At 39.1% G+C, this 72,089-nt stretch overlaps 1 protein-coding gene across 1 annotated transcript; it reads right to left on the bottom strand.

Annotated features, from left to right (window-relative positions):
- Positions 1 to 21,696: 21,696 nt before the first annotated feature.
- Positions 21,697 to 48,670, bottom strand: LOC149234870 (putative E3 ubiquitin-protein ligase XBOS34). Its single transcript, XM_089368398.1, has 3 exons — positions 48,349 to 48,670; positions 22,755 to 22,843; positions 21,697 to 22,599 (listed from the first exon to the last, which is right to left on the bottom strand). Exons 1-3 carry the CDS (start codon positions 48,668 to 48,670, stop codon positions 21,697 to 21,699), a joined length of 1,314 nt encoding a protein of 437 aa, XP_089224524.1.
- Positions 48,671 to 72,089: the final 23,419 nt, after the last annotated feature.

Genomic DNA, 72,089 nt, shown 5'->3' on the forward strand with positions numbered 1-72,089 from the left:
GAATATGATTCACTTAGAATGTTTTACAACATGACAAAATGTATCATCCGAACACATGAAAAAATAATTTCCCTTCGTGCAACAACTTTACGACAAGTTATGACAAGTGTGACACCAAATATGTACTTTGCTGTGACTGTGACGATACTTGTGCGACAGTGCTCAAAACTTTGGAAATGAGTGCGACGCGTACTTACAAGGTTAGAACAATTAATTTGCACAAATATGACCTCTTAGAACCACCAGAACTAACTTATACATAGGATACGACAACCAACATGATAAAAGACGACAATTTTCCCATCTTGCAAAGGGAAACAAAAGACTCTAAGAAAACAAATGAAATGAGTTTCAAATATTGTGACAACGACCAAAAAGATCAAGGAAGGCTCTGAAATTGTGTATAGGCCAAAATTTTGGAGGGTGTTGTAGCAGCTACAACAATTGGTGACACACTGGTAGAATTCAAATTCTCTGTCTCGATTGACTTTTCTTTGTGCAGGGCCTTAGTTCTTTAGGGAGTATTGATTCATCATGTAGACTACTTTTGTATTTTCACTTACCCCATGAATAGACATGGTCCCCTTTATTCCTTCTCGGTTGAACACAACATAAGATTGAAAGATATCATAATGTTTCAAGTTGGGAAGGGTAGTGTAGCTCAAGAGCTTAAGATTTTCATAGTATAATTTTTAATATATGGTGTTTCTCCATTGCCAATAGGCTTGGAAAGTACCTTGACAGAGTCACGCAGGAACAAAAACATTGCTCCGCTGCCAGCAAGCCTAGACAGTACCCCAACGGATTTTCTTACTGCACCTCTCCGCATAGGAATCCTTTCTCTTCTTTTACCTTTATTTATTTATTTTAATAGGACTATGCATCGACACTTATTTATTTTGGGGCGGAAGAGTGATCCTAACTTATTTAGAGAAGAAGAGGTTGTTCCTTCAAAGAAGCATATAAATACCTATGATTTAGGTTTGCTCGTTTAGATTTTTCCCTTCTCCGCTTCTACTGATTAGATAAGCATGAAAACAATGAAACACAAAACCAACTGTAGGCATAAGGTTTCTTGAGTAGACACAGGTTCATGGTTGGACCAAAACTCTCCTTTTGGACGAATCGTATTTTTCTTTAGAACTTCATTGACCAAAATATATAACCGACAAAAGGAAGATGGAATGGAGGTTAGCCAAATGTTGAAGTGTCACAAGACTCTTTAGACTTCAACCATACACATACTAAGAAGCCAAAATAGTTCTAGGCACAACACTTATTCGCATGATGAAAACAAAAGGAGACAAACATCAAGAAAGAAAACAAAAGAAACAAAATGAAAGGAAAGACAACACACCACAAGGAAACAAAACCAAAAGACAAGAAAAATAAGCTAAACCAAACCATAATGCGATAGAAAAGAAAGAAAAGACAAGAGAGACTAAAGATAACAACATGGGATGAGTGCAAGGTAAGGAAAACTAGGATGAAAGTAATCCTACTCCTAACCTAACAACTAGAAGGTTGGAGTCGCGTATAATGGAATTTCCATTGTAGAAACTGTAATCGTTCCCCACCTACAATCACAAATATGTGATCGCTTAAAACATATATAAAGCAATGTGCAAGAATAAAGATGAGAGCTTGAATGATTTGCACAAAAATTTGAAGGTCTTTCTTGTGTGCAGAAACATGTGTCACAACCACTACTTTCATCCAATTCACACTCTTACGTCTCCAACAGAAAGCATAATTAGACAAACATCAAAGACTTCCTATGAAAGCACCTTCTTTTGTATCATCCAACTCAGCAAGCATGATAAAATGCCAAAACATGTTTTTGCAATGTAGCTTGTTGAGTAAGATTTCTCCAACCATTCAGTGATTAGATCATAAAATTCATGATGATCCTCTTAAAAACCCTAAAATCTTTGAAAATATGGATTTTTAATCATAGGCACGAGATTATAAAAAGAATCTTATGATGGAAAATTGATTTGATCATATTTAGTAGTCATGTCGAGAGAATGAGGGCCTGGCATAACCATCAATGGAGACTAAAGTGCCTCAACTGCTCGACAAAAATCCAAATAGTGAGATGTTGAATGATGAAGATCGAAGGATGTAAAATAAATACCATTAGATGTATTGGTGGAAAAATGATAATATGAATGACAACCATCAAAGAAAAAATAATGACCAGATGAGCTGATTAAAGCATCATATTCCCAGTTTGTAATAAATGAAGATAACTTAATTTGAATAGTTTTGTGAATTCTCTGAACAATCAAACCAAGTTCCTCGCAAGCCAAACGTGACAAACCTCTTTCCCATAACTAGGGACAAACTGTGCAAGCATCATAATCATGAAAATAATTTAAAAGGGATTTAAGCACAACAAATACATGAGACCAGTTAGGACATGGTGAACAAATAAGAACTTTATCGGTGTGATAACTCATTCATTCATTATTACTCAAGAGGACTTTAGGTGCGATGATGAGGAAGATTTGCAATATAACATCCGCGAGAAACACGAGGAGCTGACTATTAAGAGATGAATATGATATGCGTGATTCCTTCGGCCAAAGATAGTCTTTGAAATGATTAACTTCACAATTCCATGACTCTACGAGAGGCACACATTCCAAACCGGAATTTGATGTGACATATTTGCATGAAGATGAATAAAATGAAAAATATTCCGGAGTCCGTTCAGAAGTAAAACCTTGAAATTTTGAACGATCATACTCGAAATACAAAAAAAAAATTCAAAAATAATTTTTCATCGAGTGAAACCATGCAAAGAGAAGGAATGTGTGGGAAAAAATAAATATTACTTAGTTTGGGGGGCTAACCAGAATTGCGAGATCCTGACATAACCCTCAACAAAAGTTGAAGTGCCTCAACTCCTTAGCAGGTCTCAAAAATTTCAAGGATTGTAAAATTGCATTTTGAACACTGAACCATATCATGCATAGCATAAGGATAACTGCTACCACTGGTTTCAATAAGACCACTTCTCACTGGATGGAAGCCACCTCTATCACTGGTTTGACCAAATATTTCAACGTAAACAACCAGATTACTCAAGTCGAAAGATTCTTCTGATCACAAATTTGAAGATCAATAAATCAGGGAAATTTCATGAGCAAGCTGATTTGAAGAGTTGTCTTCATGCAAGAGAAGATATGATGAGGGGTGGGAAGAGTACTCAAAGACTTGATTGTTTTCATTTACATCATGGATAACCTCACCAACTTGTTCCAATTGAGAGGGTAACTCATCAGATGACTAACTTGAAGAACATGGAGTATCTTTGTCACAAGTATATGCATCACAGACAATAGAGCACAATGGATAATGAGATGAAGAGGAAGTTTCAATAAGCACATATTCTTTGACCAAATCATACTATGGATCTAAAGTAAAATCTTCATGAGAAACCAAAAGATCAGCTGATACACTTGGGAATTTGTGATTGTGTGCATCAATAAAGTCAGCATCATTAGAATGATTGTTGCCCAAGGCTACAAATTGGTTGAAAGAATTGATTGCATTTGATTTTCTACCGAGATGAGAATCATCCAAGAATGGTAGCACATTGTTTTAATGTGGAGGAATCTAAAAAAGAGAGGAAATATTGAAAGCATATCCACCTTCTTGCTCCTCCACCTGCATAATGTGACTACCTTGTACTTGATCGCAATTTGGACCAACAACATGAAAATCATGAGAGTGAAAAACTAGCTAGTGGAGCATATTGATCAAGTGGGCATGGTACAAAGAGTCATGGCATGTAAATGATAGAGGATAATAGAAATTCATATCATATTAGAGACTAAGACTATGAAAAGTGACAACATATTTTGGAATAGAGGAGTTATTCTTCACCATAGGCTTCATGAGGCATTATGGAATTTCCTCCATTGAATTTGAATCATGAAAAGCGAAAGCATAATGCAAAGATGGACTAGGAATTTGATTTGCATATTTCCCAACTTTACAACCTCCACAAGGAGGCACCCACATCGAGACTAGAAAAGGAGGAGGACAATGGACAAAAGGGGTAGTAGATTCCTCCTCTGAAATTAGAGGTGTCTCATGATTCACAAGAGTTGGGGGAGTAGGAAAATCAAGGGGTTTAGGTTCACCATGTAAAGAGATAAGAACCAAGCACTCAAACTCTTGCTTCAAGAAGTCCCGATTCATGTCCTTTTTAAGAATTTCACAACAAAGGTGTAGGAATCAATCAACGAAATCCTCAACTGACTCATTACGCTTCATTCTTAAGAGATTGATTCTTTTACAAACATCTCTATAATTATACCTATCAAAGGCTTAATGAAGTGTTGAAAATAGCAACAAGAAATGCTAAAAATAGCATTCAGAATATTCCAATTTTGATTTGTCCTTGAATTAGAATTGTGAATTAAAATTTGAATTTAGTCTCACCAGCTACTTGAAAAATGATTAATTAATTCATCTTGGATTAATTAGTTGGAGAAATTCAAGCTAGAAGTGTTTGTGAATTCACGCAACAGTTATCCCTTAAATTAAGTAAGGTATCCCTTAATTAAGGAGATAAGGATGAGTTGTATTTGGGTTGTAATTAGTTAGCTCAGTTAACTGAGTTAAGTCCAGTTAAATTAGTTCCAAAAAGTTTGAGGAACTAATTGTGAGTTCAGTCAGTTGATGCATGCATGCATGCAACTAGTGTACTCCAGATAACTGAATATTCTCTCATAAATAACTCATGCATGTCAGTTCAAACAAATACCTAGTTGAGATTAAAGACAAGGATAGTGTATTATCAGTTTCTTATGTTTTCCTATAAAGGAAACCAAAGCATGCAGTCATGGCAAGGTTCCTTGAGGATTGCACAGTTATGACAGTGTGTTAGAGTAGGGTGTGATATCAGTGTGAGTGATCAGTGTTACACTTGGTAATAGGAGGATCACCCAGAGAAACTGTGCAAGGAAATAGGAGGCTTGGAGGGTAGAGGAGAAGGTTTGTGAGAAGCCTTGATAGCCTGTGAGTATCCAGGAGGATTGTACTGAGAGTTGGCTAGCTGTGAGAGCTAAGGCTTTGTGTAATCCTGATGTATTTCCACCTTCATCTGTGAGGATTGTATTGAGAGCTGGCTAGCTGTGTCAGAGCTAAGGCTTTGTATAAATACTTGTATGATAATACATATAGTGGGGTTTTTAGCTGAGGCTTTCCCCTGAGTATTTTATGTGTTTCATGTGTATTGATTCTTCTTCTCAATATTTTATGTGTTTCATGTGTTTTGTTTGATATTGCTCAAATCGATTAAGCTTCCGCGAGTTTGATGGTAGAAGTAGATTAAGTATTTTTCTTTAGTATATTGCATAATCAGGTTAATCTACAGCGAGAATTTCTGCATGGTATCAAAGAAAAGTGTATCGAAGCAGTGAACGGTATACGAAGAAGAGAATTCAAAGTAAAAATAAATAAAAAATGGGCCGCGAGTTTTCAGAGCAGATCTAGAAATTTTTGTGCAGAATTTTTAGAAACAAATAGTAGATCTAGATTGCTTGCGAAAAGATACCCAAATTCAAAAAACAAATCAGCTGAATCAGAGTTCGGATGAGGGAGATATTGCTGATTTAAAATCATTTCTTTTTCCAGAAAATTTCATGATGGCGGGAAAGATGAAATAGATTGGTGTGCTAGCCAAGAACTTGTATGCTCTTGAGGTTCAAGATGCATGCAAAGCCTTGAGGAGCAAGGAAAATTTTAGAGACTTGGTGGTTGAGAGGGAGAGTAAATTACCTCTCAACATGTAGCCACAGAAGAAGTCTCAGACAATTGTGGAGGAGCCACAATTGAAGATGCCGAGAGGAGACCAAGTGGAGGCATCCATTCATCCAGAGACCTCTAGTAGGGGGAAATTTCAAGCCAAGTGGGCAGAGGGATCACATGTAGCCATACCTCCAGGTGTGAGGTGGGGCGATGTGAAGTGATAGTCCCAAGCAGGCTGAAATAGGGGCAGGATCCTTGAGGTACCCAGCCTCTTTGATTAGACCTTGCTACGGGAGCCCTGATGAGGAGTAGCAGGATTGGCTGAGTGGGTAGAGACGGATGCGGATGGAGCAGCAGAGAGAGCTACAGTGCAGGAGTCCCACGAAAACACAGAGCTAGCAGGCTGCAGCAATACAAGAGGCACAAGAGTGTTGCACCAGTGTAGGATGGCATAGAGAGGTGTGCAACGATGTGAGATGTAGGGAGTTGTTGCAGCAGTGCAGAGGTCAGAGAGGGAGCACTTGTCAGGCACAGAGGGAGCTCCAACATCAGTGGGTGTTTCTAGCCCAACAAGGAGATCAGTTACTTACTTCTCAGTAATTGAGTTGCAGTGCAGCAGTGGGCAGCACGATGCAACATGATAAGAGGAGGAATCAGTTGGATTGATGTAGTCAGAGATCAAAGTGACAGAGGCTAGAGCAGTCAGACATTGAAGAGCATAGAGGTGCAGAGTTTTCAATTGACATAGGAAATAGTAGTCAGAGACTTTGATGACAAAGGCATCATTCTGATTCAAGTTGGATGTTTTTTTGTTTCTGGAGTTACTGGAGCAACAACACTAGAGAGAAGTGTTGCATGCATAATATTCCAAAGGTTCAGGATCGGGATCGAGTTGAATTCCTTTCTTGTTGAAAGGGAGTGTTGAAAATAGCAACAAGAAATGATAAAAATAGCATTCAGAATATTCCAATTTTGATTTCTCTTTGAATTAGAAATGTGAATTAAAATTAAAATTTAGTCTCACCAGTTGCTTGAAAAATAATTAATTAATTCATCTTGGATTAATTAGTTGGATAAATTCAAGCTAGAAGTCTTTGTGAAGTCATGGAATAGTTATCCCTTAAATTAAGGAAGTTATCCCTTAATTAAGGAGATAAGGATGAGTTGTATTTGAATTGTAATTAGTTAGCTCAGTTAGCTGAGTTAAGTCTAGTTAAATTAGTTCCAAATAGTTTGACGAACTAATTGTGAGTTCAGTCAGTTGATGCATGCATGCATGCAACTAGTGTACTCCAGATAACTGAATATTCTCTCATCAATAACTCATGCATGTCAGTTCAGACAAAGACCTAGTTGAGATTAAAGACAAGGACATTGTACTATTAGTTGCTTATATTTTCCTATAAAGGAAACCAAAGCATGCAGTCATGGCAAGGTTCCTTGAGGATTGCGCAGTTCTGACAATGTGTTAGAGCAGGGTGTGAGATCAGTGTGAGTGATCAGTGTTACACTTGGTAACAGGAGGATCACCCAGAGAAACTGTGCAAGGAAATAGGAGTCTTGGAGGGTAGAGGAGAAGGTTTGTGAGAAGCCTTGATAGCGTGTGAGCATCCAGGAGGATTGTACTGAGAGCTAGCTAGTTGTGAGAGCTAAGGCTTTGTGTAATCTTGATGTATTTCCACCTTCATCTGTGAGGATTGTACTAAGAGCTGGCTAGTTGTGTGAGAGCTAAGGCTTTGTATAAATCCTTGTATGATAATACAGATAGTGGGGTTTTTAGCTGAGGCTTTCCCCTGAATATTTTCTGTGTTTCATGTGTATTGATTCTTCTTCTCAATTATACGTGTTCTGTTTGATCTTGCTCAAATCGATTAAGCTTCCTCAAGTTTGATGGTAGAAGTAGATTAAGTATTTTGCTTTAGTATATTGCATAATCAGGTTAATCTATAGTGAGAATTTATACATGAAGTTCCCCAAGGAAATGACGAAGGGAATTGATGGAAGCAGGTGGCAAGGTACGGCCCCATCAATTAACATGACCTTCAAGGGTGAGGAAAAAAAGCACACAAGAAAACTCTTCATCATTGATTTCGTAAGATTCACAAAATTTAAGAAAATCATAAACATGTTCGGCTACGTGTGTTCCACTCCCACCATCAAAATTTAACTAGGACAAGTGATAAAGAGGCTCACCAGGATTGAAAATTGATAAAGGGAAAAATTAGAGAAACATCCCAGGAGTAAGATTTGAGTATGAGCCATTTTAGATAATAGATTCAAACCAAACTCAATGAGCTCAGCTTGTCATCTGGCCCTCCTTCTAGCACCACTATTGACGGTGTTGGAAATCCATCAACCAAGGGGTCTCCTTGATGTGAAGTCCCAATTAGACCTCACATCGTTTGGTGTAGGAGCCCCATCCGGAATATTGGCATGGTTTTCATATATATTAAATATATGTCTTGGTTCTAACTGTTAGCAAGAGAGAGGGATGCAATAGTGTCTTTGAAAGCAAGAAGGTGTGTCTGGTGAGTGTTCAATTGTAAATGTGTCAAGGTTCTTCTAATGCAGAGAGGGGAGAAAAGTGAGCCTCTAAGTGAGAGGTAGTAGTACAACAAAATAAGAGACACAAATGAACTAGAAGGATCCGTCCAACATCCAGCGAAATAGTCCACAAAGGATGCGACATTTGCTACAACCAATAAATGAAGAAAGAACTATCTAATATCTTGCAAAAAAAAACAACCATTACAACACATTATCAATAATATAAGTACTAAAATAACTGAAATAGTTCAACTATCTTAGCACATGTGAAAGAAAACATGAAATACAAACATCCACATAATAGTCTCACAAACATTAATAATCCATACATGAAGAATGTGCTGGCCTTGAAGGCTTATGTTATTAAGTAAAATTTCCAAGACACATGCTTAAAATGTACATCACTAGCTCCAATAGTGAAGAATTGGAGTCACTCCTTGCTCCTCAAAGAACTAGCTTATCTCTCTAATGTCTTGCGGGAGGAGCCAAGGTGAAAAATTCCTTTGCTCATACAACGAGGGAGTATATATAACCAAGGGTGAGTCTTTAACTACCCTCATGACTGTTTGACTTCCTATGACTTTTCAACTTACATGACTCTTTACATTCCATGTGTGTCCTTTGGACTTCGAGTTTATAATACATTTTGTATACAATATACATGATTCACAATAGCAAGGTGGCATATGACCCCTCCTGACATGACATGACATGACACTGCTAACATGAACTGCTTGATGGTGTGGCAATGTCAAGCCACTTTTGCTACTAAGTGTTGGATGTCCTTTTGAATATGCTTTTCTTTCCACCTTCGCATGGCTTGGTGATGAGGAATCTTTAATGATCTCAAGTCTTAAATAGTGGTCGCAAACTAGTGCCCCTTCACTTTCTCTTGATCGATCAACTTGTAAGTTCATCTAAGAGAGATTTTTTGAGCATGCTTCCCTCCTTATTATCCTTCTTCATCCTCTTTCCATGACATGATAGAGTACCTATTCCTGCAATTCACTCATGACGAGATGAAATCAATCCTAAAAACCCATATTCTAAGATGATGCATTATGATCCACCAAATGAGCCCAGAAAAAGTGACAAGTTGGGAAGAGGGACTAAGTGACTGTGCAGTGTGCAGTTCTAGCATCCAAGGGAAAAACTTGAGCCTTAATACTGCATAGTGCATAGTTCAGGCAAGCCTAATGGACAAGACTGTGCAATTTTTGGAGCTAGTGGGATATGCTGAAAGGATGGGCATTGGGAAATCTCACTACATAGTTCTGGGAGTCAAGGAAGGCTAGGCTATTGTGGAGCTGCGTAGTTCAAGGGCTCCGAGAATGAGATTGAGGCTTGAGTTTTCGAAATGTGTAGTTTAAGCCAGGCTGTGGGACAAGACTACAAAATTTTGGAAGTTAGTGGGACAGGCTGAGGGAATGATCACTGAGAGGACACACTGTGAAGCTTTGGCAGACAAGGGAGGAAAGGATACTATGGAGCTACACAATTCAAGTAATTAGGGATGAAATTTAGGCTTTTGATTGCACAGTGTGCAGTGGAGGTTGGGATGGGAGGAATGGCTACACAATTTTGGAGGTGAAGGTCGGGGATTTACCACAAAAAATGTGTAGTGTAGCAGTCTTGAGAGGTAGGAACTGCACATTGCGCAGTGCCAAGCAGAAAGTGTGCAGCTCAAGGGAGGCCTAGTGAAGCTAGGTTTCCCAATCGGGAAGTTTTCCCAAAAAGGGTTGTGTGGGATCAGTGAGATCGGTGTGAATGATGATGAACTTTGACTGTGATTGCACACTTAGAATATTTGAATATATGAAAAAATAGATCATCCGAACACATAAACAAATCATTTCCCTCAATGAAATAATTTTACAACAAGTTATGACAAGTGCGGCACCAAAGATGTACTTTGCGGCGACCGTGACGACACTTGTGCGACAATGCTCAAAACTTTAGAAATGAGTGTGACGGGTATTTACAAGGTTAGAAAAACTCATTTGCACAAATATCACCTCTTAGAACCACCTAAACGAGCTTACACACATGATATGACAACCAACATGCTAAAAGACAACACTTTTCCCATCTTGCAAAGGGGAACACAAGACTCTAAGAAAACAAATGAAATGAGTTTCAAAGTTTGAGACAATGAAAAACAAGATCAATGAAGTCCCAAAATTGGGTATAGGCCAAAATTTTGGAGGGTGTTGTAGTAGCTACAATAGGATCCCAAAGTTGGGGCTACCAAATTGATTTTTCATTATATTCCTTTCAATGTTACAATACATATATATACATGTTGAAGCATTCATAAACCCCAATCCACTAACCTTGGATTAGAACATAACCATAGTTGCCTTGAATGGATCTACAAAATACCATGGGAAAAAAACCATCATGCCCAAAACTTTTGCACAAAACTACCCAGAATTTTTTCCCCCAACATTTTTATTTTGAGGCTAGTTGCGAAAAGAATATAACACATACCCAACACTTTTTATTTTCACAAAAAAATGTTCATGATCTTTTTAAGGATATTTGAACCCTATATAAAATAATTCAACCTTTGTCCCTTTTAATAAAACTTGTGCAAAAATGAAATATTTGGTTCAAAATATCAGTTTCCCTAAAAAAAAATTATTTCTTGTGCAAAATGGAGGTCACAATGGTTTTTTTCATAGGTCACTTGGAGAACAATAAACTTCATACAATTTGACAATAATGAGTTAATTAAGGTGGCTATAGATAACCACCAAAATTTCCAATATTATAGCTAGGGTGATTATGAAAGATCACTTAAACTAGTTTCTCTTGAAACCCTCAATTTAATTCCACGACCTTTTTCTTAAGTTAATGTACAATAAACCCTTATCATGGCTTTGTCGATGCTACAACACCCTCCAAAAAAAATTCTATGTTCTAATTTTGGAGACTACCTTCTATCATGTGAAGTGTTGCTTTTGGTTGTCAAGTGTTATATTATGTTTCTACACATGTTTCTAGTCTCGATGATCCTTCAAAAGTGTTGTCAAATCGTTAAGAGTAGTATTAGTGCACTTTTGAGTCATAGTACATTTTATAGTGACAGAAACGACATTTATTTCTTGCAATTGTGCATACTTTATTTTTTGAACTTGGATATTATTTATCTACTAGCATTTTAATATATATTTCTTGGTCCTTGGTCATGTTTAGGTTATGTTGATGAGTTGAGATGTAAAATTCTTGATTTTACACCTAACTCGTTGTGTTTTCCCAAGTCTTACCTTTCCATGCTTAGCCATTTTTCTGGCCTTGCAACCTACCCTCTTGGCTAGGAAGAGCACATTGCACACTTCTAAGGCCTAGCAGTGACCCCCATTGTCATATAGAACTATTCCCTGCACCAACCCAAGCCTTCCCTCTCTCCCTCGCGTAGTACGCAATTCTAGTCATCAAATACCTTCTCCTTGCTTCTTATCCATCCTCCTTGTTCTAGTCTTGTCTCTGCCTCCCAATATGGCACACTGCGCACTTCCAGTGTGCATTCATGCTCTTCCTTGTGCCTTTCAGTTTCACCTTGCACTCTCTTTATGGACGTATCCTTCCTCCCTAGCACATGGTTTAGTTTTAGTGAATATTCCCCGCAACCATGTCTCTTGCAGTTGTGCCCTCCTGCCACCTTGACCCGTCCTCTTCTAGAGTTTCACATGGCATAGTCTTAGTGAGTAGTGATGCCCTTCCCTATCTCCTGCAAGTGATATTTATGCCTAGAAGGCTCTTCCTTCTCTCCCTTGCACACTATTGATCCGCAGTCATAAATTTGTTGGAATCATGTTAGAATAGGATATTTTCAGGCTAATGTTTGCCTTCCATGATTGATTCAGACCTAGAGGTGTTCCTAGTAAGCATGGAAAAAGACGTTCAATGATATATTTCAAGAGAGGTTCCACAAGGAAGCATTTTCAAGACTAAGGCACAAACACAACATGTTGTGACAATTGAAAGAAAATTGGATTCCAATGATCAAGGCAACCCATGAAGACTCCATTACATCTCAAGACCCTTTGGAGGGTAGAAAGAAATTACAATGCAAGACCTATACAAAGTATTGAAGACATAGTGGCAGTGTCAACATTTCTCAAATAACTCCATGTTACAAGTCACTATGGGTCCAAGTCATCAATGTCAATGACTTTTCATGTTGTCGTCACATGATGATGTAATTTTGGAAATATTGTAAATGTAAATATATGGAAGTCCAAGAGTCACATATGGAAAATAAATTCATTAGGAAATGTCCAAAAGTCATGTATAAGTCCAAAGGTCACATTAGAATTCTAAGAGTCATGAGGGTAGTTCAAGAATCATGAGGATGTGAATGGTAATTCCTCTTGTTATAAAAGAAGCATCATTACTTAATCAAGGGAAATTTTACCTTGGCTTCTCCAAATAGTCATTAGAGAGAAATTTTATTCTTTTGGAGAGAAAGCAGTGGCTTAATGCTCCACTATTGGAGCTAGTGGTGTCTCATTGTATCTTGGAACTTTCGCTTAATATTTGAAGCTCATTGAGCCAACACACTTTCATGCATGTATCATGAATATTGAAAGACTGTTCTTTGAATGTTTGTGGCATTTTTTTGTGTTCTTATGTACTAAATAAATTTAAATATTTCATTGGATTTGGTGCTCATCTTATTGAATGTGTGTTGTAATTGTTTTTAATCATCGTTATGTCTATGTGATATATTTCTCTAGATGGTTAAGGATTCTTTCATATGTATATGTGTGTGTATTTATTAAATCAATACTACTACTTTTCTTATTAAGACTCACTTTCTCTTCCCTTCTAGTGAAAGAACCTTGATACATATTTCAATTAAACATTTCATAAGGAACACTTACTCGCTCATTCAAAATTACATATGTTTTTCTCTCTTATGCTAACTATTGCAGCCAACGAAAATATTTAAGAACATGGAAGCCAGGTCGCATTTACGGATGGGGCTACTATACCAAAATGTGTGAGGTATAATTGGGACTTCATATCAGGGAGACCCCCTGTATGTTGGCGGGATCTAGCATCATAAACATTCTGGAGCTAGAAGGAAGGCATCCTTTTCATGGATGATAACCCACAACATCCTAACAAACAATCCTCCGTGTAAGGAAATAACGCTCCGAGTTCAACTCTAACTCATACTCCTCGAAGAGGAGAGTATTCTAATCTTGATCTAGAGCAATATTTTGAAGTCACTTACGCTTAACTCTAAATAATCCGACCTATTACTCATCAATTTGCAAGAGCTCTTAGGTTACTTCCTATCGCTTCGATTCTTCCTCATAAGTTGATAAAGAAAGAAACAACTCATAATGGAATATTGGTTTCTTTATTAGAATATTTGGTTATTACAACCCTTGAAGAGCTAGATAATTCTACAGAAATAACACCAACAAGGGGATATTCCATCTGTTAGAGTTGGTCTAGTAGCCCTCCATCAGTGATCAAAGCTCTTTGCATTTGCATAAGTAGGTGTCTCATCAGTGTCATGTCATTGCATTCCATTAGGCATGGCATAACCCTGATGGAGGAGCTGGTGTCTTTATTCCCCTCTTGGCACTGCTGGATCAAGTTGTTTCAGTCAATAAACTCTTTCAAGGTTACTTGTCTTGTCTTGAGGTCAAAAATCCTAGGTCTAGGGTTTAGGTCCAATTGGTCTTTGAGGTCATGTCTTTAAAAGTCAATAAATTCCCAGCAGGCCAGAGGGATGACTATCAAAGTATTTCTTCAAAAGATTTCATATTGTACAGCTAATTTTTACCTTGGATTTAAAAACCCTGTTTTTAAAGACAAGGTCATTTTCTCATTTTTGTAAAAAGTTGTAAAAATTCAAAATTCTTCGAAAGTCAGCATGCAACCCTGGTCCCCTTTGCCAAGATTCCTCAGAAGCTATCCCTGCAAAAATTTTCAAGAAAAAGCATCAGTTCAACCAATTTCAGGACAAAAGGAAACCATAAAGTCAACAACATTTAAATTTTGAAAAAGTGTCATGTTATAAACATTAGAAAGAGGGTTTGAGGGGAAATTAATTTAAATCAAGCTTATAAAGCCCTTCTCTCCCTCCATTTGGTCATCATTCACCTCAAAGCAAGAGTGAAAGGCGATTTGAAGAGAAACTGGGCGAAATTGCAGACAGAGCCCGCGCGCGACCCGTTCAGACCTGCACGCGACGTGTTGGGCAGGCGCGATGCGTCAAGGGAGTCATCGCAGTTGGAAAAAAGCACTGGCGTGACGCGTTGGGCGCGCGCGACCCGTCCAGACCCGCGCGCTACATGTTGGGGATTCATCCACAGAAAATTGCCTGTAAACTGCAAAACGACCCCAAATTTCTTCAAGGTTGCAGGTAGGCCTCCAATCATCAAAATGTATTGTTTGCTAAAGCTTGAAAGAGCATGAGAATGTATTTAAAAGCCATTATTTTCAAATGAGGAGTCCATGTGTATTTGCTTAAGAATGTCAAAGTGCTAGTAAAGCTAGGGTTTGTTTTGCTGTTTTCAAGGTCATCCTTTTCACCCCCACTTTTTCCCCACATCCCTTTACCACCTCCCATATAATTTCTACCTAATCTCCCTACCAAAAATACCAAAAGCCCTAAAACCCTACCCCTATTCCTAAAAATCAATAATATAACCCTAAACCCTACCTCCCTTAAAACCCTTGCAAATTATAATTGTGTGATGGTGTATATGTCATGATTCATTCCCTTAATTCCCTATTTCATATATTTTCCCTAATTTCCCTTAAAAGTCTCCCCTCCCTAACATCTCCCTTGTGTTATTTGTCCCCTTGAAACAACATTTCAACAATTAAAACATCAGATTTTTGAGCAGAAGCAGCGGTACATTTCAGCCACTTTGCTCTTGAAACCATGTCAGAAACCGAAACCGACTATGAGCAAAGTGATGACCGTGAGTCAACACTGGAGTTTGAGGTACAAAGGAGGCCTCACAGGGGTGGTAAGAGTGGTCACCATGTGAGAGAGGAGCCCACCTCTTTGACCTATTTGCAGGCTTGTCCACTTGCAGTCACATGTTTTCGCCACCTGTCATGTTATGAGTTTTGCGAGAGGATCTCTCAAATTCAGCATCACAGGGAATTGGTCCGCTTGTTTGTTTTTCATTTGCATGACGGGCATGTGAACCTTGCAGGGGTGGATTTTACATTGACACCTGAGATGGTTGCTCAAGCAACAGGGATACCTAATGTTGGAGAAGAGTGGAACAAGCGCAAACTATTGGACAGATTTCAGTATGAGCCCTACATTAAACCTGCATATATGAGGCACATGACTGGTGTATTTCCTTTCAGATTTTTGAGGGATGAGTATGCTCCCTTGATGAGGCTCATCATGCGCTATTTCACCTGTGAGGGCAGATTTTAATGTTTGTATTCGTACCATATTCGCTTGTTGATGCATTTCACACGGGTACGAATGATGAACATACCATTTTTCATGTGCCGGAATATTGAGAAGATGGTGCCCTTGATGCAGAGAAAGAGCCCAACACAGCAACACAGGAGCATCTATCATTATGGTTTGATCCAGCTTGTGGTCATACATCAGTTGGCTCAGCAGGGTATCCCATGGGAGGATTTTATCTCTCGTGATTTTTTCACAGCGCCACCACCACCTCCTGAGGTTGTTCATGAGGAGGGAGGACCATCACAGCAACATGATATCCCTGAGACCAGACATGTCAGCTCTCCTCCATTGGTCACATATCAGAGAGGCCACAGAGCCTTATTTGCATCAGCTCGGCGAGTATTTTCTCCACATCAGGTGGAAGGGGTCTCGCCTTCTTCATCAGCTCAGCGAGTGTTATCTCCACGTCAGGTGGAAGGGGCCTCGCTTCCGACAGGAGCACAGGTATCAGAGAGGGGCAAGCAGCCCATGATTGAGGAGGGACCGTCAGGTGATCCAGATATCGACATCATTGATCTTGACATCCATTCTCCTAGCACGGAGCTTCACGAGATCATTCAACAAAAGGAAACTGAGAACCGCTTGTTGCAGCAAAAGTTAGAGATGGCACAATGGACAACTACATATTTGGAGCAGCGCAACAAGCAATTGGAAGATGAGCACACTCTTGATGAGTTGCAGAGGATTCATGAGGACCGCAACTTGGCTCGCAAGAGACCCGGTGATTTGGTACCCGTTGAGCGAGAGGCTATGCTTCTCCGGGTCAATGCTCATTTGGAGAGGTTGCTGGCCAAGGCCAACCAAGATAAGGACCTTCTCCGGAACATGAAGAACCACTATTGGGCCCGAATGCACGTATGCAAGGCAAGAATGAAGGTGCTCCAAAGACGGTTGGCCAAAGCACTAAAACGAAGGAAAAGGCCCGATCCCCTCCACATCTTGGCTGAGGCTTCCTTGAAGGAGCATGATGCTAAATGACTTAACTCCAGCACAAATTTCAAAAAATTTTGAGCATTTTTGGTCACTTGTGAATTTTTGGGCAAAAAACAGGTTTTCTCCACCAACACGTCGCGCGCCGCGCGCGACCCTTTCGATGGGCAACTCCTTTTCAGGAAAACTCAGCATTTTTGGATTTTTCATGCAAAGATACACTTGCTCAGCAATTGCCAAGAAATTTCACCAAGTTTTGGGCCTCTAGAAAGTCAAAAAACAAGCAAAAAATAACTTTCTGCCACCTTTTTGACACACAGGAAGCAGTATTGGGAGATTGCAATTTTGGAGGGGCAAATGGCCACCAAATTCAGAAATTCCACTTGGGTTGGAAAGTAGACATCCATACCTTTCCAACAAGCCCACGTTTGCCTCATTTGGACGCCTAGAAGTTCCTCAAAAGCAGCTCCAAATGGGCGTGACGCGTTCATGATCAGGGCGCGATGTGTTGGGCAGTTTTCACAGAAATTCACCTACAGCTCAGCAAAACGCAGTTTTGACTGGATTTGACTTTTTGGAGTAGATTTTGATCTTCCTTGTTGTAAATGATGTAATTTTATGATATTTTGACACTTATTTATCTCTTCTAGAAGATTCATTCATGAGATAGGCAAAAATTTAATGAATGAATTGGTTTCCTAGCTTATAGAGGCAAGTTGTTTTGACTGCCTAGTTTTCAGTGCTCAGTTTAGAATTGGTTGAAACAGCTCCTAGGATAGTGAGCTTGACCCCTAGAGGCAAGGAAAGATGTTAGATTGCCTATATTATGTACTTTCTTGGTCATTTTCATGGTTGGACTCTTGAGGGAGAAAGCTCTATTGTATTACTCATTGTATCTCTGCAATTTTGGCAAAGGAAGAAAGACCAGGGTTTTGCAGTCCTTTTTGGGATTCCTGTGGTTACATGTATTGATGGTGTGTTTCTCTTTGTACTTGTAAGTTTGTTATGTGAATCATCTTCTTACTTTTCCTTCTGCAAATTAGGCAAATGAAGTGTTAAAGTAGAATTCATGATTGCCATGCTCTACTTTTAAGTTTGCTTAATATTTATGTTTTCATCTGTCTAAAGAGAACTATTGAAGGTTTCTTGCTCTCTTTAGCTCCTCACTGGTCATTCCTATCCATTCAATTAATTCAAAAGCATCAGTACAGTCTCCTACCTTGCCCCAAAGAACCCCCTGCAAAAACTGTGTCCAATCCCCGCACCCAAAATTGCCTTTTCCCGATTTTCCACCAAAACCCTAAAAATCCCAAATCAAACCTTTTAATCAGTTTACTAGCCTAAAATTAGTGTTCTTTATTGGTTATCTCTGCCCGTTGAAGATCTTTGCCGAGATAGACCAGAGAGAGCCCTCTCCTGCCCCGTAGGGCTATTTACGAGGCTAAGTGGTTTGATGTTGCCTTGGAGTTTATCTTTTTCAGCCTGAGGTGAAATTTCAAGCGCTAACATATTGGCGACCATACTGGGGAGAACAAATTGTTTGCTGATTGATGTGTTTATTTCATAAGTCTTAGACGGAGTCTGAAGATATGCCAGGTAGCCTTCGAAAACGCTCTTGCTTTGCATCAGCGCAAGTAGATAAACGCTGCTTCAGTCGACCTCCGTGAGCTAGTGAATGTAACACTTCATTTGCATCTCACCTCAGTATATTTGCAAACTCTGAACTTTTGGATGATTAGTTAAGAGTTTTCACAGGCTGATTGGCTATTTGTTCCTTGATATCCAAACTGGCTTCAGATTCTGGTCATATATTCAAATCTCATTCATGTCCAGCTGTTTTTGATTATCTTGAAGACATTGATTTTGACGAGAGTTTTGAGTTGTCCTTGTTCAAAACTAAATCAGAAAGTGCACTTGATTTTCTAGTTCCCAACCCTGATTTTGCAGCTGCCCTTGAAATTGAGAGACACAATAAATTGGTTGACAATTTCATCCTAAGATCTCTTCAGTCAGATATTCACGCTACAAATCTTGCTGAGTTCGTTGAAACTATATCTGTTCATATCGGATCCACTATCACGACGCATGAGCAGTCCAATCCTCCTTTTATTTCTGTTTCTCCTATAATCACTTATCCAGAATCTACAGTTGGTTCGCCCTCTACATCCCATACCACTTCTCCTCCTTATACTCCTCATACTACAGCTACACTTACTCCACCTGCTACTCCTAGACCCAATCTACCTAAAGCAATGGCTGCCCGATTTGCTCCTCTTGCTCTTCCCCAAAATCTGCATGATATGCCAGCCGATTATCAGAGTAAAATTCCCATGTTTGATGGCACTCCACAGAGTATCTCTGCTCAGCAACATATAGAGAAAATGACGACTTTCTTTGATCTATATGAGATAGATGAAGAGGATGTAACTATGCATTTGTTTGTACAAACATTTGATGGCGAAGTAAGAAAGTGGTTCAGAGGTTTGACAGCCCGGAGCATTGCTACCTTAGAGGCACTTCAAAGGCAGTTTTTAGATCGATGGGAAATCAGAAAGGATCCGCTTCAGATTAATGCCGAATACAACAACCTCAAGCGTAATCATGGTGAGTCCGTTCAAGATTACATTATCAGATTTAATACAGTTTACAATGCTATTCCCGATGATTTGAGACCGTCAAGAAAATCAGCGCTCCTCAAATTCCCGGATGGCTTTGATCCGGAGATGGCTTATTCATTGCGAGATAGAGATCCGCCTACGTTGGAGGATATGCAGAAAATTGCTGTTAGTGTTGAAGCGAATTTGAATGATAAAAGAGCGAGGATGAAGGCGGAAAAGCGAGTCACAATCAAAGAAGAAGCTTCTACATCAGATCAGCTCCTCCGCAAGGTTGAAAAGATTGAAAGAGCACTTGAACATACTCATCTCAGCAAGCCGGAACCTCAGATCCGTAATCCTAATTTCCGAGGTCCACCGCAGCCGCAATATAGAATCAAACAACGTGAAACAAGAGCACAAGCGGCATCAGTTCAGCAACAAATTAAACCTCCTTTTCAGCAGAATTTTGTTAGCCAAGAATCCGAGGATGAAGGTGATACGGTGGGAGAAGAAAATCACTTTTTCACTCCTGATGACCTACCTACCTATATTACAGAAGAAGAAGTATTTGTGAGAAATTCAGTCATACATCAGGATGAGCATTATATCTTATCAAATGAGGCAGTACTTGAGGAAGAATCAGAGGAATACCAAAGAGGATATCTCAATGCTTTGTCCGCTCAGCAGAGGCAATTAAGAAACCGAGCTGTTCCCATAAATCCCATTCAGAAAAGGAAAGATACTTCAGCAAAGAATGATTCAGCTTCCCCACAGACAAAAGGAAAAGACATAATTGATCCTTCAGCAAGTCAATCATCATCAGCAAGCAAGATAGATCAGCCATCAAGCACACCGAGAGATAAAGTTGAAAGAAGAGAAGTTCCGGCCAAAGAAGGTGAGAAGGTTTCAGCTTTCAGTTTGGAGAATGAAATTTCAAAGTTGAAAGTGTCCATTCTGTTAGCGCTTGAGATTTCACCTCAGGCTGAGAAAGGTAAACCTCAAGGCAACATCAAACCATTCAGCCCCGTAGCTAGCCCTACGGGGCAGGAGAAGGCTCTCTTCGGTCAATCTCGGTAGATCTTCAATTGATAAGATGACCAACGGGTAGCACTGATATTAGGCTAGTAAACTGATTAGAAAGATTGATTTGGGGTTTTTAATTAAATAACGGGGTTTTTCTGGGCTGCATGGGAAAAATCACAGCTTGAAACAGAGAAATATAATGAACAACACAGGTTATCAACTGAGGCAAGGTAGGCACGAAATTTAGCATCAAATCTAGATTTTAAATGGGATGGCAAGACTGGTGAGGAGCTGACAAGGGCATAGGAGATGAATCCTTGTCAAACAGAGGAAAACATTAAACATGAACAAACTTATAGGCAGAGCATGGCAGGCATGAATTCTTACCTAAACACTTCATTTGTTCAGTTAGAAATGATCATGTAGTGAAATGAAACATAACAGATTACATATGAAATAAGGGAAAACTTATTCTAAATTATCATACCACAAGAATCTCAGAAGTCAGAGCTGTGTAATTTCATTAAATTCTCTGCCAAAAATAGTACATGGTAAGCTCTGTTCTCCACCAGCTCTCAGCACTCAGAACTCTCCCTTCTCTCACTCTCTCTTACACTAAGAATTTACAATTAAAATAATACTATATGTAGGAAAACCGATCGACCCAAAACAAGGCGCTGTTTAAACTGACATTACAAAAATTAACAAAAAAGCGTTTCATCCATCCTACAAATAGAACAGCGTTTCTACGATTGGTTTATTAAGAGACAAAATCTGGAGCAAAAATCTCATGAAATCATGATTGAGGATCGAAATAGGCAAATTCGTTTCTTTTGAAATCCTCTGATTGCTAATAAACCGGAGCGCTGATCCCGTTGAATAAAGTCTGGAAATAGGCATCGAATCCTATTCTGCTGTTCTGGCACCGTTTGAATAGCGGTCACAAAGCGTTCATTGCCTGTTGATTCCTTCTCTAATGGATAAAGAAGGTGATTTTCTTCTTGACAACTACTATCAAGGATCCTGCTACACGTATTACTTTCGTGGCAGTCCTGAGACCTAGATTAACAATCGCAGTATCCTTACGGCTTTCCTCATGGCCAAGTGGTGTCAAAACTTCCTTCTTTGGTACTACCATGCCTATAAGCCCACCCTTCATCGCAGTCCTCCAAGTATGCATTCTACCACCATCTGTAATTCCAGCACACATACCAGCCCCAATGGATACCTGCCATTAAATTTCGACTTTCCAAAGTTTCTCGAAAGCTGCTCGACTTTTCCAAGTTTGAAGAACTTAAAAAATGACTCCGCTGCCCATTTGCATAGCCAGTAAATTTTGATCCATCCGGGCTACTGGAAGATATATCAAATGAACTGCCTGCCATTTAAGTCACTTGTTGAAGCCTGTTCAGATACAGGAGGAATTTCTTCTTGTGATGCAAATTGCATTGAAGCAGCAATTGCCATAGCGAGTTCTACATCCTCCGGGAGAGGCATGTTTGCAGGTGGTGTTGCAGGTAGGTTTGGCTGCAAAGGAGGTCCTCTCCAAACAACTGGAGTATTCACTTCATTCTGAGCCATACGGATCCCTTTGCAGGCTTCATATAATCTACGCAATTGTGGTTTGTCGCCTTCAAACTCAGACAGAAACTTATATCTACTCTTTGCACCCTTGTCAAATAGTACCAGTACAGGATCTGGCAAATCAAACTTGGGTTCTTCAATTTCAACTTTCGATAGTGAAATAACTGTCCGTGGTCGAGAAACCTTTGGTGTTGGATAAATGGCAAGCTCAAATTTTGGAGGCCTCCTTGGATTGTGTGATATGGAAGGTAACACCACGGCCCAGAGTTTTTTTTTTGATAGCCACTGAGGTGCTAATGCTTCCAAGAAGCCAGGTCCAGAAAGTTCCCGAATCATACCAGAAAAAAGAGAAATCCATCCCTCAATTATCCGAACCACGGTGACTTGGTCTTTACTTCTTGCCATGTCAAGAGGTGTCTGGCAATCATCATTGATTGTCAAAGGATTCGCTCCATGAGAAAGAAGCATTTTCATAGTTTTGTCAAGGCCACGTTTGGCAGCATGATGTAATGGATTTCCTCCATGAACCCCAGGTTTGTATGAATGTATATTGGCACCCAAACTGATCAATGTTATGGCCATTTCCAGTAAATCGCCTCTTGTACAAGCAAGAATAAGAGGGGTTCTTCCTTCCTTATCCATCCACTTTTGAGCAGCCGGCCATTGCTCTAAGCGATTTACAAACTAAAATCCCCAATCTAAACCATGAAAATACAGAGTTCCAACACCAATTAACTAGCCGCCACATTTCCAGTTATGATTCTATTAAGTATCCATCTCAATAGAGCACTTCCTTAAATCTTATCCACCTTATCTCAATATAGTAGCTAAAAGCTAACTTGCTTATAAGAAGTAGAACCCAGAATGTTGTGAACCTGACAAGAGAGAACAGACTCTCGTGCATTCCCCGTCCAACATAGAGCCGTGGCTGTTGCCACCATGTCAGAATAGTAAAAATGTGCCAATTCGAATTTTCTATATATCGCCTCAGCATAGGAAACAAGAATAGAATTGCAGCAAGTGCATTAGGCAACAAATATACCACCACAGCTAGGATATACAAGGAAGGGAAATTCCACCCGCTAACCCAGCTCTTGAAAGTTTTTATAAGACCAGTAGGATGCTCCCAGGTATGCGCATAACAGACAGGAAGTATGATGACCCATACAACAGCAACTACAACCTTCAATATATATCTGAGAATCTGTTTGAATTTCATAGAGTGTCTTGCTTTCCAGCTAAAAATGAGATCCGCATTCCCAGCACTAACACAATCATTTAATTCAATAGCTGTGACAATGAAGTTTGTTCGGGATTTCCAGTGAGACTTCTCCAAATAGCTTTTTTTTTGCCTCTGATTGCTGATGATGTTTTGAAGTGTGCTTGTGCAGGGATAGGAGCTTGAAGTCGCTGCTGCCTTTTGAAGAGCTGGAGATAAATTACATAATCTAAAACAACACATTTAATGATTTCTTCTTCAAAACAGGGTTTTGAAGAAGAATCAATCTCTGACATGAGACGGAGTCTAACACATTCCTTTGACGGAAACCATGAAGAACAGCACTTACCGAGGCCAAATCTCCAAGATGCTGAATTTTGATCCAATGCTAGACACGGTGAATGTAGAAGATGATCAGCCGGAATTTATTTTTGGGCCTGCTTTAAATGGTGAGTCTCCCGAAAGTGATGTTCCTCCATTCTATATCAGTTTGCGATTGCATGAGTATGTTTTACATAATGCCATGTTTGATTCGGGAGCTTCGCATAATTTGATGCCGAAAGCAATTATGGAAAAGCTGGGGCTAGACATCACAAGGAAGTATCATGATTTGTATTCGTTTGATTCCAGCTGGGTGAAATGTATTGGTTTGATCAAGGACTTGGTGGTGAGCCTAGATCAAATCCCAGCAAAGAATTTTTTGATGGATGTGGTGGTGGCGGATATTCCTCCGCGGTTCGACATGTTGCTTTCGAGATCTTGGGGAGCCAAGCTCAAAGGTACACTTCAGCTTGATTTTTCTTATGCTACAATCCCGGTCTTTGGTCAGATGAGGAAGTTATATAGGGAGCAAAAGATGAAATACATGATCACTAGTAAGGAAAAGCCAGTGAATCATCCTGTAAATTATGTACATACAGATTTGGAATCGTTTGTTTTGTTTGCTGATAATTTTAATGAGATAGATAGTCAGTTGGTTCAAGCAGAAGATATACCAGACATTACAGAAAATTTTAGAGAAATTTTGAGAAAAGAAAGTGAAGAAAGGTCCGCTGTCATGGAGCCAATAGCTGAAACGAAAGGGCATCAAACAGAAAATGTAGAGACATCACAATTTTAGCATTTAGAAGACGATGAGGATGGTCTTTGGACCATGGATTTTGATGGCGCTGTGGGCAGCGATGGTGCTGGTATAGGTGTGTGGATTCGAAGTCCATTTTTTGTCCGAAACAAAGTCCCAAGTAAGGTACGAGTATGTTCTTACAAATTGGCATTCGATTGTTCAAACAATGAGGCGGAATATGAGGCTCTCATTGCTGGCCTGAAAATCCTTCGGAAGTTGAAGGCAAAGAAGATAGCAGTATATGGTGACTCCGAGTTGGTTATAAAGCAAGTGAAAGGTGAGTTTCAGGCCAAGCATCCTCGTATGCAAGCATATCGAAATGCTGTCCTAGATATCTTGAAGCTGTTTTCTGAACATACTTTGACATGTGTGCCCCGTATCCAAAATGGTGTTGCGGATGCATTGGCTAAGGCAACAAGTAATCTAAAAATCCCCATGAATTCCAGCAATAAGTTTGAGATTTATGTGAAGCACCGTCCTGCAGTCCCAGACAATCAAAGATGTTGGCAAGTTTTCCAAGATGATGAAGAAATCAAGGATTTTCTGCAAGTTGAAGGTGAGTTCAAAGACATCTCCATAGACACAGAACCTGAGGAAGTAAATCAAATGGATGTATTGCAGCTTAAAGACAATTTCATTCCTAAAGGATTAATTCCTTTGGAAGAGCTGTTCGATCAAGATGATGTGGCCCGCAAACCAACCTTGAGGCCAACGGAAGAAGGTGTCGAAGAAGTGAATCTTGGAACAACTGAAAATTCGAAGATGGTGAAACTATCGAAAGCATTGTTGCCAAAGGTAAAGAAAGAATATATCAGATTGTTGTCTTCGTTTTCTAATGTTTTTGCATGGGATTATTCAGATTTGAAAACTTATGACACAAGTATCATTCAGCATACCATTCCCATAAATCCAAATCAAAAGCCTTTCCGACAAAAGTTGAGAAGAATTAATCCTAAGTTGCTGCCATTGATCGAGAAGGAAGTTAACCGGTTGTACAAATCTGGAATTATAGTGCCAATCAGATTTTCCGATTGGATTTCCAACTTGGTGCCCGTGAGAAAGAAGACCGGTGAGATCCGCTTGTGTATAGACTTTAGAAATATGAATAAGGTGTCGCTAAAGGACAATTATCCGCTGCCCAATATGGATCATATATTGCAGCGGGTAGTTGGGGCATCAAGGATGTCGCTACTTGATGGTTATTCTGGGTATAATCAGATTTTGGTACATGAGGATGACCGCGACAAGACTGCATTCACTACTCCATGGGGAACATTTCATTATGCCAAGATGCCATTTGGATTGAAAAATGCAGGTGCCACCTTTCAGCGGGCAATGGACATGGCCTTTGCTAATGAGAAGGATGTCTTTTTGGTCATTTATCTTGATGATTTAACTGTGTTTTCTAAATCTGATGAAGAACATTTGTATCATTTAACAATGGTGTTTCAAAAGTGCAGAAAATATGGTAACTCATTGAATCCAAAGAAGAGTCTTTTCGCCATGAGTGAAGGCAAGTTGTTGGGCCACATCATTTCCAAAGATGGCATTCGTATAGATCCTACACGTGTGGAAGCTATTCAGCAATTAGAGCAGCCCCGAAACAAGAAAGAGATTCAGTCCTTTAATGGCAAGTTGAATTTTCTGCGTCGCTTTATTCCGAATCTTGCCGAACACCTTAGAGAAATCACTAGCATGCTTAAAAAGGACAGCCAGCTCAAATGGACCGAAGAGGCGGTAAAGTCTTTCAATTTGGTAAAGTTAATTTTATCTTCAGCCCCAACTCTAATCAGCCCGGATTATACACAAGATTTTATTTTATTTTCATTTGCTTCTGAGCATACATTGGCAGCTGTGCTGATGCAAAAGAGAGATGGAGTTGAGAAGCCCATTGCTTTTTTCAATCGTATTATAAGGGACGGAGCGCTGAAGTATAATATCATTGAAAAACAAGCATTGGCGTTGGTAAAAGCTTTGAAAGATTTCCATGTGTACATACTGAATTCCCACATTTTGGCATATGTTCCTAACGCAGCTGTTAAAGATGTTTTGGTACAAGCGGAACCAGAAGGAAAACGGGGTAAATGGATTGCTGCACTATTGGAGTATGATGTGGAAATTAAGCCTACCAAGTTGATCAAGGGCAAAGGTCTTGCTAAATTGATGGCTGAAAAAAATCTCCATGTCCTAGACATTAATTTGATTGCTGCCTTGTCCGACGAAGATGAAGAAAATTCAGCGCTACAGGTATCTGATATCTTTATTTCCTCTCCTTGGTATGCTGATATTGTATATGTGCTTCAAAATTTGTCTTCACCTCCCGGGATGCCTCGAAACAAAGATAGGATATTGAAGTTAAAGGCTGCTAAATTTTGCATCATCAAATCTGCACTATATTGGAAAGAACTCGGTGGCATATTGCTGAATTGTTTGGTCGAGGAGGAAGCTAAGAGAGCTGTAGAGGATTTTCACAAAGGTGACTGCGGGGGTCACATGTTTTGGAAGACCATGGCAAACAAGATCCTAAAGGCAAGTTTCTATTGGCCTTCGTTGTTTTCAGATGTATATAAAGCAGTCAATAGTTGTCATGAATGTCAAAATTTTCAAGGAAAGCAGAAATTACAACCCTTGCCTCTCAAGCCCATTGAAGTCAGCGCACCATTTCAGCAGTGGGGCTTAGATTTCATCAGCAAAATTCATCCAGCATTTTCCGGACAACATCGATGGATATTGATAGCCACCGATTACTTCACGAAATGGATTGAAGCCATTCCCACCCGGCAGGCCACGGACTTGGTAATTATTTCTTTCCTTGAAAATAACATATTGTCACATTTTGGCTGTCCACATAAGTTGATTACAGATAATGCATCACCGTTTAAATCAAAGAAGATGGTTTATTTTTGCTACAAATTTAACATCAACTTGGGGCATTCAACCGCCTATCATCCGCAAGGAAATGGGCTGGCTGAATCTTCGAATAAATCTTTGGTAAACATTATAAAGAAATTGCTGGAAAACAATAAGAACAGCTGGCACAAACAGTTACTAAATGCATTATGGGCTAATCGTGTAAGTCAGAAAAAGTCAATTGGTATGTCACCTTTCGAACTAGTTTACGGGACAGATGCGGTGTTTCCTACTTCACTTAGTATTCCAGTAGCAAAATTGCTTCAAGAAGTTGGTGGTGAGGAGGATCCAATGCAAAGGCGGATTAGTCAAATGATTCATTTACAACAGACACGGGAGGAGGTTCTTCAAAATACTCTTAAGTTGCAAGAGCACATAAAGAAAATCTATGACAGAAAAGCAAGCCGGATGATTTCCAGATAGATGATGTTGTTTTGAGGTGGGATGCCCGAAATGAAGACAAAGGCAAACATGGAAAGTTTGACAACTTATGGAAAGGTCCTTACAAAATTGCAGCATACCGTGGTCCAAATGCCTTTCTTCTCAAAGAAATGAATGGTGATGATTGTCTTGGAGGGTCGGTCAATGGCCGGCTGCTTAAAAGGTACCATGTCTGAGCATTTTCTGCTCTAGCCATTATCATTGTAATTACCATTTTACTTTTATTTCACTGCAAGTGTGCACTGATCTTTCATCTTTAGTCTGGGGCCCGCGGTGAAGGCTATAATTCTGAAGATGGAGATTAGTTGGTGTGAGTTTTTCATGTTGTTTTTATCAATCCATTTTCTGTCCAAAAGTTGAGTTAGTTTGGGTCAAAGTTAGTCCAATTTTCAGTCAGTTGTTTAAGTCAATAAAGCTGTCCCTGTTTGGGTCACATATGTAAATAATGACTCCATTGCCCAATGATTGAAAAGCACTGGTATGCTCTCCCAGAGGTCTAAGGTTCTTGCTACCTCCAAGGAGCTACCATCCCCATTGGAGCCAATGTTAGAGTCGGTCTAGTAGCCCTCCATCAGCGATCAAAGCTCTTTGCATTTGCATAAGTAGGTGTCTCATCAGTGTCATCTCATTGCATTCCATTAGGCATGCCATAACCCTGATGGAGGAGCTGGTGTCTTTATTCCCCTCTTGGCACTGCTGGATCAAGTTGTTTCAGTTAATAAACTCTTTCAAGGTTACTTGTCTTGTCTTGAGGTCAAAAATCCTAGGTCTAGGGTTTAGGTCCAATTGGTCTTTGAGGTCATGTCTTTAAAAGTCAATAAATGCCCAGCAGGCCAGAGGGATGACTATCAAAGTATTTCTTCAAAAGATTTCATCTTGTACAGGTAATTTTTACCTTGGATTTAAAAACCCTGTTTTTAAAGACAAGGTCATTTTCTCATTTTTGTAAAAAGTTGTAAAAATTCAAAATTCTTCGAAAGTCAGCATGCAGCCCTGGTCCCCTTTGCCAAGATTCCTCAGAAGCCATCCCTGCAAAAAATTTCAAGAAAAAGCATCAGTTCAACCAATTTCAGGACAAAAGGAAACCATAAAGTCAACAGCATTTAAATTTTGAAAAAGTGTCATGTTATAAACATTAGAAAGAGGGTTTGAGGGGAAATTAATTTAAATCAAGCTTATAAAGCCCCTCTCTCCCTCCATTTGGTCATCATTCGCCTCAAAGCAAGAGTGAAAGGCGATTTGAAGAGAAACTGGGCGAAATTGCAGACAGAGCCCGCGCGCGACCCGTTCAGACCTGCACGCGACGTGTTGGGCAGGCGCGACGCGTCAAGGGAGTCATCACAGTTGGAAAAAAGCACTGGCGCAACGCGTTGGGCGCGCGCGACCCGTCCAGACCCGCGCGCTACATGTTGGGGATTCATCCACAGAAAATTGCCTGTAAACTGCAAAACGACCCCAAATTTCTTCAAGGTTGCAGGTAGGCCTCCAATCATCAAAATGTATTGTTTTGTAAAGCTTGAAAGAGCATGAGAATGTATTTAAAAGCCATTATTTTCAAATGAGGAGTCCATGTGTATTTGCTTAAGAATGTCAAAGTGCTAGTAAAGCTAGGGTTTGTTTTGCTGTTTTCAAGGTCATCCTTTTCACCCCCACTTTTTCCCCACATCCCTTTACCACCTCCCATATCATTTCTACCTAATATACCTACCAAAAATACCAAAAGCCCTAAAACCCTACCCCTATTCCTAAAAATCAATAATATAACCCTAAACCCTACCTCCCTTAAAACCCTTGCAAATTATAATTGTGTGATGGTGTATATGTCATGATTCATTCCCTTAATTCCCTATTTCATATATTTTCCCTAATTTCCCTTAAAAGTCTCCCCTCCCTAACATCTCCCTTGTGTTATTTGTCCCCTTGAAACAACATTTCAACAATTAAAACATCAGATTTTTGAGCAGAAGCAGCGGTACATTTCAGCCACTTTGCTCTTGAAACCATGTCAGAAACCGAAACCGACTATGAGCAAAGTGATGACCGTGAGTCAACACTGGAGGTTGAGGTACAAAGGAGGCCTCACAGGGGTGGTAAGAGTGGTCACCATGTGAGAGAGGAGCCCACCTTTTTGACCTATTTACAGGCTTGTCCACTTGCAGTCACATGTTTTCGCCACCTGTCATGTTATGAGTTTTGCGAGAGGATCTCTCAAATTCAGCATCACAGGGAATTGGTCCACTTGTTTGTTTTGCATTTGCATGACGGGCATATGAACCTTGCAGGGGTGGATTTTACATTGACACCTGAGATGGTTGCTCAAGCAACAGGGATACCTAATGTTGGAGAAGAGTGGAACAAGCGCAAACTATTGGACAGATTTCAGTATGAGCCCTACATTAAACCTGCATATATGAGGCACATGACTGGTGTATTTCCTTTTAGATTTTTGAGGGATGAGTATGCTCCCTTGATGAGGCTCATCATGCGCTATTTCACCTGTGAGGGTAGATTTTAATGTTTGTATTCATACCATATTCGCTTGTTGATGCATTTCACACGGGTACGGATGATGAACATACCATTTTTCATGTGCCGGAATATTGAGAAGATGGTGCCCTTGATGCAGAGAAAGAGCCCAGCACAACAACACAGGAGCATCTATCATTATGGTTTGATCCAGCTTGTGGTCATACATCAGTTGGCTCAGCAGGGTATCCCATGGGAGGATTTTATCTCTCGTGGTTTTTTCACAGCGCCACCACCACCTCCTGAGGTTGTTCATGAGGAGGGAGGACCATCACAACAGCATGATATCCCTGAGACCAGACATGTCAGCTCTCCTCCATTGGTCACATATCAGAGAGGCCATAGGGCCTTATTTGCATCAGCTCGGCGAGTATTTTCTCCACATCAGGTGGAAGGGGTCTCACCTTCTTCATCAGCTCAGCGAGTGTTATCTCCACATCAGGTGGAAGGGGCCTCACTGCCGATAGCAGCACAGGTATCAGAGAGGGGCAAGCAACCCATGGTTGAGGAGGGACCGTCAGGTGATCCAGATATCGACATCATTGATCTTGACATCCATTCTCCTAGCACGGAGCTTCACGAGATCATTCAGCAAAAGGAAACTGAGAACCGCTTGTTGCAGCAAAAATTAGAGATGGCACAATGGACAACTACATATTTGGAGCAGCGCAACAAGCAATTGGAAGATGAGCACACTCTTGATGAGTTGCGGAGGATTCATGAGGACCGCAACTTGGCTCACAAGAGACACGGTGATTTGGTACCCGTTGAGCGAGAGGCTATGCTTCTCCGGGTCAATGCTCATTTGGAGAGGTTGCTGGCCAAGGCCAACCAAGATAAGGACCTGCTCCGGAACATGAAGAACCACTATTTGGCCCGAATGCACATATGCAAGGCAAGAATGAAGGTGCTCCAAGGACGGTTGGCCAAAGCACTAAAACGAAGGAAAAGGCCTGATCCCCTCCACATCTTGGCTGAGGCTTCCTTGAAGGAGCATGATGCTAAATTACTTAACTCCAGCACAAATTTCAAAAAAATTTGAGCATTTTTGGTCACTTGTGAATTTTTGGGCAAAAAACAGGTTTTCTCCACCAACACGTCGCGCGCCGCGCGCGACCCTTTCGATGGGCAACTCCTTTCAAGGAAAACTTAGCATTTTTGGATTTGTCATGCAAAGATACACTTTCTCAGCAATTGCCAAGAAATTTCACCAAGTTTTGGGCCTCCAGAAAGTAAAAAAACAAGCAAAAATTGACTTTCTGCCACCTTTTTGACACATAGGAATCAGTCTTGGGAGATTGCAATTTTGGAGGGGCAAATGGCCACCAAATTCAGAAATTCCACTTGGGTTAGAAAGTAGACATCCAGATCTTTCCAACAAGCCCACTTTTGCCTCAATTGGACACCTTTAAGTTCCTCAAAAGCAGCTCCAAAGGCATGCGATGCGTTCAGGATCAGGGCGCGACGTGTTGGGCAGTTTTCACAGAAATTCACCTACAGCTCAGCAAAACGCAGTTTTGACTGGATTTGACTTTTTGGAGTATATTTTGATCTTCCTTGTTGTAAATGATGTAATTTTATGATATTTTGACACTTATTTATCTCTTCTAGAAGATTCATTCATGAGATAGGCAAAAATTTAATGAATGAATTAGTTTCCTAGCTTATAGAGGCAAGTTGTTTTGACTGCCTAGTTTTCAGTGCTCAGTTTAAAATTGGTTGAAACAACTCCTAGGATAGTGAGCTCGACCCCTAGAGGCAAGGAAATATGTTAGATTACCTATATTATGTACTTTCTTGGTCATTTTCATGGTTGGACTCTTGAGGGAGAAAGCTCTATTGTATTACTCATTGTATCTCTGCAATTTTGGCAAAGGAAGAAAGACCAGGGTTTTGCAGTCCTTTTTGGGATTCCTGTGGTTACATGTATTGATGGTGTGTTTCTCTTTGTAATTGTAATTTTTTTATGTGAATCATCTTCTTACTTTTCCTTCTGCAAATTAGGCAAATGAAGTGTTAAAGTAGAATTCATGATTGCCATGCTCTGCTTTTAAGTTTGCTTAATATTTATGTTTTCATCTGTCTAAAGAGAACTCTTGAAGGTTTCTTGCTCTCTTTAGCTCCTCACCGGTCATTCCTATCCATTCACTTAATTCAAAGGCATCAGTACAGTCTCCTACCTTGCCCCAAAGAACCCCCTGCAAAAACTGTGTCCAATCCCTGCACCCAAAATTGCCTTTTCCCGATTTTCCACCAAAACCCTAAAAATCCCAAATCAAACCTTTTAATCAGTTTACTAGCCTAAAATCAGTGTTCTTTATTGGTTATCTCTGCCAATTGAAGATCTTTGCCGAGATAGATCGGAGAGAGCCCTCTCCTACCCCGTAGGGCTAGCTACGAGGCTAAGTGGTTTGATGTTGCCTTGGAGTTTACCTTTTTCAGCCTGAGGTGAAATTTCAAGCGCTAACACCATCTATTGAGGAAAATTTGGACAGTGACGTGGAGGATTTTCCTTTTTTCTGATGAAGAACAACTAAGAGAAGAAGACAATCCTAGTTATAACAAATATTTGAATGGTGAAGGAGAAGGATATTCAGAATCAAAGGGAGAGGAGGAGGAAGAAGGAGATGACATGACTGATGAACAATTGGATTGGATGGCCCAAGGGTCACTTTCTCTTTTAGGAAATCTTTATCGCATGCCTAAACACCCAGCAAAGCTACTCTCAATGTTTGACCTTGATAAGAAGACGAAAACTGAAGACCATATTGATGACTTCTACATGCATTTACGAATGTTGAGGTGCGTTTTGATGATGTTTCTTGTAGGATTCTTCCATACATCTAGAGGGTAGAGTATTAGTCTGGTACCATAATCTTCTTCCTAATTCATTCCACAGTTGGAGGGAGTTCAAGAATTTGTTCTTAGATAAATTTATCAATGATAAAACTCCTACCATGTTGCTCAAAGAACTCAAGAATCTTAATATGGGGGACAAGGAAAAAGTGAAATATTTTAATCAGAGGTTTACACGTTTGTTGAATAAGTTCCCCGTTGATGTTCAACTACATGATTCTATTACCATATATTACTACACCACTTCCTTTCCTTCTAATATTTATATGTTGGTTAAAAGAGCTGGAAAGGAAACATTGGGTTTGAACTTTGCAGAAGAATTGCTGTTGAGAAAGATTGGTGTTCTATTAGATCAATTGATGATCATGAAGCTTCTAAGGACTCTAAAGACGCTGGTAATAAATCTCAAGCCTCTTCCACTAAGACCAAAGAGAAAGATTCTTTTGATATGGAAAGTTTTTCCAAATATTTGAAGTTGTTTACTAATGAAGTATCTGGACTAAAGAGAAAGTCAAGTGACACATATACAAACAGTAAGTCTTTCAAGCCATATTTATTTAAGAAGAATACCAATAATAAATGGGCTAAATATGCTCAGAGCTCCAATGTTGTGTTTAATGTTGAAAGTTGGGGAATGGATAACTTTTGTACTTTCCATAAGGAGTAGCATTCAAAGAAGACATTTCCACAATGGAATAACAACATGAATGCTATGATGACCAATTTTGTACACACGTTATTAACAAAGGATTAGTATGAGTAAACTAAAGAAGCAAGTGAAATTATTATGACGGAGGAAAGTTCAGGTTTTAGGCATTCAATTAATGCATTTGGTATCATATATATTGCTAATAAATAGAGTTTTGATGAACCAACAACGTGTGAGGCTCATCCTCAACAAACAACTGGGTGATATAATTTTAGGAGAAAATGACCAGTTTCTGGGCAAGAGCTTAAGAGTTAATTGTTAAGAAAGATTTTACCTCCTACTAATCCTACTTAGAATTCATAGAATAAGTCTATAAGTTCTCCCCCTCCTAAGAACACTTCCACGAACAACAAGAATAAGTCCATCACTCTTGAGCCTGCAAATAAAGCTACAACACCTAATACCTTAGCACAACCTGCCAAGGAGGAAGAGATTGATTATAATATCATTGAATATATGAAGAGGGTTCGAGCTAATATCTCAATATTTGAGCTTTCAAAGATAACATGACAACTTGAACTAATAATCCAAGCATTTACATCATAGCCTCCATCAGGTGATGAAGTTCCTTCTTCTCATGTTGTGTTCGATAAGTATCGTGACATTCTCGAGTTTCTAGTTAATGTTGTTAATATAAATGATAATACTCTTTTCCCCCCTTTCCTTTTAATGTTTTAAATCTTTAACTATAATTTCCATAATTTTCTCTTTGATTCAGGTGCATATGCAAATGTCATGCCTTTATTTGTTGCCAAAAATATTACTGCTAAATGGGAAAAGACTGATGCCCAAATCATACAACTGGACTGTTACACTAAAATATCGTCACCATGATTATTTGCAGTCAGTATGGGTCTATCATCACTTGTACTGTCCTCCTAAGCAAGTCTAAGACCTCAGCTCTTCAAATCAAGCTTTGGAAGTGGGAGAAAGATATTAAAAATCAATGTAACTTTGGTTCCGCACTTTCTCTCATGGTCACTTGCGGTCCCGCACCTTCTGTGTACAAAAGCTGCGTACCTACCCGCTCTGTCTCTAATGATGTAGGTGCGGACCCCTGTGAAAGTCAAAAAGTTTTATCTTAAAAAACTCACTTTGGATTAATTCTAGAGTTTTCTAGAAGGAATTTTGACGTGGATTGTTCGCTCTGAGGTGGTTCATGCATCCCAAAAGAGAAGGAGCTAATCCCTTGACTAAAGGAGCTATCCCTTTGAAGGAGGGCTTTATCCCTTTGAAGGAGGACCTAGTAACTTCCCTCCATTGCACTATAAATACAGGCATTAGGGTGAGGACTAGAGAGGTTAGAAGCTGAACATTTTGAGGGTAAATGCTGGTGAAATTAAGACTCTTTGGTTGAGCTTGAGAGGAGAGATCACATACCTCTTGGTTCCATTGGAGAGTGAGTGAAACTTGTCAAAGTAGAGGAGGCATCTTGTTGGACCCTGGGAGGAGCTTGTACAGCGTCAAGGCAAAGGTTGTAAAGTTCTTCTTCTTTTGAATTAATACAATCAAACTCATTTTTCTCAACAAGTATCTTATGTTATTTGTTTCATGGACTCCTTGACTTTCATGTTAAATATGTTTTATGCAATTTGTTTTTCAGGTGCTATTTAATTTGTTTGCCTTGTTTGTGTTTGCAGATTCGTGAAGAGGAGCTCATTTGGATCAAAAGAGCGAGGGCATCCACAAGCTTGCATTGGACCAAAGGTAGGCCCTAAAAACCCTTGTTTGCTATTGGTTATTGAAACATATTTAGAGAAAGATAGTGTCTGGTTGGTTTGCTTGTCGTTAGGTCTTCTTTAGATTCTAGGAAGGTCTATCTTGTCTGCAAGATCGACACATTCTGTGCGACAAAATGGCGACTCCGCTGGGGATTTGATTGTTTTCTTTGTCTATACTTTGACTTGAGAAACTGTATTTTCTGTTTCTGTTTTTGACTTGATGATTGTGGGATTGGGTGAATTTAGTTAATTTTGAGTTAGTTTTCATTTTTCATAGTTTTGGGAGAGGTACGCACCCTCTGAGTTAGGCACAGTGCATACTTGTACGCACTTTTGCTTTGCGCACAGAGTGTGGACGCACCTGTGTAAATAGGTTGCCTGCGTACCCTGTCAAAAAGTTGAAAAATTTTAAATTTTTCTCTTTTTTATCAGTTTAGAATTTGTTTATAGGTTTTAGCCATTGCCCAGACCTGCTTGTTCCCTGTCAAAAACTTTCCTTGGTTTAATTTCATTAGCATTAGGGTTTTAGGTGGAATTCCTAGGAATTTTGCTTGTTGGGTTTGTTTTTCGTTTTTGGTTGTGTAGTGGCTCTGAGCTTAGAAGCCGTAGGGACCTCAGATTACCTTGGTGTCTACCAGTCTTCTTATGAGTCTGACCATTGACGAAATCTCCCCTTGTTGAGGAATTCGCTTTGAGTTTCTCATTTCAAAATTTCGAAAAGCTTGTAGTTGAAAGTTTGGAATTTTCATTTTTTTAAAAAGAAAACGAAAGATTGGTTGTTTTTTGACTAATTGTGATTCTGCATAAATTAGTCCTTAGCTCACGTTTATCTAAGTAAAACATCCTCAAAAAGACTTTTAGTAGGCTTTGACTTCAAGTAGTTTTTAACAGTTTGTAGCTCTCAAAGTTAGTGATTTTCATTAGTTTTGAATGTTTTATTTACAAAATATAAAAAACAAAATCTCTTTTGGAAAAGTTTGTCTTTTGTAGTGATTGTGCGCTTTGAAAAGAAAAGGGAAAATTGTGTGAAATAGCTAGTTGTCTTGTCATTGAGTGCTTTGGAAAGGAAAAGCTCTTCTTTTAATTTGTTTAATTGAGAAAGATTTGTGTTTACAAAGTATTTGCATTCTCAAACTCTTTCTTAGTTTAGAAGTTCATCGAAGAGAAAAGATTGTTTAAATCATCTTAGGTGCATCTTTTTAGTGATTTAGAGTCGAGTCTTTACACCACGAGTTTCATCTCCGCCACCTCTTGACTTAAACAACAACCACTAAAATTAACGCTTAAAGTAAAATTCACCTAGTAACATTTTATTTCTAGGGCTCTGATACACCAACTTAGCTTAGGCTAGTGTCTTGGAGTAGGAGAGTAATTAACTCTCCAAGACAGTAAAAACAAACAAGTAGCTGTATCTTGTGGTAGGAAGAAATCCAATTGTTGCATTTATGCTCTGGGAAAGCTCCTCTTAAAGGAGAAGCACGAGATCGTGTCTGAACCAGTGTGGGAATCAATCCTTCCTCATTGGGAACGACGCTAGATATTCACGTATTAAAAACGGGAAACCTCGAATTAACCATTGTCGAGGAGCCTGGGGTCACTTGTTGGTAAACCTTGGATTATGTCAAGGAGCCTTCAAGGGGATTGAGCTTGCTACTCTGCCCTTGCGTGCGTATCGGATCGTAGACTGTTCCCCCAGGTGTATTTGTCTCAGTTGGTAACCTTAGTGGCCATATTCTTTAGGATTCTTCCAAAGGTGACAGTGGTGGGAAGATCCCACTGTACCTGGAGCAGACGTCGGCTAGACTCACTTGGATTTTCTGGGGGGTTCACTTCACTCGAGACGGTTAAGTGGAGGAACTTGGTCCAGTCTATTCATTAAGCAGGTTGCCGGGGTAACTGTTCCAACCACCATTTCTGTACTGAATTCTGTGACATTGGATTTCATCACCAACTAGTGTTTTCGGTCCAGAAAGTTACTGTTTGTGTGTGTTTGATCTCTAGATTCTTTAGGCGTGTGATTCAAATTTTTTTGGTTCTTTAGAGGCTTTAGGTGTTTTTCATTGAGATTTTACTTTGTTTGCGTGTGAAGTAGTTAAAAGTTTTTAACTGTGGTTGAATTACCAAGACAGTCCCGTAGACTTCGAGGCCAGTCTCCTGAGTTTGTAACCGTGGCTGATTTATTGAGGAAGTCCCGTAGACTTCGGGGCCAACCTCCTGAAGAAGTCCCGAGCCATCTTGAAGGCTTGAAAGTCCTCGTAACTCCTAGTGGCAGTAAAGTTGGGTCACCTGAAGAAGGAGAGTCTTCGTTGGTTGTACATCCTGATTACCAAACTCTAGTAACAGGTTATAATCCTGAATCTATTTCGGTTTCCAAACTTGCTGGTAGCTTTTCATCTACTAGTGATATAGGTGAAGAACCTGAGATATCTGAACCTGTTACTCCAACATCGGGGTTTGTCTCTCCAACTTCTAGTGGTCCTAATTCACCTAGGGTAGAAAGAGTAATCACCGAAAATCTTCCTTCTGGTTTGATAGCTATTGAAGAACTTGCTCCGGAAGAAGAAGTAGGCATCCCTATCCCTGAAAATCAACCTGTTATTGATCTAAGGGAGCGTGAATCAATTTTTTACAGTCCACCTAGAAGTACTACTTGGTATCTTTCTTTGACTAATTATTTGGAAAACCCATTGTTAAGTTTTTCACCACCTCGTGCTCCTTATCATCCTAGAGGTTTTTATACTCCCGTAAATATGTCAGGTCAGTCGTCCATGTTTACTCAATCGCCTGAATCTTTTTTGTATGGCGGTCCTTCTGTTCCCTCTGGGTATCAGTCACTTTCTGGTACTTTTTCGGGAGCATCTCCTCAACCTATTGAACAAGGGTTGTTCACTAGAAGCAATGGTGCAAAGCTGTTGAGCGTAGAAGACATTCTTATGATGTCAGGTTCTATTCCCATTTCTCAACCTCAAGGTGGCCAGTTACCGCCTGGGGGGCAGCCTCAATTAACACCTAGGGGGCAACCTCAAGGTACACAATTTGCATCTGGGGGGCAACCTCAAGGGCAGTACGTGCCTACGGTACAATACGTTCCTCAAGGTCAACCCCAGACTCAATATGTACCCCAAGGTCAACCCCAGTATCAATTTATACCTCAAGGTCAACCCCAGTATCAGTACGTGCCTCAGGGGTATCTACCCCAAGGTCAGTACTCGAACCAAGGTTTCCAACCACCCCAAGGTCAATCTTATGTTCAAGGAACGGGAAATATACCTTTCAATTATCAATCCTACCCTCAACCCGGTTATAGTCCTCAATATTCTCAACCTGTTATGGGTTAGTACCCCGGAATGAACATAGTGTGGGATCCATCGCAAACCCAACAGGTGTTGCAACCAAGTGTACAGTTGTCATCTCAAATTGGACAACCCTTAGTTTCTGGTTCACTCCAGCAACCACTCCAGTCTAAAATTCAAACTTCTGTACCTTCGGTAGTTTCATAGTCTGGGCCTACTGCGCCTCGTACTCCATCTCAAACGACTGCTGCAACTGCCGCAACGTCTGTTCAATCTACCCCACGTACTTCTGGAGTATCGACAACTCTGGTTTCTACTGTTCCTGTATCTACTCCTCAGACATCTTTACCACCGTCTGGATCCACGATTCAAACTACGGTTCAGATGCCTGTAGGACAACCTGGTTTAAGTACGGTTGTCACAAGTCAACCTCAATTCACCTATCAAACGTACCAGGGACAATACCAATTCGGTCCTGCTGTCCAGCAGCCATTTTATCAGTATCAACCGTATCCTGGGTACACTTATCAACAACCTCAACAACCCCAGTACGGTCCGGTTAATCCTGGTTTTCCGGGAGGATACAATATCTCGAACACGATTCCTATTCCTAGTTATCCTGGATATCCTCCTCCTGGGGCTGGTCTCATGACCCAGAGTTTTAGGGATCCTAATCGGCAGTTACCATTTATCGAAACTTTGGACTTACCTGATTTGTCGCGCCTAACGAATGATCCGATTAATTATCTTCCGTTTTGGCCGCCAATGCCGAATAAGTTGCCCAATGACATTCCCAAGTTCGAAGGTAAATCTGGACAGGACCCGTCGAACCATGTGATGAATTACCACCTCTGGTGTGCGTCTAATTCCATCACAGATGATTCGATTCGTCTTAGACTTTTCCAGCGCACTCTAATTGGTCTCGCGGCCAAGTGGTACATTGAGTTACCGCGAGGAACTTTTTATAATTTTAGTCAGTTAGCTACCTCGTTTTTAACTCATTTTCAGTTGCCAGTCAGATATGAGAATGGCATGGAATTGTTAACTTCGCTAAAACAATCGACATCCACGTACATTTCAGATCATATTCATGAGTGGAGACGTCGACGACGTTTAGTGAAGGTATTTATTCCGGATCAAATCTTGGCTGAGTGGTTTGTAAAATCTTTGTTGCCAAGGATCACTGAAGATGTTGCTAAAGCCGGAGTTGTTACTGAGGAGCAAGTGATTGCTCAAGCACAGTACCTTGACTTGGTCCATACTCAGTCAGGTACGTTACACGAAAAGATCCCCGATCTTCCCAAGTCAAATCAAATCACTGCAGTTCCTTCGGGATCTCATGCCGCTGACGGTATGATTGGTACGGTTAACACTAAAAGTAAGAAGAAGTCTTCCAAGAATTCTTCTCCTATCATAACCTTGCCTGATTCCCTGACAGGAGATTCTTCTACAGAGGTTTCCGCCGATATCCACGTTGTAGAGTCATCTACGGCTAAATCAAAATCCGGTGGGAAAAAAAAAGGAAAGAAGAAGAATAAAACAGACAAAAGTTCAAAAGAGAAATCTGAAAAGGCGGAATCCAATGATGAAAAGCGCAAACCTCGTTATCCATGTCTCATTTGTGACGAAGAACATTTCACAAGAGACTGCCCTCATCGAGCAGAGGTTGCGAAGATCGTCAAAGGTTCCCAAACTCCTGCTGTTTTGAAGGATCCATTTCCGAGTCAAGATAGCAAGATGATAGGTTCTTCCTCGAGTGCCAATGAAGAACCCATATTGATGATGTCCCATGTAAGGATTGCGACTCGATCGCAAGATTATGGCAGTAAAATTCCTGTTGATGGTAAAGAAGCATAATCTTCTCATTCTAATCCATCAACCTCAGCTCCCGGTTCCGATCCACTACAGATCGAGAAACCTAATCCAGACTTAGTAATCAAACCGCCCGCCAAGGGTATACTTCGAAAGTCAGCTTTCAATCCACATGCGAGAGCGGCTCAGAATTATAACATTGTTGAGGTTTTAGCTGTTTCACCCTCAGCAATGTCGGCTTTGGAAGTGCTGCAATCATGCCCAGCACAGCGTAAATTACTTTTGTCGGCTATAGGAGCTGTTGATATTCAGGACCCGAACCTAATAATCTTTGATCTAGAAAATAGTACACCGCGTTTGCCTCATCAAATGGCTTTCCAAATTCCAATGATAGTCAAAAACAGGCCTATTCATCGGACTGTAATTGATGAAGGAGCTTCAACGTGTATTATGTCGATACAGTGTTGGAGATCGCTTGGTTCTCCTTCACTAAATCAATCCCCGACAATTCTTAAGGCCTTTGATGGCCGTGGGTTTCATCCTTTTGGCATTCTACAGGATTTGCCTATAGGGGTTGAAGGAAAAACCGTTAGTCTAGATGTGGAGGTGGTTGATGCCCCTCTAGACTACAACCTTCTCTTGGGTCGCAGTTGGTCTTACGCTATGACAGCGGTCGTTTCATCGGTCTTTAGAGTCATAAAGTTTCCACATAATGGAAAGATCGTAACAATAGACCAGCTGGCTTACTTTTCATCCGACCCAGCCTCTTCGGAGAGTATTCAGCATGTCGGTAAAACGACTATCCCATATAAGGATGTTGGAGTAGGATTAGTTAAAGATGCCGATTTACTGGGAACTTTTCCTTTTCCTCCAATCAACGCATCGTCTTCATTTGCAACTATTCATATGATTACATCAGACACTATTTTTTATGACGATCCTTGGATCGTTCCTTCTGAATTTGAAATAGACTCATTTGGTAATTCCATGCCTTTGAGTCCATATGAAATTGCCTATAAAGCCGTGCAGTCTTTTGCCGACCCGTGTTCAACCGTAAATGACTTAATGAATGTGGTCCGTGAGGAATCACTTTTCACATCAACCTCGGATTTAACTGCGTTTTCTGAACTTGTTCTCTCTGATGAGCAAATTCGTGAAATCCTATGTGTAGATGATTTACCATGGGAAGATCTCCATCACAGATCTTCGTTTCTACCTGAGGATGATCGTTTTGAAAATGATTTCTCATCAATCTTTACGACTGAATATGTCAAGGAACCTCAGAATCCAATGAAACATCCCGATTCAGAGTTAAATTTGGGAAACATCTCTCGAACTATTCCCATTGACATTTCGGTTAAGCCCGGAATTGTTGAGAACATTCATATAGGTGCCTCGTGTACAGATGACGAAATTCAATTATATAAGGCCCTATTTCAAGAATTCCGCGACGTGTTTGCCTGGTCCTATGAGGAAATGCCAGGAATTGATCTCGCGATTGTTGTTCATGAGATCAAGACTTACCCGGACGCTAAACCCGTCCGGCAACGTTTGCGTCAGATTCACCCACAAAAAGCTGCTGCAATTAAAGCAGAAGTTGAAAAACTGTTGAAAGCAGGTTTCATTTATCCGATCCCGCTAACGGATTGGGTATCGAATATTGTTCCGGTTAACAAAAAACAGGGAACAATAAGAATATGCATCGACTATAGGGACATTAATCGAGCCTGTCCGAAGGACAACTACCCAACTCCCTATATCGATCAAATCATTGATGATTGTGCCAGCAGCGAAATATTTTCCTTTATGGACGGTTTTTCCGGATACAATCAAATCAACATTCTACCTGCCGATCAACCAAAAACGGCTTTCATTTGTCCATGGGGGACATTTTCTTATTGCAAATTACCTTTTGGGCTTAAGAATGCCAGAGCAACTTTTCAGAGGGCGATGTCTTATGCGTTTCATGACATCAAGCACATTGTGCAACCCTATCTCGATGACTTGCCTGCTCATTCACTACATCGAGCTGATCACCTCGTCCATTTACGAGCAATCTTTATGAGGTGTAGGCATTATCGTATTCGGTTGAACCCACACAAATGTGTCTTCTGTATAGAAACGGGTCGATTGCTGGGATTTGTAGTTTCGAAAGCCGGCATTCGCGTTGATCCCTCGAAGGTCGAAGCTATCATCAATTTGCCTCCTCCTTCGAGTCTTCGCCAACTCCAAAGTTTGCAGGGGAAAGCAAACTTTTTACGACGATTCATTCCTAACTACGCCGAGGTTACAAAGGGTTTTACATGGTTGTTGAAACAGAACACTCAATTTTCTTGGGATGAGATAGCTCAGAAATCTTTTGATGCACTCAAACACGCGTTGACCCATGCACCGTTGTTGCATCCTCCCAACTACAACCAGGATTACTTCTTGTATCTCGCCGCCTCCCATTCCACCATTGGAATGGTCTTAGTTCAGGAAGATGAATTCAGAACGGAACATGTGATATATTACCTTAGTCGGACGTTAAATCCAACTGAGCTAAAATAATCACATGTGGAGAAATTGGCATTGGAAGCCGTTCAAGCTGTCCAACGTTTTCGTCACTACATTTTACTACGTAAAACTATGGTAATTTCAGATTGCAACCCTATGATCTACATTTTGACCAAACAATTGCTAGGGGGCAAGTACTCTAAATGGATTGTTATCCTGCAGGAGTTCGACTTGGAGTTTGAGAAATCTAAGTCTAAGAAATCTTTAGTTTTTGCAGAGTTAATGTGTGACTTCCCGCATGCTGACACGGAAACTGTGGCAGAGGAGCCCATTGCGGACGAATCTTTGTTTCTAATCAGCACTTTAGATCCGTGGTATGGGGATATCATCACCTATCTCCAGACCCAATCCTTTCGGCCAGAAATTTCAAGGTCAGAACGTCGGAAAATTCGATTCCAGTCCCAACAATTCAAAATTATTGGAGATACTCTTTATCGCCGTGGGGCGGACTCTATTTTTCGACGTTGCTTAACTCACGAAGAGGATGAGAGGGTTCTAAATGACTGTCACTCTGGAGCATGTGGCGGTCATATGTCTGGGTATGCCACAGCCCAAAAGATATTGCGCGTTGGCTATTTTTGGCCGTCCTTGTTTAAAGATTGTATTATGGCGGTCCGAAAATTCCACAACTGCCAGATTTTTGATCGTAAGATGCGCGCTCCACCTGCTCCTCTCCACCCTATAATTGCCGTTGGTCCTTTTGCCAAATGGGGTATCGATTTTATTACATGTAACCCTCACTCGGCCGGGGGGCATGCGTATATCATCCTTGCGGTAGATTATTTTACTAAGTGGGCCGAGGCGATGCCTACATTCGAGGCAGACGGCAAGACAGCTGCAATTTTCATGATCAATCATATAATTGCTAGGTTTGGTGTCCCACAAGCGATAATCACTGATCATGGGCGTCATTTTCGAAACGTTATGATGACCGAACTTACATGCCAGCTTGGTTTACGTCACGATAGTTCAACTCCTTATTATCCACAAGCAAATGGTCTGGTTGAATCCATCAACAAAGTTTTAGTTATCATGATCCGACGAATCATTGGGATTCATCGGTCAAATTGGCACAACATGCTATTTTCAGCGCTTTGGGCATACCGAACTTCAGTAAAAACATCAATAGGGTTCACTCCTTTCCAACTAGTCTATGGTTTGGAAGTTGTGTTACCCATTGAGTGCGAAATCCCGTCACTGCAGATGGCCATCGAGTTACTTCCAGCTACTTCCGAAGAGGAAAAGCGTTTGTTATACTTAGCTCAATTAGATGAGAATCGACGTGATGCTGCATTGGCGATCGAGACTCACGCAAAACGTATGAAAGCTCAGTATGATCGGAATGTGACCCCTCGAAATTTTTCGGAAGGAGACCTAGTGTTATTGTATGATCAAGCTAATGATAAATTAGGCGCTGGGAAATTCGTTCCTATGTGGCATGGTCCCTATATTGTTAAGCGAAAGCTAGCAAAAGGGGCCTATGAATTGGTGGACTTTGATGGGGACTCTTTGGGTAAACCCAGAAATGGCCTTTACTTGAAGAGGTACTATGCTTGAAAGAATGGGATATGGAGATTTTTATTTAGGATAGTTTTTTCTTTCTAGCTGGTGTGTTTTAGTTTAAAAACAAAAGTGTGCTTAGCTTAGAGAGTGTTTTTCCGTCATTTTTCCTGCTTATCTTGGTTTTACTCTTGATATTGCAGATGTCGATGCCTCTCCAAACATACATTGGATTTGCTGATGGTGCTTGTCGTAATACACGGAACATCTCTTCCGCAGCTTGGGTTATCTATTCGCCCTCTGACGAGTTAGTTTCTATGCATGGGGTAAGCCTCGGTCAAACAACAAACAAAATTGCAGAGTACAGTGCAGTGATTGAGTTATTGTCTGAATCTATTTCATTTGGGATTCGGAGTTTGATAGTGAGGTTAGATTCTGAACTCGTTGTGTTACAGCTTAATAGAGTGTATGCCATTATAAATCCAGTGTTATTAAGATTATTTTTGAGAGTGCGTCTCTTGGAACGTGAGTTTGATTATATTGAATATCAGCATATTCCAAGGTCTTTAAATACATTAGCAGATGCAATTGCTTCTCAAATGTTAAATAGACATTTGCAATAATCATACATGTAAATTTAAAACCATTCCATAACATGATTTACAAGATAACCCGGTAATAGTGATATATATATATATATATAGGAGTGTCAAAAAATACATCGTCTTCGATCATAGGTTGAAAAACACCTTATGATCGGCAAAAATGATAAGTACAAAAACAAAAATGTCACATGTGCCCACAAAAGGTGATCATCCTATCACTGGTGATGATCTCTATAAGAAACCACTGCCCGAGCCACCTTGCAAAGGAACCTCCTAAAAGGTCCCGGGACTCCAATCACATAGCGCTGAAGTCGACGAGGAATGTCATCTATAGTGGTCTCAGGAATATCCCCTGTCAAGCGCTCAAGATGACTCTCCAATTCGGCCAAAACCTCTGCTGATTCATCCTGTGGGGCTGGCGCGGGTGCAACTGGTTGCCTCCTCTCGAAAGGCCGGAGAGCGGCTGGTCGCTGTGGACCCACATCTGCATTTGAAATTTTTACTATTAGTTTTGAGACGATGGGAAAAATAAAAAAATTTTTTAAATAGGAAAAGTTGAAAAGGATTTTACCTGACTCGTCCCACTGCTCTCCTGGTGGAAGAGCCATGTCTGGGTCACCACGGAAATCCATCCCAGCGTAAGGGAAGTCTTGAATGGAAAAAACTTGACTTTCCAACCATTGGAAATACTCAGGTTTGAACCGAGCAACTTCTGTCCTCTCGTCCGGGTGACGGGCCATCACTGCGACCCATCGCATCAGTTTGGGCTCTCGAGGAAGCCCAGCTCCAACAGTAAGGTGCTGTGGGATCAACATAGGAACCCTCTCCAGGCCATGTAATGCCCCACTTAAATCTTATCCTACAAATTTTGTTAATATTTACATTATCTGAAAATATTGAGAAATATTGGTCTAATATAAATTTATGATTTCCATTATTCAAATTCCCCACTTACCTTCTCAAATTGAATATTATGTAGGATATGGTCTCCTTCCATTATTTCAAAATATATGTATTCATTTCACATTCCCCAATGTACCCTCACATTTACTTGGGAGAAGACATAGTCCTCTCCATCTTATCATCAATATATATTTATTCATTTCACATTCCCCAATGTACCCTCACATTTACTTGGGAGAAGACATAGTCCTCTCCATCTTATCATCAATATATATTTATTCATTTCACATTCCCCAATGTACCCTCACATTTACTAAGGAGAAGACATGGTCCTCTCCATGTAAGTACATTTCACATTCCCCAATGTACCCTCACATTTACTTGGGAGAAGACATAGTCCTCTCCATCTTATCATCAATATATATTTATTCATTTCACATTCCCCAATGTACCCTCACATTTACTAAGGAGAAGACATGGTCCTCTCCATGTAATTACACTTCACATTCCCAAATGTACTTTTCATATTTACTTGAGAGAAGACATGATCCTTTCCCATTAAATTCTCAATTTTATATTCATGTCACAATTCCAAATGTACTCCTAGCTTACTTGGGAGAAGAGAAGTCAACTAAGGATGGATGAGAAGTTAATGACATTAATGAGAGGTGGTTGAGGAAAGAGGGTATAAAAAGGGAAGGGGGAAGGAAGAAAAGGGGGGTGGGAGTCTTGCTTAGGATTGTGGGGGTTGGTTGTGATTGTTTGGCCTTGTCATGATTTTGGGAGACCTTGGAAACCTGTGGAGGTTTCTTGGGTTTGAGAGGAGGAAAGTATCATTATCTAGTTTTGCACATTCTTCTTGAGGACACACTATATCTGGTTGGACTTGGGCACGGAGGGCTAGGGAACCTGTGGAGGTTTCCTGGGCTAGGAATTTATTTCCTAGTTGGCTGGGAGGTAAATTCGGTTGGGTCGGTGATAAGGAGCGTTCAGCTGGAGCTATAAGACAAAGGTATCATCATCAACCACCGGAACAGGTATTTTTCCATGGACTACTCTTGTTAAGTTGATATCAATGGAATGCTCACCTTAATTTATGTTGCTTATGATAAAATGATAAGATGTTAAATGTTTAAAGCTATGTAAGAAGGTCAGTAAGCTCATTTTATTACTTTTAAATCAGCAGGAAAATAGATCTGTTAGTGTATAATAGATTGAGGCTCTAATAATAGGAATCAGGCCCTTACACATGGTATCAGAGCTCTGGTTCAAAATCTGGACCCAAAGCCCACTAAAACCCAAATGCCGCTAGAAGGAGGACTTGAACCTCCGACCTTATAGCTGTTAAGCCGTTGTGGTTAACAACCCTTTACCCATGAAAGCATCTAAATTTTGGTGCGCTGCAACCCAATTTCCAAGATGTCAATTTAATGAAATGAAGGGATATATAGTGTTTCTGAACTTGTTTATGTAATGAAAATAATGGCTATAGAATGCTGTCTGAGCTCGTTCATGCAAGGAAGAAAATCTCGCTGGTTTTAAGTTAAGATCTAAGCTATCCTCGATGTTACTATTGATTTGTGATGCTGCCAAATAGTTGTGCTCTCTGGGAAGGCAAATTATTGTAACTATGTATTCCCTGGTTATAAATGTGATAGTATGTGAGAAACATTATTAGGCAACGAGTTTTAATGGGATTCTACATTTTGAATCATACAATACATATTTCATTGATTCTCCCATTTCATCTGCTGATACGTTGCCATATTCTCCTCAGTTGAGTGGATCCCTTCCATTATGGTCGTTGTTACAGTCTATAGAAAGTAAATTTGAATGGTATCATAGCTCGCAATTGGGTTCTCAGTCTGCCGGCAGCTTAAAAGACTTGTGTCATTGCAATTACATGAGGCTACGACTTCAAACAAAATACAAGACTAAAAAAAAAAAATAGAGAACATAACGCTGATGACGTCCCAATCCCAATTGCAATATCTACCCAGCACCAGTGGGAGCGCGATGCCTGTTTGTGTTGTCGTTTTTAAGACCATACAACAGAATCAAATTAGGCTTACAAATAAATTAAGTGCCCTTCAATCTTCTATATCCAGCACACTCAGATCATCTACTCGTGTCACACATCCGTCACTGTTTTTCGGAAGGATGCAACACTTTCCATGAAAAAGCCGCTGATCATAATTATCTTCCTGCTGATAGTTTCAGGACCCCAAGAATACAATCCCTCACTTGTCAAAAGTGTACCTTGGTCATAAATTTGTGAGCATTCAAAGGCCTTAGCTCTTGGAATAAAATGATCTGCGCACAAGCTATTGACAGCGTGGTGGAATTCTCTGAGATTGAAAGTCCCTTTCAGATGGTACGCAACCCTAAGCTCATTCGAACCGGAGAGGTTATTTTTCTGAATGCAACATAGACCGATGGGATCGTAGCTGCGAGTCTCAGCCCGCTCATCAGCTTTTCTGATTGCATAAAAGCTGGCAAGCTGAAGCAAGCACTGCTTTAGTTCTCTTAGCAGAGAAGGTTGAAATGAAGACAAATCTAAGACGAAGCAAATGAGCACCATTACGGCTTCGTACAAGCGAATTAAGGCGAATTACCTGGATCTCATTAATTTCAGGGACCTAGTAGTAATATTGAGCGACTACTTAAAATGGTTTCCCAATCTCCACACGAAGTATTTGCATCGGGCTAAAATTCGAGCAAAAACACATGCACAGGAAGTAATCACTGGAGGATCAATTAAAAAATGAGGGAAGGGGGATAACTTTAAAATGGCTGAGAGATATAATTTATCAGTAGCTTCCTAGAATTGGCGAAGTAATTGTAAAATGGTCCTCAGTCATCACACCTTGCTCAGCAAACTAAAATTCCTCAAACAATCAAGTTCAATAGACTAACCCATTTTATATTATCAAGAAAACGTTTTAATATTTTTTCTCAAATATTTCATTTAGGACTTCTTGTATCTGTTTTGTCCCTGTAATTCGCCGCTGAATTTTTCAGTACCAGGGATGTTGCTAGGCCTCCCAAATAGAGCTCCTCTTCAACCCCAGGTATGTTAAAGTGTGTTAGATTTCTTTCATTGAATCGATCGAAATGTCTTTAGGGTAAATCAACCATTGAAGTTATGCCGTCAATATGGCTGCATTGCCCGATTTTGGATCAACTGTAACGGTAGACCCTGTCTAAACCCTCCTAGAATGCGGCACACAAGCCAAGAAATTGTAACTAATGTCCCCTATTTTGGAACTGTTCATAATTCATGGGCTACAAAAGTTCAGTACTCTAAAATTTTGGTCAGAAGAGTATGCTCCATTTCAAAAGGAGGTCTAAGAGATGACGAGGTTGTGGAAGATTTGGAAGAGTCATCAGGTTCCGAGACTGAAGAAGAACCCCAAACATTGAAAAGAAGCATGGAAACATGTAGGATGAGGGTTTTGTTAGAAATGTTGATGGAATTTTGTGTATCCTGAAGGGGGTTGAGGGGCTTAGTCTTGAAACAAGGTTAGCTCTAGAGAAATCTGGGGTGTTTGTTAGCTTGGACCTTGTGGAAGAAGTAATGGCCAGAGTTAGGAATGATTGGAAATATGCATATACAATTTTTCTATGGGTCGGCTCACAACAAGGCTACAAGCATAATTTAAGAGTGTACCATACAATGATTGCAATCTTGGGCAAGCTAAATCAATTAAATATTGCACGTGGATTGATTAGAGAAATGAAGGATAGGGGCATGGTGACCCATCAAACTCTGTTGATCACGATGCGTAGGTATTCGGCTGCCGGCGATGTAGGAAGAGCTGTGAGGACTTTCCATGGCCTGGAGAAATTCAAGTTAAAGGTGGATATCAATGCATTTCATGGGCTTCAATGTTGATTACCTCTCCAACATATCTGAAAGCTTTGTGACATTGAAAACATTCGAAGGGGCTGATTTTATTTCCATATATGTCCTAACATTTTCGCATTTGATCATAAGAAGACGGGCGAATGTATCTTCCCTAATGACAGTTCTTGTGTTTCCAGATATGTTTGGAACATCTACAGTGTCTCTGGAAGATAGATCTACAAACTCTGTTGATTCTTGGTGTTTGAGATTAACTTGATCCGAGATTGGAAACAAGTAGTGGTGATTAGTTTTCTAATCCTCACACTATGTGGATCTTCCATTTATGCATTTTATCTAGGGTGGAGATAACACTTTATTCTGTGAATAAAGAGGTAGCTAAATGGCTGGAAGCTGATTGTTCATGGCTCAACTTCAATATTGGGCCCAACTATAGCCCTTACAATCTAGAATGTGTTTTTGTTAGGCCCTTGCTTAGACTCGCCTAAATTCAAATTTGGCTTGATGTAGGCATTGATAAATGCTCTATTTATGGAGCTATAGCAAGTGGTTCTAATGTCCTTAAGAGAACTGGCATTATAGTATTCAAAGGATGGGGTTGAGGAGATTAGTTCACTATATCATGTTATCAAAGTAGGATCAGACTTTCTAGGTTCAATTCAGTGGACCACTCGAATTCTTGCACACTGGTTGGTTTAATACTCAATTGTAAACTGTCCATTACAGAACCATCACAGTTAAGGTCCTTTCAGGAATATCAAAATTTTGGGTTTATTTCATTGCAATTTGAATCATGTGTGTTTTTAAGTCCCTCAAGTATGATTCTACCCAATAACAAATTTTCATTGAAGGATTTCACAATCTCAATGGATACTTATAGTTAACAATGACAACATCTACTCAATGTTCCCTACGTTATGCTGATTTTGGACTAAGGGATTACTGGAACGCTTACATACGTATCATGCATGTCACCACTTTTAACTTTCTCATCCTTTCTCCCCAAACCACAATGAAACAATAACAACAACCTCCATGACAAATGCAACGATCGTTCATTGAAGGAGGATATGGATATTTTGTATGACAAGAGCTATCGAGGTTTACTAATTGACCCTGATGCTGCTCTATTGCAAGCCTATGCCGATATCCGTGCGCCCTGAGAGAGCTAAAAACATCATACCCAAATAGTTATAAGTGGCCTTTAACAAATCCATTTTGAAATAACAACATCGTAAGCATGTATGCCAAGTATGGCAGTCCAGGAGATGACCGACTATTTTATGATAAAAGTCTAGGAAAAATATTAACCCATGGAATGTAATTATGAGAGTTTGCCACAAACCGGCTGAGCGGGCAAACACCTACACTGTAGTACCAAATGTAAAATGAAGGCATATTTCCAATTGACTTTACATTCCCATTGGTACTAGGATTGTAGTGACATATCAACTTTGCAATAGGGCAAGAAGTTCATTATCATATAGGCATAAATGGGTTCAATTCCAACGTTTTGTGGTGGATGAAATCACTTCTATCCTAAATTTGGATCTGTCGAGGTTCATGCCAAATGTTTGCGAAAACATCTAAATTGAGTGTGGTTTAATGCTCTACAATGCTTCTCGGTTATGCACTGAGAGATCATAGATCATATAAGGAGGTATTCGCATTCCTTCATCAGCTGTAGCTGGTGGGTGTGATTCTGGACTCAGTTACAGTGGTAGTTGTGCTCTAAGCTTGTGATCATTTAGAAACTCTAGAAGAAGGTAAATTGATTCATAGTTATGTAACTAGGAATGGATTTCAGTCAGATGCTTTTGTAAAGGTTGCTCTTATGAATATGTAGTGTGGTGTTTTGGAATGCCATGATCTTTGTGTATGTTGTTGAGGTTATAGGACTGTTCACCAACTGGAGCTAGGAGTGGAACCTAACTGGAACACAATTGCGATTTTGCTCTTGGCATGTGCCCATTTAGGAGCTTTGCTAAAAAGGGAAGTGGTTTCATGATTGCATAATTGGGAGCAGATTTTAATGTGAAATTGTGGTTGTCACTGCCCTCATGGACATGTATTGCGATGTGGGAGACTAGAGATTACAAGGCCACTGTTTGACAAAATTCTTGAAAGAAATGTGATCTCATGGAGTGCACTGATTGCAAAAGATTAAGATCAAAAGAAATCATCAGCCTTTAGAGGCCATTTAAAGTAAGTCCAGTTGCACTGCCAAAATTTGTTCATTTCAGGCAGAGTTGAAGGCCAATGTCATTAAACTTTACAAAATCTTGCAGGTTGCAGTGTGTCCTAATCAATCTAGGGAGATAATTTAAGAAACACATTTGTTGCTATAATTTAAGCTTCTCTCAATCCTTACTTTAACTTAACAAAAATATCATTCTTTTGAAACGGGCTTAAATCAAATGAAAAAAAAAAAAAAAAAAAAAAAAAAAAAAAAAAAAACAAAACACCTTCATGAGATTTTGCTTTGCACTTGTATCAAAATGTTCATCGACTACTTCATATTTAAAATGAAGCTCCCCTAAGTCCTTGACATTTGATCCTGAGAATGTTACCATTCCTTTCTCTAGTTGTTGAACAGTAGATTCACAAGTCTGCAATGTCCTAACAGTGAGATTCACGAAGTTTTGTGTTGTTATGCCTACTTTAGACCAGAGAAAAGAGTACATAAATGTGATATACAATTTTTGTGAAATTAAAGTCTAGCAAAATGAAAAGATAATTACAGAGCAAGATTTCACATATCTCTCTTTTCAGAATTAATTTACAGGATTGAATAGTCTTTTCTTCATAATATAAATCCAATTTCAATGTAGTTGTAACATGCATAGTATAGTAGAGAAGACCTTTTATATTTTGAGAGACTGAGGTACAACGAAAAAGTTTGTGCAGAAATGAATTTGTTGGTTTGTGAATGCATAATAATTCTGGGCCATTTTGTAATCCACTTTGGAAACTTCTAATTATAACTGGAGATTTGCCATGACGATTGAAGGATTGCAATGCCTTAAAGGTTGTTCCTAACATGTGGCACCATAGTATGGGAAATTTATTTTCTTTGGTTGTTAAAATATATCTGGTTCAAATATGGTAGGTGCCTAGATTTCAAGGGCTGGCAAATTGGTCAGTCTGTTTATACATTGTATATAGCCTAAGATATATGCTTCTCACGTAGTTTTCAAGAGGGGTGGCAAATCACTCAAGAAATCAATGGTGTTTCACTGTGAAAGACTATCTAGGATTTTATTTAGTTCTTTTGTAGGCAACCTGTGCTTTTGTTCAAATTTGAATGTATGTTGTGGCTTCAACATTAGAGCATATATGATCTAGTCACTAGGCTTCTTGGCTAACTTGATTTGGATAGAAGTATTATTTTCTTTTTAACGGAAATAAAGATTCATAACGATAATTTAAAAACAGCCTCAGCTTTAGGCATATAATTTACAGAGCGATAGGAGTTACTCAAAATTCCTTGAGATTATTAAACAAATCCAAGTTGCAGGAAATGTGTAGTATAGGGTTGTATCATTCATTAAACACATGTCATATAGCCCTAAAATGTGTTTTCAGCTGAACAAACATGACTAGGAAATGCATTTCGTACAATTGGAAATGCTCACTATCAGAAACGCATTTGCAGATTGTATTGGCATTATTATAACCAAAATGGTTTTGCTGAGTTTTTTTTTACTCAATTTTCACCCTGATAACAAATAATTTTAAATTTTTAAAATAAAATTGATAGAAGCGAAAGAGAGAAAATGTCAATTTTTACTCAAATTTTTATCACTATTGTTCATTGAATCCCAGATTATTGGACAATTGAAGTTAGCACAACTTATTTATTGCATCGTAATTGAAATATATTAGCACACCATATTAAAAATTAAAATTATTAAACTAAGTCTCGGATTACTTTATGAAACTGTACAACTTAACCAAAGATGGTCAAATTTAGACTTACCAGAACCTTTAAAAATGACTGACATTGATTTGAAGGCAAATGCTTCCTCTATAAATTTTAAGCGATGAGCATCCACAACCTATCAAGAGTTGGGACAACATTTACAGTGTATACTGTTCGCATATACCACCCCTCCTAAGAGAATGACCTTGAGGCTCAACCACTGAACAAACAATTGCCTCCTTGTGGGGTGAACTGAACCCTTTGGGAAACAACCACATGATGTAGGAGGGATCTCGAGCCCAAGTCTCCACTGCCCCACTCTCAGTGTCCCAGCTCACCTCTCATTGTTATTGACGGAAACCTTAATACAATGCAGTTGGCAGTAACTACAAACTTATGGATATATGATAAATTAGCTCCATTTTCATGGATATATGATAAGATCTAAATTTATTAGAGGATGAACTTGTGGGGAGCTATTTCTCTATTTCCTATGTTAATGATTTTGTAATTGTCTAATAGTAGAGGCTAAATTTGCAATTAGACTTCTAATATTCACTCTTAAAGGTATTTTACTTGTCATCGAGGATATAAAGTTTGCCCTTCAAAACAAAAGAGTGCCATATTTAAGTTATGGAAATATTATTTCTTGATAAACACAGGGTTTGGTGATTAATGTATATTTCTATCTGGCATAAGTTCATCCTTATAGTTCTCTAAGCACTAATGATATTGATGGTGGCCTTTGTGATGTTCTCTGTTTCGTATAGCTCAGATGTTATCTCTGAACTTTTGAATGTTGCATTAGATTGTAATGCTTGTAAAATTTGGAATTCTTATGGTGCCATTAGAATTTGATCTTGGACAAATTTTCATAGATGTTGAAATTAATGATATAGGATTTGGCTTTTATTTTCTTATATTGGGAATTAACCAATATATTTGGAATGGAAGTTTCTGTTCTGTTTTCCTACTGCTGTCCTACATTTTATATCTCTGTTGTTCCCATAATGCACCCATTTCAATGTTCCTAAACATCACTAGTTGGGTAGAGGAGCATTTTTCTATATGTGGATCTACGAAGACCAAGTTTGTGGATTTTTCTATTTGACAAATGCTGATGCAAAAAAAAGAAAAAAAAAAAGAAAAAAAAAAAAACAAACAAACAAACAAACAAACTCTTCATGCAGACGCAACTTCACATAGACCAATATATCTCTGATTTTTTTTTAAAGAAAAATTATCTTATGTAAACTAGATTTTAATATCTCCCAAAAGAAAATAAAAAAATAAAAATCCTCTGGTGCCTAATAAGCTACTCCAAGAGTCATTCAGAAACCCTGGAATGCAGTCAATGAAACTTAAAGTTAGCCCTAACAAAAAATGTTAACGGGCTTCTTTGCCAATCCAGTCAATCTATAAATTTGATATTTGTTTTACATGCTGTAGCCGTCATTACAAAGTGGTATTAAGTTTAGATTCCATGCTATTCTTTTCCTTTATTTTTAAGAAAGGCCTGTTATTGCAACTCATTCCATAACAGTGCATCTCTATTTAGTAATAATTTTTTTTGTTTGTTTGTTGGACACCCTGGAAATCTGACACTACAAAGTGATGTTTATGAAATTGGAGTAGTTCTTCTCGAGCTACTAATCGGTCGCAGACCTCTAGACTTAAACCAATCCCTGGCTAATAAGAACCTTGTATCATAGGTACATTGTTACAATTCTCTGTTTATAAGCAGTTTGTTTCCCTTCCCTGTTTGAACTGATGGAAGACATTGCCTATAGTGTCGAGAAACCCTAGATTATATGTATGCCTGTGGTGTTAGGAAAACCTAGATGGCCTAAAAGATCTTTTTATTTTGATCTTCCTATATTAACACATGTGCTCTTATAACAACTTGTGCAGACTTCCCAACCATTGGCAAGAATGTGGGTATCTAATAAGCGGAGTTACCTTTAAGCCTTGAGCATTGCCAACCCAAAATTAACATATTGAATCAGTAGATGAATGATGAATCCAATGCAGAGCATAGACACAAATTTTTAATGTATTGAAAAAAAAAAAAAAAAAGTAGTCCTTGCTAATTATTGTGTAGTACTTCTTTGATTTAGGAATCTAGGATCTTTGTCATTAACAATAGCATAATCCTTCTCAATTATTTTGTTTTTGTTCATTTGATCTAGGATCTCTGCTAGTAACTTTCCTTAGTTTCCTACTCTCTGTATCCTAGCATTGCGACTAGCTAGCATAGCAAAATATCTCTCTGTCCATTCAATTTTAGATTATGTGATTTTCATTGGATGGCAATTTCTTAGGTTAGGAACAAATTGAAGGAAAAGAGAAAGCTAATTTTTTTTTTATAGATTCAGGGGTGAATAAAGATTCATATAGCATGGAATCTATGTCATAGATCCTGAGGTATTAAAGAAATTATATGCATGAAACTTATACTAGCGCCTTCTAGTGGAATTGATAGTGCACTAATCTGTTGCTTGCCAATATTTTGGTTGGTACCACCTTATAGCATATCTGAGTTCAAATGCTATTTTCCATGGTGGACAGTTGAATCTGTTTCAACTCTAAATGTTATCAAGGGGTTTCACAAGGTTGTCACATGAGAATCTGTGATGCCCATTTTGACTTAGATAGCTACCCATGCTAGGGCTCTATTTTGTAGTTCCATGTTATCATTTATGAACATTATGTAATATTGATGCATTGGTTGGACACGTGAAACTACTTATATGAATCAGTTGACAGATTTGGTATTAATGAGAGAAATGGTTGATGTATGGACTACATGTATGACTCACTTAGTGATGGACTATCTAGTGCGTAACTTATCAGAATTACTTTGGTTCATATATAGCTCAAGTGGATATGATTTATTTAAATGAATGACTTAGTGAGAATTCTTAGATTGACACATGGATACTAGACTTAGTAATGTGATGATTATATGTCTTGTTGTTATATAAATGCACGAATGAGAGGCTAACCGCAGGGGAAAAGAACTATGTGATAGCCAAGAGGGAAGGATGAGACCTCTCATGAGGAAGGTATAATGTACATTATTTTACTTCATTGGTATCTACTTGATATGCACTCTTATGACACGAGAAAAAAAAAATGCAAATGACAGGTGGCAAGACAACCTGACTGGATTATTCGATGACAAGTCCAACCAGCTCTGTAGTGTGGTCCATGCTCTGAAGGAGGGGTGGAGGTGTTTCCCACCGTGTATCCTCCGAAACCTGGAATCGTGGGGAGGACAGCTGAACGCTCCCCCTAGATGTGTGATGACGATTGCCAGATTCCTGCTGGGGAAAGTTTGGTCGAGGCATTTGACGCTTCCACCATGTCGGTTTTATTAGTGGTCAGTATGGCCTTTGCCACTGATAAGGCAGAAGAGGACGGATAGGGCAGGAACGGAAGTAGGCCAGGGTGGATAGGAAGATATAGATCAGTTGGAGACTCTTGACGGGAAGTAATGTCATTGTCTGACTTATCGAATTTTAATGCTATAACTCTCTCTGGTTTGCTATGCTTTCAAACTCCTTGTATCTTTTCATTCTAACTTCGGGACGAAGTTTTCTGAAGGAGGGGTGTATGTAATGCCCCACTTAAATCTTATCCTACAAATTTTGTTAATATTTACATTATCTGAAAATATTGAGAAATATTGGTCTAATATAAATTTATGATTTCCATTATTCAAATTCCCCACTTACCTTCTCAAATTGAATATTATGTAGGATATGGTCTCCTTCCATTATTTCAAAATATATGTATTCATTTCACATTCCCCAATGTACCCTCACATTTACTTGGAAGAAGACATAGTCCTCTCCATCTTATCATCAATATATATTTATTCATTTCACATTCCCCAATGTACCCTCACATTTACTTGGGAGAAGACATAGTCCTCTCCATCTTATCATCAATATATATTTATTCATTTCACATTCCCCAATGTACCCTCACATTTACTAAGGAGAAGACATGGTCCTCTCCATGTAAGTACATTTCACATTCCCCAATGTACCCTCACATTTACTTGGGAGAAGACATAGTCCTCTCCATCTTATCATCAATATATATATTTATTCATTTCACATTCCCCAATGTACCCTCACATTTACTAAGGAGAAGACATGGTCCTCTCCATGTAATTACACTTCACATTCCCAAATGTACTTTTCAGATTTACTTGAGAGAAGACATGATCCTTTCCCATTAAATTCTCAATTTTATATTCATGTCATAATTCCAAATGTACTCCTAGCTTACTTGGGAGAAGAGAAGTCAACTAAGGATGGATGAGAAGTTAATGACATTAATGAGAGGTGGTTGAGGAAAGAGGGTATAAAAAGGGAAGGGGGAAGGAAGAAAAGGGGGGTGGGAGTCTTGCTTAGGATTGTGGGGGTTGGTTGTGATTGTTTGGCCTTGTCATGATTTTGGGAGACCTTGGAAACCTGTGGAGGTTTCTTGGGTTTGAGAGGAGGAAAGTATAATTATCTAGTTTTGCACATTCTTCTTGAGGAAACACTATATCTGGTTGGACTTGGGCACGGAGGGCTAGGGAACCTGTGGAGGTTTCCTGGGCTAGGAATTTATTTCCTAGTTGGCTGGGAGGTAAATCCGGTTGGGTCAGTGATAAGGAGCATTCAGCTGGAGCTATAAGACAAAGGTATCATCATCAACCACCGGAACAGGTATTTTTCCATGGACTACTCTTGTTAAGTTGATATCAATGGAATGCTCACCTTAATTTATGTTGCTTATGATAAAATGTTAAGATGTTAAATGTTTAAAGCTATGTAAGAAGGTCAGTAAGCTCATTTTATTACTTTTAAATCAGCAGGAAAATAGATCTGTTAGTGTATAATAGATTGAGGCTCTAATAATAGGAATCAGGCCCTTACAGGCCAAAACTCACGACCAAAGCCCCATAACCAAAGGTCTTTAGTCGTCCGCTCTTGGCCCTGGTCAGTTGGCCTCTCACATTGGCCAGCACAGCATTGCACCAGTTGAAGATGGTGCCTCGAAAGCAATCAACTGCCATACACATCTGGGATCCGGTGGCAATATGTAATGTGGTAGCTCCGCAAAGTCTGGTGACAGTAAATGCAATCACCACGAGCTGAGGACAAGATATGGTCTTTATGTCTATCCCTTTGTCTTTAGCCTGGCTGTTGCAGTACTCTAGCCAGAGGCTATCGACAGACTGGCCACCTGGCCTAGTCCCGAATAGAGTCAAGTCCTCACCTCTCTTAGGGAAACCAGTCAAGAAATAAATGTCCTCCGGCTCGATTTCGAGCCGGTGCCTGCCAATGAAAAAGCACTGGTCCTGTATGCTCCATCTGTCAACCAGCCACTGCAAGAAATCTACATGAGCCCTCATGCCAGGAATGGTCCAGAATTTGTACAGTCCACATGCCCTCAAAGCATCAAGTGAAGGCTGATGATTCCATGCGGCAGTATCCACGTCCTCATGCTCCCGTTCACGCCAATCTAGCATGATATACTCTCTGCATCAAGTATAAAGATTAATTAGATTGCTAGAAAACATTTTGATTGGTCCATTTTTGAGGAATTTTGGGTTCAAAACCCTTGCTGCGGGGTACGCACCCTCCACGTTAGACACAGTGCGTGGGTTCGCACTTTGTCTACACGGAAGGTGCAGACCCCGAGCTTTTTCCCAATGGAGTAAAAGTCGGGGTCCGCAGGTCCGCAATGGTAAACCTGAGGACCCCCGCGCGCGGGTTTTGCGCCTAAAAACCCTCCCAAAAAATGAAATGAGGGACTAAATCAAAAAACTAAACAGTTGAAAATGAAGAGTAGGATGATGTGGATTACCTGGAGAAGACGGCGCTCGATTCCGACGGTTGGATTTTCCACAATCTTCACGGGAAATTTTCTAAGCAAAAGCACTATTTTCTCACCCAAACTCGAACGGTAAAAATGAATTGACAAAGGCCCTTTTTATAAGTTTTTTGAGTAAATAAATCGCAAATTTGTTTATGTTTCACTTTGAAAAGGTATTTTGCAACGCTTTTATCCATTTCAAACAGGTATGAGTAATGTTTGTGTTTTTGTGCAGAATAAAGGATTATTCAGGCGAAATCTATCATTTTCAACGAAAAAACAAGTAGAGTCATCTTTAAGCCCTTTTCTGACTCCTAAAACATGAAAAGATTGCCGATTGTTTCTTTTACACTCGTTAAAACGGAATTAAAAGACGGTCCACTTATAGCTCTTTTCCGACCGTAAAAACATGAAAAGATTGCCGGATTTTTGTCGTTTCAAATTCGATATTGGTTATAAAACGACGTGTCGTTGATCGCTTTTTACTTTTTTGGATTAGTGACACTAATAACGAAAAGTACTCCTTGGTCGTAAAAGATCAAGCGGTTCTCTCAAGTATTATTTTATACTTTTTCGGGCTTGGGAGACACAAATTTACGAAAAAGGTCAACCCTGGAGTCTTCTTAAGTTTTTCAGACTCTCTAAAATTGAAAAACACCAAGTTTCTCCTATAATGGACTCGTTAAAATTCCACAGTAAAGGACCTGTTCAATTAGAAACAGGAATGAACCACTCCTTCTTAGGGTTCGAATTTAAACTAAGTTGGACTCATCCGAAGGATGAGCTTATATTCAAGCAAATGTTATCCTCCTCAAGCTTGTCAAAAATAAAGAGGTTCTTGCCAGAAATGGTGGGGGAAAAGAGAGGAAAATGAGCCTGTTTGTCATACTTTGCAACCACTCTTGAACACGACACTTTTATTCACCTGGGTTGGGAAATCCTTTGCCTAACAGTTGATCAAACCACATTGAAATTCTTCAGCCAGTTTCTGGGTATTAACTTTGGGTCAATTGTCACCAAGCCATCTGTCGTGTCGTTATGTGTTCAAGAGGTCACTGCCAGTAAGCCATTCATATGTAAAAATATCTGTCATCCATCTTGACCATCCCTGAGTCAGTCCTTGCAACTAAATTTCTTCAACTTGATCTATGATTTCGTGTGGTGGGCTTGCCTACGACGGATCACTTTCTATCGACATCAGCTCATTATCTAGAAAGATGATCTAGAAATCGTCAGTACCTTAAGATCTGCATGCCTCAATGGCAGGTTTCTCGCCTTCGACGACAGTTTACATCATTGACTTTCGATCGAAGGATTCCATGATATGTCTGACATCAACAATCAAGTGGTTTCTACCATGTTCGACCTCAACACATTTATTTCGACATGCATGGATAGAATCGTACTTTTTCGGGAAGTAGAAATGAAGACCCTGGATCTAGTTCCTACCATCCAGGCTACGGGGAATTTTGTATTCATTGTATTGTGGACTATTTATAAACAGATGGCTGTGTCCATACTGTGTTCACATGAGTCCATACTTGTGATGTTTTACAAGATCATTCCTATATCAGAGCAGTAGATAGTTTTCTAGTTAGTTTTGATCTGAGTATGGGAATGCCTACCTCCGCGATGATATGATCTCATATATATATCTTGCATTGAATGTTTTTACAGGTTCCAACCAGGCTCTCCACAAGATGATCCTCGAAATGATAAAGTACTTCACTCTTCCTATGTGATAAATGAAATCCTCATCTACTACAGACTTCGCACTTTAGGGGGCAATCTGTTACACTAAAATATCGTCACCATGATTATTTGCAGTCAGTATGGGTCTATCATCACTTGTACTGTCCTCCTAAGTAAGTCTAAGACCTCAGCTCTTCAAATCAAGCTTTGGAAGTGGGAGAAAGATATTAAAAATCAATGTAACTATGGTTCCGCACTTTCTCTCATGGTCACCTGCGGTCCCGCACCTTCTGTGTACAAAAGCTGCGTACCTACCCGCTCTGTCTCTAATGGTGTAGGTGCGGACCCCTGTGATTTTATCTTAAAAAACTCACTTTGGATTAATTCTATAGTTTTCTAGAAGGAATTTTGACATGGATTGTTCGCTCTGAGGTGGTTCATGGATCCCAAAAGAGAAGGAGCTAATCCCTTGACTAAAGGAGCTATCCCTTTGAAGGAGGGCTTTATCCATTTGAAGGAGGACCTAGTAACTTCCCTCCATTGCACTATAAATACAGGCATTAGGGTGAGGACTAGAGAGGTTAGAAGCTGAACATTTTGAGGGTAAATGCTGGTGAAATTAAGACTCTTTGGTTGAGCTTGAGAGGAGAGATCACATACCTCTTGGTTCCATTGGAGAGTGAGTGAAACTTGTCAAAGTAGAGGAGACATCTTGTTGGACCCTGGGAGGAGCTTGTACAGCGTCAAGGCAAAGGTTGTAAAGTTCTTCTTCTTTTGAATTAATACAATCAAACTCATTTTTCTCAACAAGTATCTTATGTTATTTGTTTCATGGACTCCTTGACTTTCATGTTAAATATGTTTTATGCAATTGGTTTTTCAGGTGCTATTTAATTTGTTTGCCTTGTTTGTGTTTGCAGATTCGCGAAGAGGAGCTCATTTGGATCAAAAGAGCGAGGGCATCCACAAGCTTGCGTTGGACCAAAGGTAGGCCCTAAAAACCCTTGTTTGCTATTGGTTATTGAAACATATTTAGAGAAAGATAGTGTCTGGTTGGTTTGCTTGTCGTTAGGTCTTCTTTAGATTCTTGGAAGGTCTATCTTGTCCGCAAGATCGACACATTCCGTGCGACATGGACAAATCATTGATACCGAAAATTGGTGAACTTAATAATGTTATCATTCATTTATCATCAGACCATAGAGTTCACCAATGCATGAATATTTTTATTATGGACATTCCTGAAGCCTATAGTTTGCTTCTTACTAGAGACTGGTCCAACAAACTACAAGGGTACTTCTCAATTGACTAGACACATTTATGGCTTCCTTATAAGGGAAGAAACAATCATATTTGAGTGGAAAGTGAGCCTTACATGAAATATACCATGACAACACTTGAGGGACACAATGAGACAATCATATTTGCAGACATCATTTTTGGAAATTGTTTTCTATAGGTTAACCATGGGTGTTATCAAGCAGAACCATCACATGTACCATTTGATACATAGTTGGAGCTCCTGCCTTACAGTCCAAATGGTGCAAATGAAACTAGTAAAATAGATGTACATAATACTAGTGTAGGAACTATCTCAGTGGCTACTGATATTTGGACCTTATATTTTGATGGTTCTAAGACTCAGGACGATTCCAAAGTTGTTTTATTCTCATTGACCCACTTAATGAAAGGTATATTTTATCATTTCGCTTGGATTTTAAGTGCACGAATAACACTGTTGAATATGAAGAACTCATTATGGGGTAAATAAATCCATAACACTCAAATATTGTTACCCATTAGGTATGAAATACCATGCACTATGAATCACCTAATTTGAAAAACTAACAACAAGAGTTATGGAGCCTTATTTCATTCATTAAAGAATTTAATATTAGTTACATTCCTAGAATTCATAATGTTGCTGCATATACATTAGCCATTGCAGCTACTAAAATGTCACCATTAAATGATGGTCTTTCTATTGAAATTATTTATAAGCCATTTGTGCCTAACAATGTAACTAACTTCCACGTGTTTAATGATGACTAGTAGATATTTCACTTCATGGAAAATTCAGATGTGTTCAAGGATTTGGCTATTGAAGAAGATGAGCATGACAAGGCTTTGCAGGAAGTAGCTCAAGAAGCTAAGGGGAATACTATGTCCAAAGGTGTGGTGTCTTTTGAGAAACTTTATGACCAGCAAAACCATTTTAGAGGACTAGTGAATACAAAGACATAGAGCTCAACGCTATCACATGAAAAATTCAATCTGGGAACCAAAGAAGATCTGAAGTATGTGAATATTGGTACATGTTTTTATACTCAAAAATGAAAATATTTTATTCATCTCTTTAAACAATATCGATATGTATTTGTGTGGACATACAATGATCTAAAGACATATGATACATGCATCATCCAACATGTGATTCCTATCAAAGAAGGGGTGAAACCATTTCAACAAAAGCTAAGAAATTTCATCTGACACTTGAACCCTTGATTCAAGGAATTAAGAAAAAATTTGGATGCCTCAGATCATTCTTAAAGTTTTACAATATACCTAGGTTTCCAACCTGGTTCTTGTCTGGAAAAAGTCCTGCAAGATATGCCTATGTGTTGATTCTCACAAACTCAACCGGGCTTCAGATAAGGATAATTACCCTATGCCATATATGGAGCAAATACTCCAGACAATATCTAGGTTAGATATGTTCTCGCTACTAGATGGATTCTGGGGATATAATCAATTGCTAATAACAAAACCATATCCATTAAATACCACTTTCAGGACGAATTGGAGAACTTTTTCTTTCAAGCGCATGTCATTTGGACTTATCAATGTTGGCGCATCATTTCAACATGCCATGGACATTTCATTTCGTGGATTAATCAACCAAAGTGTGGTCATCTACTTGGATGATGTAACCATATTTTCAAAGAAGTGATCTGATCATATTTTCATCTAAAGTAGATTTTGAAGTGATGTTGCAATTATGGAATTACATTGAATTCGAAAAAGAACATTTTTGGTGTGTTTAAAGCTAATATCTTAGGACACATTATTGCTAAGAGTGGAATTAAGGTTGACCCGGAAAGGGTCAAGGCTATTTCTTAAACCCCTTTTCCCATGAATAAGAAAGTGATGCAATCCTTCTTGGGAAATATCAACTTCCTACGCAAGTTCATCTCTGATGATGCACAAATTGTAAAACCATTACAACAGATGCTAAAGAAGGGAACTATGTATAAACGGGATAAGAGGGAGAAAGATGCCTTTGCTTGAATCAAGTAAGCCATTGTTGATTCTCCAACCTTATATAGTCTAAATTTTGGAAAATATTTCTTGTTATATACTTTCGCTTTTGACATGTCTATTGCGACTGTATTGACATAGAAAGACAATCAAGGGAATGAATGACCTACATATTTTATGAGTGCTAGCTTACAAGGATCAGAACTGAATTTTCCTTCTAATGATAAACAAGTATACATAGTGTAAAGTTAGTTAATAATTTTAGGCCTTGCATCTTGAAAGCTCGCATGATTATCTATGTGACTCATCCAACAGTTAGAACACTCTTTGTACAACAAGAGATGGGTGAAAAGAGGGAAAAATGGATGACATGCTTACAAGAATATGATCTTGAATTCAACTAGTTCACACAATCAAGGCAGTTCACACAGTCAAGGGCCATGGTCTATGTCGACTTATAGCTGAAGTAATGGATTCACTAAAAGGAGACCCTTATGGGTGGGAACAAGAGGTAGAGATGTATAATGTTAAGTAAGTTCCTCCTACAAGTACAACCACGTCTTGGTATACAAACATACGAAAATACTTAGAGCATGACACCTTTCCTTCACATTTATCATGCAAACAGAAGAGGGAGATTCTTCTTAAGGATTTATCTTACCAACTTGTGCATGATGTGATTTTTTAAAAGCACCACAATGGTGTCCTACTTAGATGTTTAGAGCCACCAAATTCTGAAAGTGTGTTAAAATATCTTCATGATTGACCAATAGGTGGACACTTCTTGGGTGATACCACTGCTCATAAAGTGATGAGGTCTGGTTACTATTAGCGCATATTATTTAAGGATGCTCATGCCTATGCCCGAAAGTGCTCAATATGTCAAAGGTGTGTTGGTCATTATCAGAAGTCAACCACCCCATTACTACCCATAACAGTCGAGGAACCATTTTAACAGTTGGGATTAGATGTTATCGGTGAAATCATCCCTCATTCATCAAAGAAACAACGATACATCTTAACTGCAACTGATTATTTCACTCAATGGACTAAAGCAATTTCGTTAAGGCAGGTTAATGATAAGGAGGTAATCCAATTTCTCAAACAAAACATCATAATAGGTTTAGCATTCCTACATTTCTTGTCTTTGATAACGAAAATTATTTTTCCTTGTTAAAGCTTTATGAGTTTGTATTAGAAAATGGTATTGCCTTGAAGCATGCATCAAACTATTACCCTCAGGGAAATGGTTTGGTTGAGTCTACAAACAAGAACTTAATCCATATTATTAATAAAATAGTTTCTCTGAGAAAAATAACTAGCATAAAGCTTTGGTGAATGCATTATGCGATGACCATGTCACTCCCAAGCCCTCTCTGAAGTCCTTTCCCTACCTTTTCGTAGGAAAATAAGTTATTCTTCCAACAAACATGTACCTTTGTGCCTTGCAACTTTCTTAGGAATCTCAAGGCAAGCCATGTCTCTTTGTTAAGAGTTGGATAAATACTCTTATTAAGCTTGAGGAAGAAAGGATCAAATAAAAAGAGAATTTCACAATACACCAAAATCAAATCAAGCGTTGGTTTGATAAGAAGTCTGCATGAAAAAAAACTTTGGTGTGGGTGACCTAGTATTGAAGCGGCACAAAGCCCACGAAGAGAAAGGCACGCACACCAGGTTTCAACCCCTGTGGATTGGACCTTATACCATCATCAAAAATATTGGCCACCATTATTACAGATTGAAATCATTATATGGGAGGATTGATACTCTTCTAGTCAATGGCGAAGATCTTAAGCATTACTTTCAGTATCAACCCTAGGTTGCATTCCTTCCTTTGTATAATTTTGTTTCTTTATCTTTTGTTGTTTGTCCCATCATGTCATGTGTTGTTTTCTTCCTTTTGTTTTGGTTAATGTACACAAATAAGACCTTGTTTGAGAATGTATGTGTGGTCCGAAAGAACAATGTTAGGTCCCTATGCTACTAGCGTAACCCCTTATTGTTATTAGTACAACCCCCTTATTATATTGTTGTGCCCATGTAGTCCACATATTGTTATTATTGTACCCCATAGAAGCCCACTATTGTTATTATTATGCCCTTACATTATTATTTTTACGTCAGCTTTGATTGTATTATGACCCCTTAGACTCCTATATATAGAAAGGAGGTCTTGTCATTTGTATCATCCAAGAATTGATCATTTATGTAATGTAAAGGAGGTTTCCCCCTCGAAGAGGCTTATTTCTAAGTTGTTGATCTATCTTTTCTATCTTTTTGTGAGTTGGTTTCCTAACATTTGGTATCAGAGCTTTGGATTCTAGGGTTTCACTGCTCCAAACAGGTCATCGTGGAATTTTCGCTATAATTTTTTTCTGCGATGTTTCAGAAGCTAAAAAAAAAAACTCATTCGAGACAAACTTGCGCTGAACCTTGGGTCCAAATTTCAGATATTTTCTCATTATATTTTCGGATATATGATCTGAGGAATTTGGGGCTTTTGCAGACTCCCGAATTACATCCTAAACAGGTGACCTTGGTAAAATTGTCATAACTTTCTCTTTGAGCATCAGATTGAAATTCCGTAAGAATTCATAGAAAGAGGACGGACTGTATTTTGTTTGGGTATAATTTTCAGAACCTAAGATTGAAACAGTGACACACGGAACTTCATACTTGTTCACTCTACTGCACTAGTCTATAATCAGGTCATCATGGGAGATTTGACATAATTCTTCCTTGCAGAATCCAATCTTGATCAGACTTAGAATGTTAGAAAGAAGACTTAGAGGGCTACTGCAGGCCAAAATTTCAGAACTTAAAGATTCGAAATTACATAGTTGAAATCATTTCAAGATCGAGCTCCTAAAATCAAGAAAAACCGAGATGAGGAATTTTGATGGTAAGGATCCAGTAATTGGATACTACAGATGGAGAAATATTTTGATCTACATGGTGTACCACTATTGAAAAGGTACATATTGCATCTAATTATTTAGAACCGAATCAATTTTTATGGTATAAAGGGATTTGTTCTCGTAAACCACTTGTCACGTGGTCAATTTTCATGAAGGAAATGATAACACATTATGAGGATACAAAGAGCAACACCTTCTTTAGCCAATTGATAAATCTCAAACAAAAGGGTTAAATGGCAGAGCACATTAAGGACTTTCAAATATTGAATATAAGAATAAATTATATTCTAGAGAATTAGAGGATTGATGTCTCCATAGGGACTTTAAAGGATAACATTCAACCTGAGGTTCGTCTTTGGGAACCCGATTCATTAGAGAAGGCATTCATGTTGGAAAGAAAAGTGGAAATCAAAATTATGGCAACAAGAAAGTCTACCCCTCACAACTACAAAGATGGAAATGTTGTTTCTCCTAGCCTTCCATAACCTACAAGGTTGACACCACAACAATTGGAAGAAAAAAGAGCAAAAGGGCTTTGTTACAATTGTGATAACAAATACATTAAAGGTCATAAGTGTGCTGAGAAAAAACTATTTTACATTGATTGTGAAGAGGAGGAATAAAAGGATCAAGAAACGTCAAAAGAAGAGGATATACACCAGGAACCAACCCTAGAGAAAGAAGAAATGAATCTGACCATATCTTGTAAAGCATTGGTAGGAATTACCACTCCTCAAACTCTTAAGATAGAAGAACATATCAAGAATAAGAACGTTCAAACAATGAAATATCAAGGAGAAAAGGATCAAGAAATGTCAAAAGAAAAGAATACTCACCAGGAACCAACCCCGGAGAAAGAAGAAATGAATCCTACCATATCTTGTAATGAATTGGATGGAATTACCCCTCCTCAAACTATAAAGATAGAAGGACATATCAAGAAGAAAAAGGTAATAGTGTTGATTGATTCGGGCAATACCTATAATTTTATTCATTGTAAAATAGCCAGGGAATTGAATTGCTTCCTATATCCAGCACCAGGGTGTCAAGTGATGGTTGCAAATGGAAGAACAATAAATTGCTCTGGAAAGTGCCATAATATCAAGCTATCCATGGGAGAATATGTTTTGAATAGTCCAATTCTTTCCATTCCAATGGGTGGTGTTGATGTTGTACTAGGAGTCCAATGGATACAATCTTTGGGTAAAATAGCTTTTAATTTTCAAGAACTTTTCATGAAATTTTCTTTAGAAGGAAAGGAATTTGAATTAAGGGGTATCACAGGGAAACCGGGAAAGATAATCATCTCTAACATCATAACACAGCTTCTAAAGGAAGAACAATGGGGTGTAATTGCACAATTATGTTCACTAGAGGATCCCACATCGAAGTCATTTATTTCTCCATATCTCCAAAACATTTTGGACAATCATTCCAAGATATTTGAGACTCCCAAAGGCCTCCCACCTATTCATGATCATGATCATGCTATTCATTTGATTCCAAGAAGTGTTCCTCCAAACATCAGGCCTTACAGATATCCCTATGCCCAAAAGAGTGAAATTGAACGTATGGTTTCCGAAATGCTAGAGGTTGGTTTAGTTCAACCTAGTCAAGGTTCTTTCTCTGCTCCAGTAGTACTGATGCACAATAAGGATGGGTCATGGCACATGGTTACAAATTATAGAGAGCTCAACAAACTCACTATTAAAGATAAATTTTCCATTCCTAGCATTGATGAATTATTGGATGAATTGCATGGATTAAATTACTTCACCAAGTTGGATCTTTGTTTAGGATATCATCAAATCAGAATGAAGATTGAAGACATTCTGAAAACAATATTATTGAAGAAAGATGCATTTTCATGGACTCCAAAAGCAACGAAGGCCTTTCAACATCTTAAAGAGGTAATGTGCGAAGCACCGGTCTTTGCTATGTCGGACTTCACAAAAACCTTTATTGTGGAATATGATGCCTCGGGAAATGGAATTGATGATGTTTTAACGCAAGAAGAAAGACCCATTTCTTTCGAAAGTCATCCAATCAAAGGAAAGTATTTACATAAAGATATTTATGAGAAGGAAATGTTTTCAAGACTACATGCACTTAAGAAATGGTGACCTTACCTAATGAGAAGATCTCAGTTCAAACAATATTGCTAGAACTTGATGAGGAAGGAAAAATCATATGGGAACCTGGAGAAGTCATAGAAGCAAGAATCCGGCAACTACAAAATCGATCAATTTCAGAGTATCTCATCAAGTGGAAGAACTTACCCACTGAAGATTCCACATTAGTAGACAAGAATTTATATAGAAGCTTCCAGAACTACTTAAGCGTTGAGGACAACACTTTTTGAAGGAGAGGGGCATGTTAGGTCCCTATACTGCTAGTGTAACCCCTTATTGTTATTAGTGCAACCCCCTTGTTATATTGTTGTGCCCATGTAGTCCCCATATTGTTATTATTGTGCCCCATAGAAGCCCACTATTGTTATTGTTGTGCACATTCTATTAGTAACTAAATAAATATGTGAAGAAGATAAAGGTTTCCTACGCAGAGAGATGAGGCAAGAAACTTCGTCGTGGTACTGAATAGTCCTGCTCGCAGTGAAGCGATGCTTATGTTACCTTGAGGTGACTCCACCAAGGTACTAAACATGCTCTTTAGCAATAGAGAAACACCGAGGAATGTGTTTAACACCTAATAATAAAAAACTCGATACATTATTACCCTTTTCCAATCAAAACAGTCTAATTTTGACATGTTATTGTGTGTCTTTAAGCCAAGCAAAGAATAAGAGAACCCATTTGTTAAATGAGATAAGTGGTGAAGCTAAAAAATTCATTATGATGAATAAATAATTCCTAAAGGGATAAACCCTACACTAAAAGGTTAGACCTAGATAGAGGAGTTGAAGTTCGTCTACTGTGTAGCCAAGAGTTGTCATTGCTATAACACCCTCCAAAATTTTTGCTATGTTCTAATTTTGGAGCCTACCCGCTATCATGTGAAGTATCACTTTTGGTCTTCAAGTTTCGTTTTATGTTTCTGCACATTTTCCTAGTGTCTATGATCCTTCACAAGTGTCTTAGGATGGTTTACAGTAGTAGTAGCACACTTTTGAGACTTATTACACTTTCTAGTCACAAAAACGACACTTGTGTGTTTATCATTCAATAGTACATATGTGTTTCTCTCTTATGCTAACTATTGCAATGAAGGCAAATCTTTAAGAACGTGGCAGTCAGGCCACATTTCCGGATGGGGCTCCTATACAAAATGGTGTGAAGTCTAATTGAGAATTCATATCGGGGATACCCCCTATATGTTGGCAGGATCCAAAATCTATAACATTATGGAAATAGAAGGAAGGCATCCTTTTTAGGGCTGGAAACTCACCACATTCTGAAAAATAATCCTTCGTGCAAGGTAGTAATGCTCTGAGTTCAACTCCAACTCATACTCCTGAGAGAGGAGAGTCTTCTCATCTGGGTTTGGAGCAATCTTTTGAAATCACTTATAATAAAATATGAAAAATTTGACCTATTACTCATCAATTTTCAAGAGCTCTTGGGTTAATTCCTATCATTTCTATTCTTCCTCATAAGACGATAAAGAAAGAAACAACTCATTGTGGTGTATTGGTTTCTTCAGTGGAAGATTTGGTTATTGCAACCCTTGAAGAGTTATTTGATTATATGGAAATAGCACACCAACAAGGGGATGTTCCACCTACGAAGGAGAATTTAGATGGTGATGGGGAGGATTTTCCTTTTTTTTTTTTTCTGACGAAGAACAGTAGAGAGAAGAAGACCATTCTGATTATAACAAAAATTTGAATAGTGAAGGAGAAAGCTCTTCATAATTAAAGAGAAAGGAGGAGGAAGAAGGAGAAAACATGGCTAATGAAAAATTGGATTGGATGGCCCAAGGGCCACTTTCTCTTCTGGGAAATCTTTGCCATATGCCTAAACACCCAGAAAATATACTCTCAAATTTTGATCTTGATAAGAAGACGAAAGTTGAAGACCATATTGATGACTTCTACATGCATTTGTGAATGCTAGAGGTATGTTTTGATGATGTTACTTGTAGACCTTTTCTGTACACTCTAGATGGTAGAGCATCAATACGGTACCATAGTCTTCGACCTAATTCAATCCATAGTTGGAGGGATTTCAAGAAGTTGTTATTAGATAAATTTATTAATAATAAAATTATCGCCAAGTTGCTCAAAGAACTCGAGAATCTTAAGATGGGAGATAAGGAAAAAGTGAAAGATTTTAATGAGAGGTTTACATGTTTGTTGAATAATTTCCAAAATAATGTTCAACTGCATGATTCTATTACCAAATATTATTACATTGTTGCCTTTCCTACTAATATTTCCATGTTTGTTAAAAGAGATGCAAAAGAAACATTGGCTTTGAACTTTGCAAAAATGATTGTTATTGATAAA

The sequence above is a fragment of the Pinus tabuliformis genome, chromosome 8 (genome assembly GCF_031772625.1).
Source record: "Pinus tabuliformis cultivar Carrire ecotype Pingquan chromosome 8, CPIR1, whole genome shotgun sequence".
Lineage (NCBI taxonomy): Eukaryota > Viridiplantae > Streptophyta > Pinopsida > Pinales > Pinaceae > Pinus > Pinus tabuliformis.

Coding starts and splice junctions, on each gene's coding strand:
- LOC149234870 (XM_089368398.1), bottom strand. CDS start 48,670: ATGGTGCTCATTTGCTTCGTCTTAGATTTGTCTTCATTTCAACCTTCT. Junction 22,844..48,348: donor CTCACAAATTTATGACCAAG/GTACACTTTTGA, acceptor TGGTGGCAACAG/CCACGGCTCTATGTTGGACG. Junction 22,600..22,754: donor GTTCTACTTCTTATAAGCAA/GTTAGCTTTTAG, acceptor TGGGGATTTTAG/TTTGTAAATCGCTTAGAGCA.